The sequence below is a fragment of the Saccopteryx leptura genome, chromosome 3 (genome assembly GCF_036850995.1).
Source record: "Saccopteryx leptura isolate mSacLep1 chromosome 3, mSacLep1_pri_phased_curated, whole genome shotgun sequence".
In the NCBI taxonomy this organism is placed as follows: Eukaryota; Metazoa; Chordata; class Mammalia; order Chiroptera; family Emballonuridae; genus Saccopteryx; species Saccopteryx leptura.
The window spans coordinates 231,964,586-232,036,674 of record NC_089505.1 but is presented as its reverse complement, the minus strand read 5'-3'; the positions used below and the strand labels follow the sequence as shown (position 1 = coordinate 232,036,674).

At 34.7% G+C, this 72,089-nt stretch overlaps 1 non-coding gene and 1 pseudogene across 1 annotated transcript; one reads left to right on the top strand and one right to left on the bottom strand.

Moving 5' to 3' along the window:
- The first annotated feature begins 2,981 nt into the window (after positions 1-2,981).
- On the top strand, positions 2,982-3,064 carry LOC136401819 (small nucleolar RNA U3; annotated as a pseudogene).
- A 31,873-nt stretch (positions 3,065-34,937) lies between these two features.
- Positions 34,938-35,066, bottom strand: LOC136401529 (small nucleolar RNA SNORA69). The gene has a single exon (XR_010750560.1). It is a non-coding gene; the product is annotated as a small nucleolar RNA SNORA69 (small nucleolar RNA).
- Between the last annotated feature and the right edge of the window lie 37,023 nt (positions 35,067-72,089).

The window sequence follows — 72,089 nt, the reverse complement described above, 5'->3', positions numbered from 1 at the left end:
GTGAATGTATCATAAACAGTTTACTTGGAGGAAAAGGGAGGGAACCACATTTCTACAAGTTAGCCTTTAACACCTGATTGAGCCGTGGCACAGTGGATAGAATATTGAACTGTGACACGGAGGACCCAAGTTTAAAATCCCGAGGTAGCCAGCTTGAGCACGGGCTCATCTGGTTTAAGCAAGGCTCACCAGCTTGAGCCCAAGGTTGCTGGCTGGAGCAAGGGCTTACTTGGACTGCTGTAGACCCCCCAACCCCCCCCACCCCACTCCATCCCATCCCATCCTGTCAAGGCACATATGAGAAAGCAACCAGTGAACAACTAAGGTGCTACAATGAAGAGTTGATGCTTCTCATCTCTCTCCCTTCCTATCTGTCTTTCCCTTTCTCTTTCTCTCACTGTCTGTCACACACATACACACAAAAAGAAATGCTTTTAATGAGAATTAATGTTTCTAATTTAGAGAAAAACTTAAGTGCCAAGTGTCTGTATAAAAATAACTTTGTCCTCTGATTCTTCAAACATATAATTCAAGTAAATTAATCAATGTGTCAATAAATACATACATTGTTTGCAATTAAAGTAAGAATTGTATTAAGGATACAAAGATAGAGCCACGATATGGGATGGATAAAGCACCGTCTTGGAATCCTGAAGCCACCAGTTTGAAACCCCGTTTTTGCCATGTCAAGGTATATACAAGAAGCAAATGCTTCCTTTTTCTTCCCCCAGCTTTCCCTTTCTCCTCTCTCTAAAATCAACAAACAAACAAACAAAAAAGAATGCAACATCACTCTGACAATGTAGCTCAGTTTGTTAGAATGTTGTCTTTATATGCCAAGGTTGTGGGTTCAATCTTTGGTCAGAGCACATACAAGTATCAACAAATAAATAATGCATAAGGGGAAAAACAAGTTGATGTTTCTCTTGCTATCTCTCTCTCTTCCTTTCCCCTTCTTTCTCAAATCAATGAAAAAATTTAAAATTTTTTGAAACACTTATTTCTTAGCCAATTTCTAATAAATTATTTTGATAATGTTTTACAAAATTATTTTACTAAAATTACAAAAAATCTTCTGTAATATTTGTCCTTTTTGATTTTCAATCATCTTTTCAAATACAAATGTGTGCAAAAGTAAGTCATGATACAGATAAATAATACAATAATTAGTAAATAGTATTACAAGCATAAACTCTGTGTTTCACGTACTCACAACTGTAACCTACTATTGCCCAGCCCCATATGTATTTCTTACATAATGTAAACAAAATGGGTGGACCTTAAACCTTCATAAGTTATCATATTGCTCTAATCTAAATAGATTCTTTTTAACCCTAGCTATTGAGTCTCGGAATCAGCCCTGTTATACCATATTAATTGAAAGACCCATTAAAATGTTAAGAAAGATCTTCCTAGCAACATTCAAGAGAAACAATATTTTTGTTTGTTTGTTTCAGCTCTCAAGGATTGCAAAAGTTTCTGTCATATAAGTACTTTTGAGTTACAGGAAATTTTATAGAAGTCACAGTCATTAAAAAAATTTACTAAAGATCTGAGGTTAATATAGGGTTATAGATCTTAAATTACTTTTTTTTGCAGAGATCTGAGGGGGCACAATTGGGTATGGTATTCAATATTCTACTAATATTAGAATTACCTTGAATTGATTGCACTTGGCCAGAGGCAGATTCATCATTGTAAGAAGAGTATCCTAGGGAAAATAATCATTGCAGTTTCTGTACAAAAAAATTAAATATACTTGAATTAGTATGGACTCTGTTTTCTTTAATTAAACCATTTGTTATTCTTATTGAAATAATATTAATTTATAATCACGTTATTAGTCTCATGTAGTATTTAGTTTTCAAATAATTATGATGATACATTATTTTATTTCTATTATAATTTTATAATTATAATGTATATAATATATAATGAATATAATATAATAAATATAAAAGCTTTCTCACGATCCTCCATACATTATCCAATAGATATAACTTTCACTCTCACATATAAATCAATTTTTTCCTTAATTAAAGATTTCCCAGAATACATATTATTTGATTATATATATTTTTATTTTTATTAAGTGAGAAGTGGAGTAGGAGAGACAGACTCCTGTATGTGCTCAGACTGGGTCACCCAGCAACCCCCTACAGCAGTAGGTCCCAACCCCCCGGGCTGTGGACCAGTACTGGTCCATGGGCCATTTGGTACTGGTCTGCAGAGAAAGAATAAATAACTTACATATTTTTGTTTTATTTATATTTAAGTCTGAACAATGTTTTATTTTTAAAAAATGACCAGATTCCCTCTGTTACATTCATCTAAGACTCACTCTTGACGCTTGTCTCGGTCAAGTGATACATTTATCCGTCCCACCCTAAAGGCTGGTCCGTGAAAATATTTTCTGACATTAAACCAGTCCGTGGCCCAAAAAAGGTTGGGGACCACTGCCCTACAAGACAATGCTCTGCTCATTTGGGGCTTGCTCTGATCCTTGGCAACTGAGGCATTTCAGTACCTGAGGCAAGGCTATGAAGCCACCCATTTTCAGCACGTGGGGCCAACTTGCTTGACCCATTTGAGTCATGGCTATAGGAGGAAAGAGAGCATGAAAGAGAGAGAAAAGGGAGAGGGGAGTAGCAAATAATTGCTTCTCCTACGTGCCCTGACTGGAAATTGAACCAGGGATTTCCAAATACTAAGCTGCTGACGCTCTAACACTGAGCCAACTGGCCAGAGCTTATTTTATTATATTTATTAATCTTTTCAAAATATAGAACTTTAATGAGAGGGAAAATAATTATAAAACTAAGTTTATTTATAATCTCATAATGCATTTTCTTCCATATATTTCTACATGTGCTGATATTCTATAATTTACTACTACCCATAATAATATACCATTTATGCCTGCAACTTTATTCCTTTGGACATGGCAAAGGGCAGTTATTTCTTTATGTATGTGTGTATTTAAAACTATACTTTCAGGGATCATTTCTATAGTTTGTTTGTATGTGTGTATTTAAGGTGACCAATCATCCTCCTTCAGGGTGGACAGTCCTTCCTTTGTAAGTTCCCTCCTCCCTCGAAAAGTGTCCTCCTACATGTCCTCTGTTTTGATATTGGAAGACTAATCTGTAAATGTCCATATTTGATCGATGCAGAGTCGATTCATGGTGTGTGATGTGATTTATTTGTATTTAACATGACGATGTCAAGGATCAGTACAATGGGGAGAGATGCGTTCTGCAGAGGAGACCTTGAGAGAGCACACAATATACTGAGCAGGCAAATGGCTCACATATGACATTGTAGACTCATGATCATTGCTTTTTCAGTGAATATTCAATCATAGACAGGTAAGTACAATTCATATTTTATTAATTCATTATTTATTTAATAATTTCCAAATACATATAATTTTATTTACAAGTATTTTCTTGAAATTTGAGTTTTAAAGTGGAAATCTAACCTCAAACCATGTTTATTAATAACGCATTTTGATTAAATAGTTGTATAAAACATACTTTTAATTAGAAAATGATAAATATACCCGAATATCACTCCAAATTAGTGGTTTTGTTTGATATTTAGTTTTGTTAATTTAGCTTCCGAAAAATTTGCCTACCATGATATAACATTTTCAGTTCCGCCCTGGCCGGTTGGCTCAGCGGTAGAGCGTCGGCCTAGCGTGCGGAGGACCCGGGTTCGATTCCCGGCCAGGGCACACAGGAGAGGCGCCCATTTGCTTCTCCACCCCTCCGCCGCACTTTCCTCTCTGTCTCTCTCTTCCCCTCCCGCAGCCGAGGCTCCATTGGAGCAAAGATGGCCCGGGCACTGGGGATGGCTCTGTGGCCTCTGCCCCAGGCGCTAGAGTGGCTCTGGTCGCAATATGGCGACGCCCAGGATGGGCAGAGCATCGCCCCCTGGTGGGCAGAGCGTCGCCCCCTGGTGGGCGTGCCGGGTGGATCCCGGTCGGGCGCATGCGGGAGTCTGTCTGACTGTCTCTCCCCGTTTCCAGCTTCAGAAAGATGAAGAAAAAAAAAAAAAAAAAAAAAAAAAAAAAACATTTTCAGTTCCTAGTGTGCTTGCATCATTTGTGTAGCTCTATATTTTATTTTTAATTTAAAATTTTATTTATGGGATGGAAAAATCAAAAAAGAGAAAATGCCATTTCAACAATAAATTGAAAAAGGAATTTCCATTCCTCATATCAAAAAAAGATACCATTGTTTTCTGCAATATTTGCAGTGGAGAATATTGTATTGCAGTTGGGGGCAGAGTAGCAATGGTGAAACGACCACCAACCAACATAAACAATCATTAGATGCATCAGCTTCCAGTTGTAAAGTAACAAGTTTTTTTAAAATTTTAAATTATTCTGAAGATGAAAAACAGTTGGCTGCAATGGAGGGAACATTTGCATTTCACACCTTAATTCACAAAGTTTTTGTAGTATGGTTGTACAATTAATTATTGAAAAAGTTTCACAATGCAAAATTTTCATGTGCCAGAAAAAATGTGAAGCTATTTTGAAATTCCTATTTAAAAATTACTGTGACAGGCCCTGGCCGGTTGGCTCAGTGGTAGAGCGTCGGCCTGGCGTGCAGAAGTCCTGGGTTCGATTCCCGGCCAGGGCACACAGGAGAAGTGCCCATCTGCTTCTCCACCCCTCCCCCTCTCCTTCCTCTCTGTCTCTCTCTTCCCCTCCTGCAGCCAAGGCTCCATTGGAGCAAAGATGGCCCGGGCACTGAGGATGGCTCTGTGGACTCTGCTTCAGGCGCTAGAATGGCTCTGGTTGCAAAAGAGCGATGCCCCAGATGGGCAGAGCATCATCCACTGGTGGCATGCTGGGTGGGTCCCGGTCCGGTGCATGCGGGAATCTGACTGCCTCCCCTTTTTCAACTTCAGAAAAATACAAAAATATATATATTTTAGAGTGAGAATAAGGAGTGAGAGAGAGAGAGTAAAAACATAAATTTGTTTTTCTACTTAATTCATGCGCTCATTAGTTAATTCTTGTATGTACCCAGACTGGGGATCAAACTCATATATATAATTATATATATATATATATAATTTTCTCATTCAACAACCACTTTGTTTATACTTATGCAAAAGGAGAACAGTCTGATGTATAAAATAGTATCTAACCCCTCATCCTATATGTGTCTACCTTTAGTGCTCACACAAAAAATTGCACACTGTATGGTAGAACCCTGACAGTGAACTACCTGGGATTTTCTGTTTTCAGCACTATCTCTATTTTGCTTTCAAGATTTATTTCTTTTAACATATAATTGGTTACAGTTTTTGTATCTTTTTTTTGCCACAAATAACTTTAAGTTGAAAACAAATTACTGAAATGGAATCATGGAATCACAGACTCATTTGCAATCCTAAAGAAACAGACTTGAAAATAAGCAAGAAGTAAGGCTTTTAAGACCAGGACCAATATCCCCATATCAAGCCATAGAAATATGCTATTTGAAAGTTTTTTACAAATACATGTTGTTTTGTATTTTAATGTATTCATACTTTATAGAAATGCTCTGAGCACCTTTTATTTAATACTTCCTACATTTATTTTCACTTTCATAATTAAACATCTACAGTGGAACTCTTAACTATTATTCAACTAATCTACTTACGAGAGTAATGAATTTAAAACTTGCCTGACCAGGTGGTGGCGCAATGGATAGAGTGTCGGACTGGGATGCAGAGGACCCGGGTTTGAGACCCCGAGGTCGCCAGCTTGAGTGCGGGCTCATCTGGTTTGAGGAAAAGCCGACCAGCTTGAACCCAAGGTCGCTGGCTCCAGCAAGGGGTTACTCGGTCTGCTGAAGGCCCGCGGTCAAGGCACATATGAGAAAGCAATCAATGAACAACTAAGGTGTTGCAACGCACAATGAAAAACTAATGATTGATGCTTCTCATCTCTCTCCATTCCTGTCTGTCTGTCCCTGTTTATCCCTCTCTCTGACTCACTCTCTGTCTCTGTAAAAAATAAATAAATAAATAAAAATTAAAAAAAAACAACTATAGTCCAGTGTGCTAGTGAGTCTAGAAGAAAGGTCAATGTGTGGCATCTCTGGACTCATCTACTCTCACTAGTTCTCAAATGCTTACCCTGTATGAGCAAGAGAATTTTGAGCCTTCAAATAGCATATGTTGAAGAGCTAAAACCCAACCTAAATCACAGGTAAAAATAGGGTTTTTAGAAGGTAATAAGTTTAAATGAAATCTTAAGGGTGAATGAAGCCCTTAAAATGGACTTTGTATGAAAAGGAGAAAAAGCGTTTTCTAGAGGCTACTTGAGTACCTAGAGAGGAGGTAGCTGTCTGTAAGTCAAAAGGAGAGTTCTCACCGGCAATTTAATGAGCTAACATTCAACTTGATGTTGGTTGAACACTGTAACTTCTAGAAGTATGAGAAAATAAATTTCTCTCGTTTAAGATACCCAGTCTGTGGTATTTTGTTAGGGCAACCCGAGCTGACTAAAACAGCCACCATATTTATGCGAGGTGTGTGCAGTATGTAATAAGTGTCTAACTCAATGTAATTAGAAATAAAAATTGTATGAGTTAATGTGACTGGAAAATCTTCTGTAAAATTTGCTTCAATAAAGTGATGTCATTTTAGGCAGTAAGGCAAGCAACTGTAAAATTCTAGGGAAAAAAATGACAAAATCTGGCAAGTGTCTCCACTCCTTTTTCTTTACAACTTTCTTAAAATTAATGGTTCCACTTTAAGTGAATTTAACCTAAGACTTTTGAAGTTTGTTTTGCGTAGATCAGTGGTTTTCCACCTTTTCTCACTGGTGGACCAGTGGAAACAGAGAATAAATTCAGGAACCGCTAAGGCAGAAATCACTGTGAGCATAAGCAAATTTGACCAAGATCATTGTGCATAATTTTCATACAACATCAGGGTGGTTATCTCTTTCACAGACCAGCATGAAATTTTTGGAAGACCAGTCTGTGGAACAGTGGTTGTTATATATGAAACTTGATATGAAACTGTAATCATCAGACTGATCTTCTTGTCCTTGTTAAAAAAATTCATAAGTTTAAATAATATCTAAGAATGTGTCCGTGTGATATATAAAATAACATATTTGATTGTGTGTGTGTGTAATGTGTTTTGTATATTACATAATTTTTAAACTAACAGGTAAGGATATCTTTAAGGTATATTATTTTTGGTTAATTTTCCTGTACTAGTTTGGTAGGCTTGCCGTAAACCAATACCAAACACTGACTGATTGGTTTTAAAAAAAAAATTTATTCTCTCACAGAAATCCAAAATCACAGTGTCTGCAAGTTTGATTTCTTCTGAAGCTTCTTTTCTTGGCTTGGTTGTCCCTTGGACTGTGTTGTCTATGTTCTTTGCTCCTTCTCTTATAATTACACCAGTGATATTGTATTAGTGCTAACACAAACGTTATTTTACTTTAATTACCTCTCCAATGCCTTATCTCTTAATAGTCACATTCTCAGTTAGAAGGATTAGGAATTCAGCATATGAATTTTTAAGGACACAAACTTTAATGTTAACATTTGCTCAAATAATTTTGTGATTGTAAACAACATTTTTCTGCCATTACAAAAAAACATTATTTTCTTATGTTCAACTCAGACACACTGTCTTAATTGAATTTTTTAAACTTCTTGCCAGTTGAATACGCCTTAGTATTTTCATTTATCACATTTGTCTGACAATTACTGAGAGTAACCAAAGTTAATGGAGATTTGATTTTCTTCTTTTGTGGACTAACTTCATAAAATATTTGTCTACTTATCCAAATCCTTTGTTGTAATTTGAAAAAAATTCCTTATATTGTGAGAATATTAATCATTTTCTGTTTTATAAGATGCAAATTACTAATTTTCTGTTTGATTGCATTGATATTTTTCTCTTAATAAATAAAAAAATAATTTATTTTTATTAATATTTAATATTCAAACTATGTCTTGACTTGAATATTTTTATATTTGAGTATTTTTATATTTATATTTTAACTTGAATATTTACTGTCTTTGGCTTTACAGTAAGTAATATCTTTTTATTCTGGAGATTTTAACTAGTATAGTACAGCAATAAAAATAAAATCTCTAAATATTTAAATTAAAAAGTAAAAATAAATGTATTTATATTTGTTATCATTAAAAATATCAAAGTATCTACATTTTGAATTAATGAGTTTAAAAGATCACCGGACGGAAAACCAATGTACAAAATTTTTTAAAAGATTTCATTTATCAATTTTAAAAAAGGAGAGAGAGAGAGAGAGAGAAAGAGAGAGAGAGAGAGAGAAGGAGGGAGGAGCAGAAAGCATCAACTCCTGTATGTGCCTTAACTTAGCAAGCCCAGGGTTTTGAACCAGTGTCCTCAGCATTCCAGGTCAACGCTTTATCTACTACACCAGCATAGGTCAGGCAAATGCAGAAAAATTAATTGTAATTTTTACACATACAATAAACAATTAGAAAACAAAGTAAAAAATATTTTTTACAATAACATTAATAAATATAAAATTCTGTGGAAGAAATCTAAAGAAGGATGTAAAAGATTTTACACTTCAAACATGACATATCAGCCTAACCAGGTGGTGATGTAGTGGATAGAGTGTTGACCTAGGACCCTGAGGACCCAGGTTTGAAATCCTGAGGTCACCAGCTTGAGCTAGGGGGTCACTAGCTTGAGTATAGGATCATAGCCAAGACTCCATGATCACTGGCTTGAGCCCAAAGGTTGCATGCTTGAGCCCAAGGTTGCTGGCTTGAGCAAGGAGTTACTCATTCTGCTGTAGCCCCCAGTCAAAGCACATATGAGAAAGCAATCAATGAACAACTAAGGAGCTGCAATGCAGAATTGATGTTTCTCCTCTCTCTCCCTTCCTACCTGTCTGTCCTTGTCTGTCCGTCTCTCTTTCTCGGTCACACACAAGAACAATCATTGACTATCTCAATTTACTTCATCAAAATTTTCTTCTAGTTCTATAAATTAACTCAGTAGGACTAAGAGTCCATTTATTTCCTATTTTCTCATTCTTTGTTATTCATGCTACTATTTCATTGTAAATTAATTACAATTTATGTCCACCTGATATGCTTATTTGGTATCTCAGTACCCAGGTAGTCAAGACACAGGAACAGTTTAGAAAGAGATAAAGAGATGGGCAGTGGAATCTTAGGAAGTTTTGTTTCTTATCACCTGGCATGTAAAGACTTGGACATCGGTCACCTTCTGCTTTGATACCAAGATAAAGTCTCTTTGCTCACACATCACTGCCATTGGAGGAATTATGTTCTTCCAATCACCAAAATTTGGGGTTATTTAATCTATCCATGCACACACATTCCATGTATGATATGTGTAATCTTTCCAAGGGCTACAGGCAGTAAACCAGTAGAGCACATTCCTTTTCTGTGGATCACTTAATTCAACTTTGACTGGAAAAGGGAAAAAAATGATGAAATTTAGTTCAGGCTTTAATGGTTAGCAAAAATTATCTCATGTTTCTCTATTATTTCAGTTTTGATTGAGAATGTTGCACAATGCATCACCAGACTTCCTTTAGCTGAGGATATTGACACAGTAATTCACTACACTTACTAACATCAAGTGAGACCATACTACATTTGTGATTATTTTACTCCAAGCAGAGTTAAAAGGGAAAGATGGGTCAAGAATATCTGTTTTTCCCACTAACTTCACTCTTTTTTTAGTATTTATATATTTTTTGTTTTATAATAAAAATATTAATCTATTCAGAGGTTTGTATACATTTGTATTTAACATTTTTATAAAAGTTGAGTTAGTTTTTCTATTTCCATTTATTAAAAAATTCATGCTTTCTTGTTAAAGGATGTCATAGTTTTAACCAACATTAAATTGTTTTACATGTTATAATTTTTTTTTAAAGAAGGCATAGTTTATTGCAACATGTTATAATTTTTAATATCGTATTTGTTTCTATTTACTTGCCAGTTGTAAAGGCAAGCACAACACAAATATAACAACCTTTGGTTTCTTAGAACATATTTTAAATTTATAACATAGTAAACTAATTTGTCACTTTTTCCTAATATTGTCTTGAATACTTTCCATACAGCAATTTCATTTAAATCATGTTTACAACTGTCTAAACTAGTCAATTGCCACTTGTAGATTATTATTTAGGTTTCTACTTATTGGTTTCTTTATTATACAAATCAAGATAAAGTAGTTAATCAATAATGATTAATACGAAGACTTCTAAATTGTTTTTCAGTAAATGAATCACCCTGTAATAAGCTCAAATGTTTTCTGTAAAACCTGTAGTTTGGAATATTGGAATTGATGTTCTATCTACCATAAGACTAACCCATGTAATAGATAAAGTAATAATGATGATGAAAATAATACCAATAATAGTAAATTTTAGATACTTGTATGGCCAGGGGCCGCCACTGCCATTGCGGCCATACATGTGCAGGTTCCCATTAGATTTGGTCAAATGATAATGAAACAACAGAGCCAGGAACTGGTGGGCCATGTTCCTTTATTCTAGACTCGTAGTGGCCAACAAATAAAAAAAAACACACGGGGCATAAAAACCCAATCAAATGTTATCCTTGTTCTACAACCAGGAGAATCTTTCCAGGTTTTTCTAAAATCAAAGGCCCACTAGTCTCAGACACCTCCTTTCCCCATCTGCACACCTCCAACCTCCTGGTTCCTCTCTCTGCAACCACTGGTCTTCCAAAAGGGCCTCCTAGCTCCTCCTTTTAAAACTTTTTGGTGGGACAACCCCCTCCTCCAGCACATATTAGCATAACCAAGCCCCTTCCCAAACATGAAGGTAATCAGCTGCCCCATGTGAGCAGCACCATTTTTAATAAAAGTAAGCAAAACCAAATAATACAAATGTTACAAACTTATTTGCCCAATAGTCCACCCCTTTTGCTCACTTTCCAACCCACAATCCACACCACAAGCATTCCTGTGCAAGGCAATTAGACACATTACAAAAATTACAACAGCACCATCATACAGTTTCAACAATTATAAAGGTACCCTCCACCATTTCTCTCTCTGAGCACTTGCTCAGAGCACAAAACATCCTGGGAGCTTCTCTCCAACCCAATGAAAAGCTTCCCTGTGCAGGAGGGCCTCCAGCAGAGCTACCCCCAACCCCCAATCAGGGTATTTCACATTGTCCAAAATCCATAAGTCCATCCAACAAAGGAGCCAGTGCCCACTCTGGTGATAAAGGATGTCATACTTTTAACCAACATTAAATTGTTTTACATGTCTTAACTTTTTAATATTGTATTTGTTTCTATTTACTTACCTAGTTATAAAGGCAAGCACAACACAAATATAACAACCTTTTGTTTCTTAGAATATATTTTAAATTTATAATGTAGTAAACTAATTTGTCACTTTTTCCTAATATTGTCTTGAATACTTTCTGTACAAGCAATTTCATTTAAATCGTGTTTACAAATGTCTAAACTAGTCATTTGTCAGGAATCAGTCCACATACGTGGGACCTCAAGGCTGCTCCCTCATCCCTGCTGTCCTGGCAGGTCTTAGTTGTCCCAAGGAGGAACACGTGGAAATGGCAGCCAGTTTCTCCATCTCTGTATCTCATCAAACCTTCTAGGGGCATAGTAAACACTCCCTGCTGTTTCAACGGCCACTCAGTGATGCAAACCCAGCTCCCGGGCTACCCATCTATCCTCCCTCCATGGCTGCCTCCGCTGCCTTTTATCTTATTAAGTCTGTGGACTGCAGTTTCAGTTCGATTCTCCTCATCCTCTGAAGAGGAGCTGGAAACGCCAGCTTTCACCTCCAGGCTTGAGCCCTGGGTCACCGCCACCTGCCACCCATGAACCTTGCAGCCCCGACCCCACCTCAGGCCCGGCCTCCTGCTGCCCCTGGCTCTCAGCAATTTCCAGGGTAATCTGCAACTCACACACCTGTGATTCTTTCTCCAACACTTGCTCCATTTCCAGGCCAATCTCGCGAATCTGGTCAACCTCCTTCTCCGGGGCTTGCTCCAGCTCCAGGATCAGCATCTCTTTTCCCATGGCAACTCTTTCCACTGTTCAGTAAGCAGGTCTCAGGCAACCTCTTCCATAGTGCTCTTGGTTTCTTCACCCACATCTGTAAACACCAGCCAGCCTAGGTCCCCAAAAAGGACAGCCATGGGGAACCATAACAGCAGGCAATCCTCTACCCCACTGCTCAAGGGTGGTGGCGGCTCCCTAACTGTCTGATCCAAAACCTGTCACAGACTATGCCCAGTGTGTGGCCAGGGGCTGCTGCTGCCATCATGGCCATACATGTGCAGGTTCTTGATAGATTCGGTCAGACAGTAATGAAACAGTAGAGCCAAAAACTGTTGGGCCATTTTCCTTTATTCTAGACTCCTAACATCCAAGAAGTAAAAATAAACACATGGGACACAAAAACCTACTCACATGTTCTCTTGTTTCATAACCAGGAGAATCTTTCTGGGTTATTCTAACATCAAAAACCCACTAGTCTCAGCCACCCCCTTTCCCCATCTGCACACCTCTGTTTTTCTGGCTCCTCTCTCTGCAACCATCTGATCTTCTTCCAAAATGGCCTCCTAGCTCCTCCTTTTAAAACTTTTTGGTGGGACAACTCCCTCCTCCAGCACACATTAGCATAACCAAGCCCCCTCCCAAGCATGAAGGTAATCAGCTGCCCCATGTGGGCAGCACCATTTTTAATAAAAGTGAGCAAAACCAAATAACATAAATGTTACAAACTTATTTGCCCAACATTCCTTTTATATATCAAGAGCTTTCATCAATTTGTTCAACCCTTGTAATAAATGTAATAAATGTTATTTTTATTTAGAAATGTGGAAAACAAAGAACAGTGAGTGACATTAAATAACTTGCCCACGTTTCACAGCTAGTACCTAAAATCTGTTTAGACTTTATTCATTGTTACAGTGAATGTATCTGTCTCATTTTCTCTTATTTAAAATTTTTATATGGAAAACATGCCAATTAAAAAAAAATTAAAGGGCTAGAATAAGTTCTTCTAGCTAGTGCTAGTTAACCAACCCTTCATCTATAATTAATCTTAAGTCTTGGCCAGACAGCACGGTTGGTTAGAACAGCATCCTGAAGTGCAGAGGTTGCCGGCTGGATCTCCGGTCAGGACACATATAGGAACAGATAGATGTTCCTGTCTATCTGTCTCTCTGTCTGTCTGTCTCTCTCTCTCTTCCTCTTTCTAAAAATAAGTAAATAAAAAAATGCTCTCTATATACAATGATTAATACTGAAATAGCAAGCATCTATGTGGCTACTTGTGCCACAGTTTATTAATATCAGAGTGATACCCCGAATCAAAACAGGATAGATACATTGTCTCCCCTGAAGGACATGAAAACTGACTTCTTATACTCAACCTTTTATCAATTCTAAGATATATACTTTGAATCCACTAATTAGTTTCAGTAAGTGGTCCTGTTACCATTCCCTAAAAATGTTTAGGTCAATTTATCCTTAAGTCCTAAGAGATCTTGCAAGATTATTTAAGAGTATATGTCTGTGTGTGTGTGTATGGAGGAGTTGTTTAGTCTCTGAATATACTCCATTGTGGAAGTAATTTGAGAACAAATTGTAGTACAGCAGAAAACCCTATTCAATTATTTTAAATATAAAAAATAATAATGCCTTCTCAGCTTATTCAAAAATCTTTATCCTGACCAGGCAGTAGCACAGTGGATGGGGCATCGGACTGGGATGAGGAGGACCCACGTTCGAGACTCCGAGGTTGTAGGCTTGAGTGCGGGCTCATCTGGTTTGAGCAGATGCTCGCCAGCTTGGACCCAGGGTTGCTGCCTTGAGCAAGGGGTTGCTCGGTCTGCTGGGGGCCCACAGTCAGGGCACATATGGGAAGGCAGTCAATGAACAACTAGTGCCGGGGTCTGGAACCTATGGATTGTGAGCCAGATGTGGCTCTTTTGATGGCTGCATCTGGCTCGCAGACAAATTTTTAATAAAAAAAAAATAATAACGTTAAAAATATAAAACATTCTCATGTATTACAATCCATTCATTTCCTACTGCTCATGTTCATGGTTGTGGGTAGCTGGAGCCATTCACAGCTGTCCTCTGGGACAACAACAAATTTTTATTGGATAATGTATAATGTACTTGGATCGTTGTATGGCTCTCATGGAATTACATTTTAAAATATGTGGCATTCATGGCTCTCTCAGCCAAAAAGTTTCCCGACCCCTGAACTAGGGTGTCACAATGAAGGACTGATGGTTGATGCTTCTCATCTCTCTCCATTCCTGTCTGTCCCTCTCTGACTCTCTGTCTCTGTAAAATAAAATAAAAAATTTAACTTATTTTGCAAAATATAAACAACTATTAATAACATATACAACAATTTTACAGAATTTCTAAATAATATAACAATACTCATTTAATTATGTAATAACTAACTCAGTGTAACAAAACTATATAATGTTGGATAGGAATTATATTTCATTACTATATAAACTTACGTTATAAAATAAATGTGAATATAATTGCACACTGAGGATATGCATAAATGGCAAAATGTTATTTGAAATAAAGAAACAGTTAATTCAGAGTGATTTAAATAATAATAAATGTTTATCAAAATTATGTTCTGATCCAAGAACTTTACTAGGTAAATGGAAAACCAGTAATAATATGTTTAAGGTGAGGAAATCAATTTCATCTCTAAATGTCTAGAACATATTAACTGAATGATGGAATAGCTTCTCTTTATTAAGAGAACTAAGAATTAAGAGCTCACCCATTAATGATATACCATGACAAAATATTATTATCATTTACTTTATAACACTGACAAGCTCACATAATAATAATAAATTAAGATGCAATGGTCTGGCTTGGAGGCATTTATTAATTTGAAAAGGCTTATGAAGAGATGTTTAACACTGGTTTAAACAACGTAGGAAACAAATTTGAATCCGAGGACTCATCAACAGTACGGAACTGACTAAATATTGAATGGCTTTACACTAGGAGTAAATGTGAACCAAAAATAAACATTTTCCATATGAACTGTATCCTAGCATCATCTACTCTTCTAAGTGACACATACAAACACACACACATACACATACTCTATTCAATTATTTTAAATATAAAAAATAATAATACCTTCTCAGCTTATTCAAAATTCACACACACACACACACACACACAAATCCTAAATTTATGATTAGAATATATATATATATATATAATATATGGTTTCCCTGGTTGCTTATAGAAAGCAAAATAAAATTCTCTATAAAGACACTTTATTATACTAAATATAAAATAATATCCACAAAGAATACTTTCAGTACAATGATGGAACTCAAAAATATGCAGACACAAGAAAATGTATACACTAAAATATACAGAAAAATTACAAAGGTACAAAATTCAAGTAGAGTACAGATATTTATGTATTATAACATTATAAATTTAAAAATATTTAGGTTTAGATGTTCAAGAACATGAAAGATATATTACATATATCAGCAAAAATCAGTAAATTTATAAAAGCAGATTATTATATATTATATTATCAGGGGTCCCCAAACTACGGCCCACGGGCTGCATACGGCCCCCTGAGGCCATTTATCCGGCCCCCACTGCACTTCTGGAAGGGACACCTCTTTCATTGGTGGTCAGTGAGAGGAGCATAGTTCCCATTGAAATACTGGTCAGTTTGTTGATTTAAATTTACTTGTTCTTTATTTTAAATATTGTATTTGTTCCAGTTTTGTTTTTTTACTTTAAAATAAGATATGTGCAGTGTGCATAGGGATTTGTTCATAGGTTTTTTTATAGTCCGGTCCTCCAATGGTCTGAGGGACAGTGAACTGGCCCCCAGTGTAAAAAGTTTGGGGACCCCTGTATTATGTTATATTACATTATATTATAAGGAATTTTTTAAACATTCCAAGAAACTATTGGTAGAATATTTAAAATATATATTGAACCTAAATATCACAGAGTAAAATATAGTCAAAATTTAAAAAAAAACCTGGAAAATTGTTGAAAAATAAGACAGGAAAAGAGATAAAAATGCACCATAGAAAACAATTTAACTAAAAAAAAGTGTCACTAGATGAAGGGATGAATGTTAAATGTTATGATAGTTTCACAATATGTACATATATTAAATTATCACATTGTATATGTTAAAGCATCATGTTGTGCAATATATACATACACACAATTTTTGTCAATCATACCTCATTAAAGCTAAAATAATTTTAAAATAAAAACAGTATCAACAATGACAACAATTTTATAGAATAACAATGACAAAAATTTTATAGAAATGACATTTAAAAAAACAAATCTATTAATAGAATTAATGAATGATAAAAATATAATATTTTTTAAAGATTTTATTTATTGACTTAGAGAGAAAGAGATAGAGAAGGTAGATAAGCTGTAGTAAAAATCTTTATATTTAAAGACTAAATATTTTATTAGATTATATATATTGTGGTGTTGGCTCTTTTGTATCTGTTATCATTTCCATATGGTGTCTACATATGTATAGCTTTTCTCACTGAAAGCATTTTTAAATTATACACCTATTTTATGTTTTATTGTTTATACTTTATTATTCATGTCCAGTCAAATCAGAAATTATAACTACTATTCTATTATTGTAGGTATATCTATGTGTCCATTGGATCTACTTTACACATCTGTTATATATTTATTTCTTTACTTTTTTAATAATGTGTATTTTTGTTTTACTCTTTTATTTGCTAATTTCTATACACTTTGTATCTTAACTGTTTTTTGCACAGTGTCAATTATTTTTTTCCAATTTTATTTTTAGTTGCATTGTGTTTTCTTGTTTTTTTTAACTTTCTTAATGAATTTTGCTAACATATTTCTTTGTTTTACCATCTAATCCATGTTTTCTTTCCTGACTGATTTGTAGATTTCTAATATGGAAGCAATTGTTTTATAACTATTGATATCAATTAATTGTTAAATAGTTGTTAAAAAGTGTATTAAACCTGCTACATCATTTTTTTCTGATAAATGATTTTTACGTATTGGCATTTGTGCTTTCATTTTTAACAACCCTTTTATAGAGTTTCCTTAGTGATAGCACTATGCCAGTGGATACGGGAAATATTACAACCTGAGTGGATCTAGTTTATTTCCAAAATACATTTCACAAAAGTTTTTTGGTTTGTTGATGGGGAGACAATTGCTTCTTGCAAATATTGTTGTCTAGTGGGATTCTATGAGCATTTCTAATTCTTCTGCTTCTTCAATAGAATCTAAGAGATGTGTTCTTACAGCCTCCTTGCTATGTGAGATATTGATTCTGTTCTTCCATTTAGATAGTGGGATTTGCTGGCATTTAATGGATAATTGCTGCATTTCTCTCATGAATTGCTGCACTTTGGTTTTTTGTTTATTTGTTTTTTAAGTAACCTAGTGTGTCTTTTAGACAATCTTAATCCTTATTTAATTTTTCCATTTTTAGTGAGAATTAAATTTTTTGTTTGTTTAACATGTATCTTTGTTTCTTCTATAGATTTTTAAAAGAAGAAAGATGTTAGCTTCACAAATATTATTATGACTGAAACTTCGAGTCATTTTTTTTAAGATTTTAGATATTGATTTTTTAAAGAGAGGAGAGAGAGAGAGGGAGAGAGAGAGAGAGAGAGAGAGAAAGGGGGAAGGAGCAGGAAGCATCAACTTGTAGTAGTTGCTTCTTCTATGTGACTTGACTGGGTAAGCCCGGAGTTTCGAACCAGCAACCACAGCCTTCCAGGTCGACACTTTATCCACTGTAGCCCAACAGCAGGCAGCTTCAAGTCATTTTAATTTTAACTTCCAGGAAAAAAAAATTTATAAGCTTTCTGTTCTTGGGTAGTTCCCTATATTCAGGCTCTTCTTAGAATGACTGTTCAAAAGTTGAATTTCAGTATTCTGCAAATTACTTTTTAATGCCTATATCAATCCTTATTTAATCTAATTTTCAAATAAAACTTTAAATTTCTTTGTGTGTATGTCTGTGAATGTGAAACACAATAATCTCATTAGGGTTGTAAATTGAATAATGTATTATAGACTAATATTAATTGGAGCTAATATGACATGTAAATAAAACTAAGACTCACAGTTTTATATCCTGTATATCTCTAAGATAGAGACTCATGTTTCTTACACTAGAAAATTTTTAAGTTTTTCATGTAACTCTTGATTTTTCTATTGATCTATATCATGAAATGTTTTATTTTTATTATGTAAATATTTTAATTAGATATTGTAATTGCCACCTTAGACTTTATTTTTGATTTTTAACAATGATATGAGTTTTCAGGTTTACAATGTTTAATATATTTTAAAATATATTACATAAAACAAAGACATAGAAATATATCACTCCATATCATTGTAATCAAATATTTATTATTATTTTAATATAAAGACCATATTACAATTTTTAATTGTCTAATTTTAAAAATTATAAACAAGGCAGCCCTGGCCAGATGGCTCAGCAGAAGAGGGTCAGCCCGACCTGTGGCAGTCCCAGGTTTGATTCCTGGCCAGGGGACACAGGAGAAGCACCCAACTGCTTCTCCACACTTCCCCCTCTCCTTCCTCTCTATCTCTCTCTTCCTCTCCCACAGCCAAAATTCCATTGGAGCAAAGTTAACCCTGGGTGCTGAGGATGGCTCTATGGCCTCTGCCTCAGGCACTAGAATGGCTCTGCTTGCTCCAGATGGGCAGAGCATCGCCCCTTGGTGGGCATGCCAGGTGGATCCCTATTGGGTGCATGAGGGAGTCTGTCTAACTGCCTCCCTGTTTCTAACTTCAGAAAAATACAAAAAAAATTATACACAATGCAGTAAAAAATAATATAATGCATAAAGATGCAATTGATTTCTGGATATTTATTTGTATCTTGCTACTTTACTGAATTTATTTATCAGTTCTGTTTGTTAACTAGTGTCATCTCAATAAATTCAATTGAAAAAAAAGAATAATGTAATACACTTAGTTGTTATGTCTATTTAGTATCCTTTAAAATCGTTTTATTCTTGAATAGTTTCTTTTTTATTTATTTATTTATTTTTTTTACAGAGACAGAGAGAGAGAGAAGCAGAGAGAAGGATAGAAAGGACAGACAGACTGAAACGGAGAGAGATGAGAAGCATCAATTATCAGTTTTTCGTTGCGACACCTAGTTGTTCATTGATTGCTTTCTCATATGTACCTTGACTGTGGGCCTTCGGCAGACTGAGTAACCCTTTGCTCAGGCCAGCAACCTTGGCCCCTTAGTAGGCTTGTCAGGTGGATCCCAGTTGGGACTCATGTGGGAGTCTGTCTCAGCCTCCTTTTTTCTCACAAGAAAGAAAAAAGAAAGAAAGAAAGAAAGAAAGAAAGAAAGAAAGAAAGAAAGAAGGAAGGAAGGAAGGAAGGAAGGAAGGAAGGAAGGAAGGAAGGAAGGAAGGAAGGAAGGAAGGAAGGAAGGAAGGAAGGAAGGAAGGAAGGAAGGAAGGAGAGAGAGATAAAAATAAAGAAGGAAAAAAGAGAGAAGGAAGGAAGGAAGGAAGGAAGGAAGGAAGGAAGGAAGGAAGGAAGGAAGGAAGGAAGGAAGGAAGGAAGGAAGGAAGGAAAGGAGGGAGGGAGGGAGGGAGGAAGGGAGGAAGGAAGAAAGGAAGAAAATTAAATACCTGTTAAAGTGGTTTACATTAAAATGTTGACTTTTGTGACCCCTTTGAAAGAAAAAAATCTTCCTTGTCTCATGGTTGAATTCCCCCATTCTCGGTCATCATGTGAATTATATCTTGGGAAATCTGAAGGTCTAAGTTATCTTAAATATGCCTAAAACTCAATGTAGGAATCACTGAAAAACTTGGGTAAAATAAAATTTTCAGTGTGGTAGAGTTTAAAAGTGCTGCGAGATATAGAGTCCCACATTTAATTTTAAAATGGATAGTACTTTGTTCTGAAATTACATTTAATGGCTAGCCCCTGACTTTTCATCCAGTAATGGCTTCATGAGCCTTCAGAGACCCCAGGATTCCCTAGAGCAGTTTTCAACACTTTTGATAGAGTTTAACTCACTTTCTAATTGAGAAACTGATATAAGCAAGGACAAGTCAACAACTACAAAGTCATTTACTTAATTAGGGACAATACTAGAAATAAAATCTAGTATCTGTTTAGTCTATAGATATAACATCATACAGAAACCAAAAGTCTTAATTTATCTAAGATTTCTTTTCCATATGACAGTCAGACATTTTTTATAATATTATTTATGATAAATATTTGAATAAGGCATAACTAAAAGAGAGGGTAGAAGAAAAGAGATAAATGGATGCTATATTGGCTTAGTGGTAGAGCATTGGCCCCATGTGTGGAAGTTCAGCATTTGATTCCTGGCAAGGGCACAGAGGAGAAGCACCCATCTGCTTCTCCACCCTTCCCCCTCTCCTTTCTTTCTATATCTCTCTTCCCCTCCTGCAGCCAAGGCTCCATTGGTGCAAAGTTGGCCCAGGCACTGAGGATGTCTCCAGTTGCAATGGAGCAATGCCCCAGATGGGCAGAACATCGTCCCCTAGTGGGCTTGCTGGGTGAATCCTGGTTGGGCACACGTGACAGTCTGTCTCTCTGCCTCCCCACTTTTCATTTTAGGAAAAAAAACCCAAAAAACAAAAGAACAATGGATGATATAGGGGGCCAATGTTGCACATTTCAGAATCTTCTCTAAGGTTTGCCCTTATTTCAGTGATGGTGTAAAAACAATTTTTGTCAATTGCTTCTAGGCTTTGCTAGGCAACATTCCTTGCTTGGTTATTCTAGGAAGATGTGATCTGTCCTGTGATGCTGTTCCATATCAATTACTAAGTTATACCAGCACAAAGCATGTGGAAAGCTTCAGAGAGCTGAGAGAGACAGACAAAATAACAGTATCAATTGTGCTCCTTGACTGTGAGGGCATTATCCTTTGGGAGACACCACCCCTATTAAATCTGTCAACTACTTGATGAACATACCCTAGACAATTGGGAAAAGTGTTAGATGAGCACATTTTATCCTTAACATATAATGTCAATACCTTTATTAAAAATAATCTCAAAACAAAATTTCTAGGATCATAAACATTTTTTAGGTCATAGATATATTTTACCTAATGGCATTCATGTCTACAAATAAATGTGGATTTATGCACTGTAGAATGGTGCAGTGTTATTGAATAGAGAATCTAGATTTGAACACATCTTATTTCAATATTTTGGTTCTATTATATGACATGTATCTAACCAAAGTCCTAATTTTAGGGACTGCATGCACAGGCAATAGAATTTCATATAAAACCAATTTTTATTAACTTAACTGAATAAAAGTAAATAACGACTTATATTCAAGTTGCATAGATACCTAAGTTAGTTACTGGATAGTTTGAACTTTTGACTCAAGACAATTAACTTTATAAAATAGTTTCTACTAATTTTTCAACATATTGTATTTAGTATTCATAAGAAATATTAGCGTCGCAGATGACCTAGTGTTAAGATCTAAACCTACATTTTACTTTTTTCTCTTTTATTATGTATATATGTCTGTTAACTTTTAAAAATAAAGATAGGAGCCTAACCAGGCGGTGGTGCAACAGATAGAGCATCAGACTGGGACATGAAGGACCCAGGTTTGAAACCCCAAGGTCGCCAGGTTGAGAGTGAGCTCATCTCGTTTGAGCAAGGCTCACCAGCTTGAGCCCAAGGTCTCTGGCTTGAGAAAGGGGTCACTTGGTCTGCTGTAGCCCCCCAGTTAAGGCACATATAAGATAAGCAGTCAATGAATAACTAATGTGTCAAAACGAAGAATTGATGCTTTTCATCTTTTTTTTTTTTTGTGACAGAGACAGAGAGAGGAACAGATAAGAACAGACAGACAGAAGGGAGAGAGATGAGAAGCATCAATTCTTTGTTGTGGCACCTTAGTTGTTCACTGATTGCTTTCTCATATGTGCCTTGACTGGGCAGCTACAGCAGAGCAAGTGACTCTTTGCTCAAGCCAGTGACCTTGGGTTCAAGCTAGCGACCATGGGGACACATTTATGATCCCACGCTCAAGCCAGTGACCCCACTGTCAAGCCGGCAACTTGGGGTTTTGAACCTGGGTCTTCTGCATCCCAGTCCTACGCTCTATCTACTGTGCCACCACTGGGTCAAGCTAAACCTAAGTTTTTCTTATATTCAAATGTGTTCTTAACCATTCTATGTCTTTACCAAAGCTTTTTTACCTGGGTTAGCATCAGGTAGCCTCCAGACCTGAGAATTGTTCTTGCATGATTAACTTTACTGTGCAATTAAAGATTTTATGGTGAGGAAAAAACATAAAAAAACTTAAAAAATGTTTATAGATATAGAGCCAGTAGTTTATCATATAGAGCAGCTGATTGTAGTAAAAAACATACATCTACTGTAGTAGGAAACAATATTAGATTGAATGTTGATTGGTGCATCCACTGTGGAAAGCAGTATGGAGTTACTGCAAAAAATTAAAAATGGAACTGCCTTATGACCCAGCAATACTATTTCTGGGAAAATATCCAAAGAAGCCCAAAACACTAATTTGAAAGAATATATGCACCCCTATGTTTATTGCAGCATTATTTACAATAGCCAAGGTTTGGAAGCAGCCCAAGTGTCCATCAGTAGAGGAGTGGATAAAATAACTGTGGTACATTTATACAATGGAATAGAATAATACACCACCATAAAAAAGAAAGAAATCTTCCCAATTACAACAACATGGATGGACCTGGCGATTATTATGTTAAGTGAAGTAAGCCAGTCATTAAAAGACAAATACCATATGATTTTATCTATTTGTAAAATCTAATGAACAAAATAGCTAAAAATAAAAACAAAAATAGACTCATAGAGAATAGACTGACAGCTATCAGAAGGGAAGGGGTTGGGAGGCAGGGTGATAAAGGTGAAGAGAAGAAAGAAAAAAAAAGCAACACAACAACAAAACCTCATAGACACAAACAACAGTATGGTGATTACCAGAGAGAAAGAGGATAAAGGGGGGATAAATAGGGGTGGAAGGAGACTTGACTTGGGGTGGTGAATACACAGTACAATATAGAGATAATGTATTATAATATTAGTGAATCATATACCTGGTTGAGTCAGTTCCTTCAGAACAACCTTCCCAATGGTCTTAGACAATCCATCTGTTTATATCTTATTGACCAGAATTTAGTCAAAGGTTTCTAATATTTAGAATCTGAGAAATATAATCTTTTAGCTGGGTGCATCACAATTCTCCACAAAATACCAAGAAAGGATACTGTATGGCAATTAATCCTCTCAGCCACCAGAGAAAGTGAATCAGATAACCAATGACTTTTTATTATATTTTAATCCTAGGTATGCTTTCTCTTAAGAAATAATTAAAGATAAACTATTAGTTTCTAGGATTATCATCACGTAGTAACACAGACTATGTGACTTAACAAAATTTTATTTTTTCACAGTTAAGAAGCCAAGAAGCTCAAGATCAGTGAGTGGGTGTATTTTATTTCCTCTGAGGACTCACTCCTTAGCTGTCTTCTTGTTATGTTCTCACATAGTTTTTTTTGTGTGGGCCTGCACCATGATGTCTGAATATCCAAATTTCCTTTTTTTATAAGGGCGATAGTCAGATTGGGTTAAAGGTCTTATTTCTAAAGAGTGTTGCATTTTGAGGTACTGAAGCTCAGAGCTCTAAATATGAATTTTGAGACACACTTCAGCCGGTCACATTATTTCTCTAGAACTCTATTGGAAATGAAAAGATAAATTTAAACTTCAATTAACTTTATTGTAATTGATAACATTGAATTCAAAGAATGGACTTTTGGCTCTTTTTAATATTTCTATTACATTTATTTCATTACTGCTAGCAATCTTTCTTGTTTCATGTTTCTTTAAGAGTTAAAAATATGTTCAACTTCACTTTTCTCAGTTTAAAAACTAATAATCTCTATGCTGACAATAAATATTACACATTATACACTTCAGTGATTCACAAATGAAGGCTTAAATGTCTTCTAAGAATATTTATATTTTATCTACAAAATTAATTTTACTTCAATCATATGTTAGTTATATTTATATTTTGAATAATACATAAATAACCAAAACAAATCTTTAATGTTTCTCTTTCAACAAATTTTTAACATTAGTTTGCATTCTTCTGTGTTCTTTTTGAAATGAATATAAACACATGTATACATGTTTTATAACACATTTATAAATGTTTTATAAACACATTTATAAAGATGTGATCACATAATATAAATGATTTTGTCATTTATTTCCTTAACAGATAATGCATAATGAACATCATTCCAACCAACATCTACATTTACATTTTATTCTTATAATTAGTGGCATAACATTTCATGTTCATTTAACATTTTTTACACAATATATGCTTTTGGCAATTCATTTGGTTATTTTCAATAGAAACTAACTAATATTTATATTTCAAAGGGAAAATATTTTGACTCCTGCAAAAAAATTTAAGACCAAGGGTATTACCCCTCTCTTGATGGTATTTTGAGATGTATAATAGCTTTGCCCATTTTCCTCCTAAATAATATCAAAATCATTGCTATTAAGAAAAATGCAAGATAAATATGATGTAATGCCCTTAGTAGGAATTAATAATCATGATTATTTTCTGAACTTTTCTCGATAAGAGTCTCTGGGAGATGCAATCTGAATGTGAAAACCAAAGATCTCAGGAACTATGCCTATCATAAGGTGTCTCAATTTTTTTTTAATATACTGCTCACAAAAATTAGGACATATTTCAAAATGAATATGAAGCTATAAAACATCCCCTAATTTTTGTGAGAAGTATATTTTTTCAGTTGGCAATGTGATCACAGACAAATTAATGTTTATGCAGTCTTGACAGTTGCAAAATAATAGTCCGCAAAGCAGATAAGTTGAAAGAACATTTTTGCAACTCTGCAATTACAAGCTTAGTGTCAATTATTATTCACTGTAGAAAAGTAAATGAAAATAGTGATATACTCTGAATTATAACAGTTTCTAAAAATAAAGCTTTAATTTATGTAGTACACTTTAGATTCTGACTTTAAGTTTGCATACTGTTACTGGCTCCCAAATTTGTTACTCTAGTTTTATGAAAGACAAAAATATTTCTCAAAACTAATTAGACTGAACAGTGTCTTGATATTTTATTTCAGTGTTGTTTGAAATTCACACATCCAAATTCATATCAAGACTGCTTTTCTTGTTGCTGGGAAATCAGAAAGGGATTTTGTTGATTTTGTTTGTGTGTTTTCCAATTTTCACATATATAATCAATGATGTATTAAATATTGTAATTTTTATGCAGTTTTGTTTTTTATCTTTTAACTTTTCTTTCATGTTAATTTTACAATAATAACATGCTCTTTTTTTTAGGAACAGTTTTGTCTTATAACATGTAAATAGATTATGCATAGATTATAAGTATTCAACTCAATTAATTTGCACAAATCATATGTTCAATTAAATGAATTTGCAAAGAGGACATGCTCATGTAATCTGCACTCATCAACAAATAGAACCTTGCCAGCACTCCAGAGTCCCCAGCTAGCAGTTACACACTGCAACTTTCCCCTTCACAAGCAACTATGATCTTGTCTTTTCTCAAAATAGAACTTGAACTTTGTAAGAATAGAATAATAAGTAAGTGCTCTAGGCTATCTGAGCTCTTTCGTTCCCAATTTTGTGAGATTTATTTCAGGTTTTACATGTAGCAATAGCTTGCTGATGTATGTTCTTTATAATGTGTATATGATTATTATTTATTCATTTTTGAAGATAAGCATTTGAGTATGATTTCAGTCTACTGAGAATGAATCTCCTGTGAACATTCTTCTTTTTTTTCATGTGTTTGATGAACATTTATACAGTTAATGTTGATTCAAACAACATACTTGTAGCTAGCTAGAAGTAGAATTTCAGGATGACAGGATATATGTGTTTTTCAGCTTTAGTATATATGTCACCAAGGAGTTGTTCCACTTTACATTCTAAAGACGTATGTATGAGAAAGCATACTTATTTTTGATGTGGAAGATATATAGGCATTTAAAAATGAGACACAATTTTAGTTGATTGTAAAAGAGATGATAACTTTAAATGTTATTTATAAATAAGGATTATGACATGCTATGAAAAAGAACTTGAACTGAATGACTATGCACAGATGTTGGCAAAACTATTCTTACAAAATAGTGTATATTTGAAAATTACAGTGTTATATTAGTCACCAGGAAATATTTACTAAAATGTTGAATATCTGTATTATCTTTAGTTGTCAATCTCCCATAAAATTTATCTGATAATTTGTATGCCTAAAATTATAGGCATACAGTACTTTGGCAGAAAAGTTACTTAAGGAGATTAGTACTTTTTTAATCAGAAATATTGATATTCATAAAGTTCCAAGTTCTAACATTCCATAGTAAAGTTAGTATATTTGTTTAAGATTTGAAATGACAAATCTCACATGTTCAAACATTTAATATATTTTATCTGATAGTAAGACAGAAAATATTAATCAATGTATTTTTTATGTTTATTACCTTTAGAAAACACAAGTAAATGTATATATTATATAGTTACAGATTAAAAATGTTACCTATGCCATGAAAACATGAATACAAACTTTTGCAGGCATATCTACAATAGCCTGTAATGAAGGAATGATTTTGTTATTTGTTTTATTATTTATTTATTTATCTATTTATTTATTTATTTAGTGAGAGGTGGAGAGGCAGAAACACAGATTCTTATATGCACCTCAACTGAGATTCACCTGGCAAGCCCCTTACTGGTGATGCTCTGCTCATTTGGGGGCTGTTGTTCTGTTGCTCGGCAACCAAGCTATTTTAGTGCCAGAGGCCAGGCCATGGAGCCATCCTCAGTGTTCTGGGCCAACTTGTTTGAACTAAAGCCATAGCTTCATGGAAGGGGAGAGAAAGAGGGAGAAGAAGGTGGGGGAAGGGTGGAGAAGCAGATGGTCACTTCTTGTGTGTGCTCTGACCAAGAATCAAACCTGGGACATACACAAGCCAGGCAACACTCTACCACTGAGTCAACCGGCAAGGGCCAAAATGAATTCTTTAAAAATATGTTTATTTAGTTTCTAAATTAGTAATAATTTATTCCTTTAACTATATTTAAGCAAATCTACTAAACAATTATTATTTGTTAACATCTAAATTTTCTTGACATGTATTTCTCAGCACCTATCTAGAAACATATTATAATACCAAAATTTTATTTAAGTCATTGACTTTAAACTTATTTAACACTGATATTTTCAAAGCTACCGATAAGTAAACCAGATATCTTCCATAAGAATTAAAGTAGTAAAATAGAACTGTAGATTTTCAAAGAGTTTTTAACATTCTATAGTCTAAGTATGCTTTTATTTTACAACTGTTATGCATGAGTGTCCCATCTGGCTAACTGAGCAGATAATCTAGAAATTTCTTTCCTAACGCTTCTCCTTGTTGATGCTTGAAAGAGATAATCTGTTTTCCAGCCTACTTTGAAGCTAAGAGTGGTTGTGTGACTCAGTTTGGTCAAAAATATATAAGTAGAAGTCTGTTAGTAAAAACTATTTTTATCAATTGATTTTTAGAGAAACAGAGAAAAAGAAAGGGAAAGAGAGAGAGAAAGAGAGATAGAAGCATTAATTTACAGTTTCACTTAGTTGTGCATTCATTGGTCATTTTCTGATCAGGGATTGAACCCGCAACCTTTGTTTTATGGGAGGATGCTCTAACTGGCTAGGGCCTAGAAATTTATTTCTTCTTTTAAAAAGATCAAGAATAAAAAGAAATTACTCACTCTGCCACTGTTTCTTCTTTTTCTGACTTAATTATAGACATGATTTCTAGAGCACTGTCTTTAATCTAATGATCATGATACATTTGGCTTAAAAATGAACATGGATGGTGAAGTGAAGCCTGAGGTCTTGTGAACATAACTGATTTATTATGCAAAACTTGCAATCACCTATAACCTGAATTGTTGTTAAGCAATTTAAAATGTCTTTTATGTGCAATGTTAACCAGACCATTACTTTCTGCTCTATGCAATGCTAACTGGTATATTTTTGTAATTGTAGAATGAGTATATATAGTTTTTTGCTCATCTTTAAGTTAAAAAATATCAGATCACTTTAATTTTTTTAAGTGAAATTATACTGTAAACATCTCTTTCATGTGTGGTGATAAATATTTATCCTTTTTATCCATAGTCCCTCAATGGGGAGCTGTTTCCTACTCAGGGATTTTACATTTGCTCCAGGGAACTGTCACTGACCAGAAAATTGGGATAAAGCTCTCCCTTACACACAAACCTACTTCCTGCCACGATCTATTCAAGAAGTCAAGCTAAGGCCTATGCTCATTTTGAGAGTTTCCACCTTAGTTGGCGAATGTCTTTGTCTTTATTGTCATTCACATAGACACACCTGAGTTGTCTGGCTTCAAGCCAAAATCCTTTATCTGATTTATTCACGTCAAATGTAGGCAATCGCAGAAGTTTTACCTGACAAGCCTCACAGGGAAATTGCCTTGCCAACACCAGACTTGATGCACAACCAGTGCTTTAGACTCTGAAAGGAGTTGAGTTTAAGGACTCAGGGCCCTTTAAACACATTTTAATCCCATGCCCAGTTACTCTGTTTGGAGGCCTCTTTTCAGGGACCAATTGAAGAAGCTTCCTCAGGCAAATCTACATAGATCACCTTATTGGGGATCTTTAAAAACATTTGTTTCCACTCTATTCTTAGTCCTTCCTTTTTGTCTCCTCTCAGCCCCAAGGACAAAATTGATGAGAGCCTTTTGTTCCCGGGCTTCTTCAGCAGTAAAACAAAAATCAACACTGGTACACCTGACCCTTACCTAATGCTATTCCATGGGAGAGAGGGGACCTTCAGGTGAGCTGGCACTTTCTACTGTTTAACCTCTTACTGTACTATCTCAACCAATGGTTAAACACTTGACCATTTATTCATTTGGTTTGTGGCCTTAATCAACTACTTCAACATCTGATAGCACCTCTCTCTTCAATCAGTTCATATCTTGATAAGACCCAGGAGAAGTACACAGCTGAAAATGACAAAGCAGAGCTATGCCATAGGGCCAATCCTTAGGAATATTCCTCAGAAAACTCCACATCATTTGGGGGCATAGATCTGTTTTTCAGTCATGCCTTCTTTTGCCTTTATATATTTTGGAACACATTACTTCTAAAACCTAAATATTAAAAATAAAAGTTGTTTCCACAGTTTTCCCCCAAATCCAGGGAAGTCACAATCCCTAGGGACACAATGTCTATCTGATTTTGAGGAAGAGGATGGCAGATCTTTTTCTTATTTGGAGTTTAGAATACAGTTGCATTAATAAAACAAAAATTATCATCCATTGAACAACTCTGTTAAGTATGTGATTGTAAAACCTACTTTCTGTGTTTTAATTTCTTCCTGGGCTTTTAATTTCTACTGTAGATTACAGCAATTACGTTTCTCTCTTGAGACTTAACCTGATACCTGCCTTTGCTTCCTAAGTGATCAATGTTATGGTAACAGTTTGAGCAGCATTCTCCTGTGACCTTTCCGTTTCCTTCCCTTCCCTTCCTCTTCCCTCCACTCTTCTCCCCTCTCGTCCCTCCCTTCTCCCACCATTCCTTCTCTCTTTCCTACCTTTCCCTTCTATCCCTCCCTTTCCTCTCCCTCCCTTTGTTTTATCCCCTTCATTTTCCTTCTTTTAACATTACCTTTTCAAAAATTTATTTTTATGAAGTTTTTGTTTCTTTGCGGGAAAGTATAGTTTGCCAGCTCATAGCCAGACTGCTCTGTTATTTAATGTAAAATGACAATATGACAGAGAAATGAAGAACACACACACACAATCAGAAAAGTGGATCCTGTGTCACTGTTGCAGTCGTGCCCTGCTCTACTTAAACTACTTTTACACTCCGTGGATTTGGCATGCATCTATTTCTCAAAGATTGAATGGTTAAGAAAAGGAGAGACAGGGAGAAAATGAGATTATCAGTTTAAAAAAATATAAAGAATATAAAAAATATGTGCTTTATTCCCCAGGGAAATAACTGAATTTAAAAGGAATAAAATCAGAATATTGTATGTCCTGAAGAAAACTTGATTGGCAGCTACAGGTTATAAAAATAGAAGATAGAAAAGATAGTACAACAAATATATGGTTATCTCTTTAAAATTCTGATTTATTTAATTTATTTATAATCTTTCTATTATTTATAATCTTTGAATTTTCAATAAAGAATAAAATTAGCCTCATGTTAATTCTCAAATAGTTAATAATATTTAGAAAAAATAAAAGCCTTGCCCAGTTATCTTGGTTTGTTAGAGTGTCATCCCAATACACTGAGGTTGTGGGTTCAACCTCCATTCAAGACACATATAATAAGCAACCAATGAATGCATAAATAAGTGGAGCCTTACTTTGTGAATATGTAAATAATGTAGTGTCAAATACCTCTTTTTAATTATTTTAGGCAGGTCAGAATTTCACTGCCAGTTGCTCAAACTATTGACTTCTTTAGGTTGTGATTTTTTTACTTGTAATGGCTCACAATTTCAGCTGATTTAAAAAAAAAAAAAGCAGGCCTTGGCTGGTTGGTTCAGTAGTAGAGTGTTGGCCTGGTATGTGGATGCTGTGGGTTCAGTTCCTGGTCCAGGCACACAGAAGTGACCATCTGTTTCTCCAGACCTATCCTTCTCTCTTCTCTCTATCTCTCTCTTCTCCTCCTGCAGCCATGGCTCAGTTGGAGCAAGTTGGCCCCAAGCTATAAGGATCGCTCCATGGCCTTGCCTCAGGTGCTAAAATAGCTTGGTTGCTGAGCAACCAAACTAGGACTCCAGATGGGCAGAGCATCATTCCCTGGTAGGCTTGCCTGTTGGATCCCAGTCAGAGCACATGTGGGAGTCTGCCTCTCTGCCTGCCTGCTTCTTACTAAAAAAAATTAAAAAAACAAAAAAGCAGCATCCTTTTAAGAAAAACTGTCGCATCTTTTATTCACTAAAATAACTTTCAACCCAATAAATTAAATTGATTTATTTTTCTTGATAAACGGAAGCCCTCAGAGGGTTTCATGTTTCTTTGGAGACTTACTGGGGTACAATGCTGATGAAAACGGAATGTTTGCTGCTTAGAAGAAATCTATGGGAATCAGATTGTAAGAGAACAACAAAACACATTGTACTGCTGCATTATTTAGTAACTTTTTGGTTAAAAGTGACATTGATTCAAAGTACATTGTCACAAAATAGTACTTATTGGTCCACTTACAGGCATGGCTAAATAGGTCTATTTCAGGTGAGAATGGATCCATGGTTCAAGTATGCCACTAGCATCCTGTGCATTTCTGCATCTCTTGTTTCTGATCTATTTCTTAGGCATCTCTTCATTATTATAAATGAGGCTGATAGAGCTCCAGTTTAAAAAAAGAATTTATCTTACAGGATCTTACATACAGAGAGACCCTCCTTCCCAGGTCCCCTATTAATATCTCTTCTTTTGCCCTGCTAAAAGAATATATCAAATGAAATCAGATCAATCAAGCAGCAAGCAGTCACAGTTCTGACTGGCTCAGCTTGAACCATGAGATAAACCTGAAACATCTGAAACAAATTATAATGTCTAAATGGGGGAAGTATTCTAATTGAAAAGTCCATCTGTGTTTATTGCAGTAACTGTTTCTTAACAAATTACTCCAAAACTTAGTTGTGAAAAATAATCATTCATTTTGCTCATGGATTGTGTAGGTCAATAATTCAGATAGAACATGGTGAGGAAGACTTATCGGCTTCCCTTGGTGTCCGTTAGGTCATCTCAAAAGGAGAAGTATGGGCCCTGGCCGGTTGGCTCAGTGGTAGAGCGTCGGTCTGGCGTGCAGAGGTCCCGGGTTCAATTCCCGGACAGGGCACACAGGAGAGGCGCCCATCTGCTTCTCCACCCCTCCCCCTCTCCTTCCTCTCTGTCTCTCTCTTCCCCTCCCGCAGCCAGGGCTCCATTGGAGCAAAGATGGCCCGGGCGCTGGGGATGGCTCCTTGGCCTCTGCCCCAGGCGCTAGAGTGGCTCTGGTCGCTACAGAGCGACTCCCCGGAGGGGCAGAGCATCGCCCCCTGGTGGGCAGAGCGTCGCCCCCTGGTGGGCGTGCCGGGTGGATCCTGGTGGGGCGCATGCGGGAATCTGTCTGACTGTCTCTCCCCATTTCCAGCTTCGAAAAAATACAAAAAAAAAAAAAAAAAAAAGGAGAAGTATGAAATCATATGAAGTCTTCCTCACTCATGTGCCTGAAGGTTGATGCTAGACGAAGTCAAGCAGTTCAGAAAACAATAGGTATTCATCTCTCAATCTGTGTGGTCTCATCATCTGAACTCTCAGTATGAAAACTTTAGAGTAGCCAGACTTTTGACTGTCAGCTCAGAGCTCCAGAAAGTCAGTTGGAAGTTATATTGTCTTTTCTTAAATTTATAGTCAAAAGTTGTTTAATGTCACTTCTGCCACATTGTATTCATTAAAAGCAAATTAATAAGCCAGTCTATATTCTAAGGACTCACATATTTTGTGAGAGAAGATAAAGAATGCATATAAACATAAAAAAATCTCAATGTGCATAACTTTGAAGGTCAAATGAAACAGATAAAAATATTTACAAAGTAGTAGAAAAATAGGAAAAAAAATGTGTTTGTGATGGTTAACAGCATATACAAAAGAAATATATAAAATACAACCTAATTAATTTTGGGGCCCAATATAATATAGATATTATTTTATTAATATAATTTTGTGATACAGTTTTAATAAAATTAACAATTAGTTATATCACATATAAATTACAAAAAAGCTTGCTATTATGTAATTTTTACCAGCCTTCTCATACATGAATATTAATTTTTCTTTTTCTATCAGTTGGAATTGATTTTTATAAAATATTTTAAGGCAAATTAACTGTTTTATATTTTTCTTGACAGTTATTAATTAAGTCATGTGAGGAACAATTTGATGAGCTTTCTCTTAATTCACAGAATAAAATGAAAATTGACAAATAAAAGATTCAAGGTTGTAAACGTGATTAAAATGCATTTACTGGTGATTTCTGATGGGTCAGAACAAATAGAACAGAAGTGGTAGCCAAAATAATGGAGGGCATATGTTTTCAAAACCAAAAAAAAAAAAAAAAAAAGTCCTCCAAAATACCCACCACACATTGCAGGTATAATGAAAGGGTCTGTGATGGTTGGAGCAACATTATTTTTTTGACACCTACCTATATGTAAACAAAAAGAAGTCATGGAGAAACCTCATCACATATAATGTACAAAAACAAGGTTAAAAAAAAGTTTAATTATACTAACAATGACAAATAGAATATTTTCTATATCTTCTGTTAAAAATCAAAGTGATGGCCCTGGCCGGTTGGCTCAGTGGTAGAGCGTTGGCCTGGCATGCAGGAGTCCCGGGTTTGATTCCCGGCCAGGGCACACAGGAGAAGTGCCCATCTGCTCCTCAACCCCTCCCCCTCTCCTTCCTCTCTGTCTCTCTCTTCCCCTCCTGCAGCCAAGGTTCCATTGGAGCAAAGATGGCCCGGGTGCTGAGGATGGCTCTGTGGTCTCTGCCTCAGGCGCTAGAATGGCTCTGGTTGCAACAGAGCGACACCCCAGATGGGCAGAGCATCGCCCCCTGCTGGGCGTGCCAGGTGGATCCGGTTGGGCACATGTGGGAGTCTGTCTGACTGCTTCCCCATTTCCAACTTCAGAAAAAAAAAAAAATCAAAGTGATGGAAAAAAGTAAAGTTAAAGCATCATCAGTAATTTATTTTAAAAAATAAAACTTGTGACCAAATAATTTTCTGAATAGTCATAGCATTTTTTAAGATAAAAGTTATTCAGTGTAGCCTGACCTATGGTGGTGCAGTTGATAAAGCATCTACCTAGAATGCTGAGGTCACCCATTCGAAACCCTGGACTTGCCCCATCAAGGCACATAGGAAAAGCAACCAATGAACAACTAAAATGAAGCAACTATGAACTGATACTTCTAAATCCACTGCCCCTCTCCTCTCTGTAAAATCAATAAATAAAAGCATAAATGAAGTTACTCAGTATAAATAGAGTCAAGAAAAATATTCTGAACCTCTTATATTTCCAGAGCCATTTCATTAATTTTTATGAAAAAAAAAATCTAAGTGGAATTTCAATAGGAAACCTAATGGATGTAAAAATCCCTCTCAGGACTATTGATATGTTAATCATATTGTCTTCCAATCCATGAATATAAAATACCTTTTCATTTATATATCTTATTTAATTTCTTTCAAAGATGTTTTACAGTTTGTTGCTAAGCTTATTTCTTTTTTATGACAGAGACAGAGGGAGTCAGAGAGAGGGACAGATAAGAACAGACAGGAAAGCAGAGAGATAAGAGCATCAACTCTTTGTTGTAGCACTTTAGTTGTTCATTGATTGCTTTCTCATATGTGCCTTGGCAGGGGGGCTACAGCAGACTGAGTGACCCCTAGCTGGAGCCAGCGATCTTGGGCTCAAGCTGATGAGTCTTGCTCAAACCAGATGAGCCCGTGCTCAAGCTGGTGATCTCGGGTCTCAAACCTGGGTCTTCCGGATCAGAGTTCGATGCTTTAGCCACTGCTCAACTTCCAAGGTCAGACGATAAACTTATTCTTAAATATTTTATTCTTTCATGTGCTCTTCTAAATGAAATTATTTTCTTAAGTTTATTTATTTTTTTATTTTTAACCTAATTGTCCATATTAGTCTGTCATGATTTTACCTGCATTAAGGCAAAATCAAAAACAAACACAGTTTTCTTTCAGCAGGATAAATGGCAGTACTTCCACACAATAAAGCACTGTAATTGCAACCTGCTTTTAAGTTTATTTTTTGACCAATTATTACTACTTATAGAAATAAAATTGATATTTTATATTGATTTTGTATTGTACAGTCTTATTATAGTCATTTATTATTTCTAATATTTGTTGTGTGTACATGTGCTTGTGTGAAGTCATTAAGAATTTCTTGGCCCTGGTCAATTGGCTCCACATATGAATGTCCCAAGTTTGATTCCTGGTCAGGACACAGAGGAGGAGTGACTACCTGCTTCTCTCTACCTCCCTCTCCTCTTCTTTCCAGAGGTTTAAATAGTGGGAGTCAGCCCAGCCTCATGTGCTAAAAAAAGCTTGGTTGCTTCCAGCATTTGTCCCAGATATGGGCTGCCAGATGGATCCTAGTGGGGACACATGAGGAGTCTGGCTCACTGTCTCCCCTTCTCTCACTTAAAAAAAAAAATTCTGTACGCAATAGAATGTCATATCTGTAAATAGTCATAAAAAAATTATATTTGGCACAACATAGTTCTCATTTTTTCCCTTCCTTAGACATGTTTTACATTAGTTCTTAGAAGATATTTATAGCACTCGATATATATTCCTTGTCAAATAATTTAACATCTGTGTTTGTGATAAAACAATTAATTACATGTGTGTAGTAATTAATTTCTACATGTGTGTAGTATAGTATTTTTGTGATTCTTTGCATGTTCATAATTATTGTTCAAAACTGGATACTTAAAAAAAATAATGTGGTGGACCTGGCTAGTTGGCTCAGTGGTAGAGCTGTGGCCTGGTGTGCGGAAGTCTGGGGTTTGATTTCCGGTCAGGGCACACAGGAGAAGTACCCATCTGCTTCTCCCCCCTCCCCCCTCTCCTTCCTCTCTATCACTCACTTCCCCTCCCACAGCTAAGGCTCCATTGGAGCAAAGTTGGCCAGGGCGCTGAGGATGGCTCCATGGCCTCTGCCTCAGGCTCTAGAATGGCTCTGATTGCAGTGGAGCAATGCCTGAGGGGCTGAGCATCGCCCCCTGGTGGGCATGCCGGGTGGATCCAGGTCGGACACATGCGGGAGTCTGTCTGACTGCCTCCCCACTTCTAACTTCAGAAAAATACAAAAAAAATTATATATATATAATTTTATATATGATGTAATGTGGCAACTCTGGAACTAAGATTTTCCCTTTTCACTTTTGCTGCTATTTTTTGTTCTTGTTCTTGTTGCCATATGTGTGTATGTGTGTGAATTTCCAGAATTAATATATAATGTCTGTATTCTGTATCATGTGTTGTCATTGAAATATCTTTTTAGTTATCTTAGTGGTCACCTAATATGTGGATAACCTTTTTCTTAAATGCCTTAATCTAATAAGCCTCCCAGACTTGCCAGGGGGTTTGTGTGCATGTTGAGCACACCTTTAATGCCTTTTTGATTTACAACTAGACCTTGTTCTTTATTTTGAAGTTTTCAGATCAGCCCTCCGTGAGTAATAAGACATTCTCAGGTCTCGAGCATTTGAAAAATCTCACACACGGTCTCCAGCTTCCCAGGAAAGTGTTGGAGCTTTTCAAAGACTCTTTTTTTTAATTTTTTTTAAAAGGTTTTTTTTTTTAATTTTTATTTATTCAATTTTTTTTTTTTTTTTTTTTTTTTTTTTTAGAGAGGAGAAGGAGACAGAGAGAGAGGAGAGAAGGAGAGGAGAGACAGAGAGAAGGGGGAGGAGCTGGAAGCATCAACTCCCATATGTGCCTTGACCAGGCAAGCCCAGGGTTTCAAACCGACGACCTCAGCATTTCCAGGTCGACGCTTTATCCACTGGGCCACCACAGGCAAGACTCTTGTGTACATACCATTTCCCACCTTCTTTTCTTTTACATGTTTTGGTCATCTGCTGATCTGCCTACCTAATATCATTGGCTCAAACAGTTATGGTATTAAACATTTTGACTGATGGTTTTCAACAAGTGCCCTGGGATGAAGACTTTTTGTTCTTAGTGAGTTCAGGTTCAGATCAGATAAAGACATGTTGTTCAATCTGAGTTAACAGGGGGCTGCTAGGTTCAGTCACTATAAATATGTAAGAATGGGAAACTGTAATGGCGACCCCATTCTGCCCCACCAGGGCACTCATTTTTGGAAGTGCTAAACCTTCATTTATTTTTGATTAGATGTATAAAACTATTTAAAAAATGTTATCCTACTTATGCGATAAACAAAAAGCATTTCTCTTAGAATTGTCAATACTATGAAACTTTCTGTAAATGCCATATTTACTAGAAACTCTTTAGATGCATTTTTCTTAAGATTGAATATAGGACCAGGTCACCCACTCTTATTACTCAAAATAACATAAATTTGGTGCAGTTTAAATTATAGCTTCTGATAAATTATTTTTTAGTAAGTACTGTATTCAATGAACACATTCTAAAATTTATATACAAGAGCATAAATCCAATAATAGTTCCATCATATTAAAAAATATAATTTGGAAGTCTCTTCCTACCTGAGATGGTGGCACATTTTAAAGAAGAAATATTAATTAAATAAAGTGGTATAAACATGTTAAAACAAATCAGCTTGTTCAAAAGATAGAATTTGTAATAATTGAAATAAATCACATATAGATTAATATATTTTATGATAAAACTATTACAAAAGTTGGGGAAAGTAATAAATTGTTTAGGAGATGATGCTAGAAAAATTGGCTCAGGGAGGAGTAAAACTTTATATCTCTACTTATCACTGTGTGCAAAGATCTATGTGGGAACAATTAAACTGTAAATTTAATAAAATAAAATCAAGGTGAACATATTTTTAATCCCTGGGTTGAGTAATGGATTTTAATAAAACATCTAAAAGTACATTTCAAATATAAAATTTCTGGCTCAGTATATCAAAGTTAGTCTTGTTTAATCAAAGGAAATTAAAAATAATACTAGAATAATAAAAAATAGATTATTATTGTACTGTTATTGTTCAATACCATTTATGTATCAATACAAAACAAATATACAAAAATACTATATATTTAAAGTGACATATATAATTTATTTTTGATTATTCATGCCTAATATATTACAGTGGAGTTTTGTAGGGGAAATGAAAGTATTGAAAGCATACAGAGTAGAATGGGTAAATATATGCTTAAATCTTTGCACAACAGATCCAAATAGTGAGATTAAAAGTATTTCAAAAATGAATATAAGTCATAAAATATCTCTTATTTTTGTGAGCAGTATAATTTATAAATCTTATAATTTAGTGTGAATATATATTTACATATATATATATTTAAATTAAAAGTCATTGATTGCCTCATATATCTGAAAACCTAGAAGGAGCATATGATTCAGTCAAATATTAATTTCATCACTCACATACCCTCATAACTTGGATTCTATTTCTGTTTTCTGTGATGTTTTCAGCAACTTTCACCTGAGTCACTTTCACCATTATGACAGTTCTTCTGATGAGTAAAAGTGTGTAGCAGTTCCTGAAATCCCATCAACAAATCATATGAACCAGGCCCTGGCCGGTTGGCTCAGTGGTAGAGCGTCGGCCTGGCATGCAGGAGTCCCGGGTTTGATTCCCGGCCAGGGCACACAGGAAAGGCACCCATCTGCTTCTCCACTCCTACCCCTCTCCTTCCTCTCTGTCTCTCTCTTCCCCTCCTGCAGCCGAGGCTCCATTGGAGCAAAGATGGCCCGGTCACTGAGGATGGCTCTGTGGCCTCTGCTTCATATGCTAGGATGGCTCTCGATGCAGCAGAGCGACGCCCCGGATGGGCAGAGCATCGCCCCCTGGTAGGCATGCCGGGTGGATCCCAGTCGGGCGCATGCGGGAGTCTGTCTGACTGCCTCCCCGTTTCCAGCTTCAGAAAAATGCAAAAAAAAAAAAAAAATTATATGAACCATTCCAATATTTCCTTAATTCTTAAGGAGCTAGACAAAGCTTCTTCCTTTAGTGCTCAAGTAAAATATTCCAAATGTCACGTGGCCTAAATTAGGTCTCGTGATAATCTCAGAGGTAAACTCTATGGCTAGGAGAATGCTAATCCTTCATGGAATTTATAGTCAATCCCATAGAAACCTTAAAGTAGGGAGCGAGGTAGAGATGCTATTTTACATAAGAAAAGCTGGGTGCTTTAGTAAGAATTCCAGGGAGGGAGTCTTGTGTAAGAAAACATCAAATATCAACTTTGAAACTAGTACCAGGAACTAATACCCTTATAAGTGCTATCTATTCTCTCTAGGTTCTCCCCCCCCCCCCCCCGCTTTTTTTAATGCCTACTCAGCATGTGTGGATCCTATCACTTCTGTTTTCTCATGTGTTTAAAGATATTGCTAACCCCTCAATGTTGGCTTTGCCTATGTCAAGATTCAGATTCCAACAAACCCATAAATTTCATATATTAATATTGTTCATAGGGTATTGAGATACTGTGTTCTAACAGATGGGCAAAAATGAAAAAGGGCACATATAATTTTTACCTGAAAACAGTCTGTCCTACAATGACATTCAATGTTGTATTTATATGTTATTCTCTTGTTATCAACAAACAAAAATAAAGTACATATAGTTTAATGAAATTTGTTACATTGTGAAATTGATGAGTTAATCTAAAGAATATAGATTGGTTGCATCATTTAGTTGCATATTCAATTTTCCCTACAATGCAAGATTTGGTGATGCTTACACTATCTGGAGAATCAAACATGGCACTGGAAATGTCCCTGATTAGGAAATCAGTTCAATTTTAAAGTCCTAGTATTTGCTATCCCTTCTCTAGAGACATGGAACAAATTGGAGAATGAGTTCAGAAAATGTATCCAAAACAGAAAACAAGTATACAACTTTAAACTTTTTACTTTTTCAACTATGGGTTCCAGATTGCAAATTGCAAAAAGGCCCAGGATGATGAACCAGTAATGGGGAATTGAAAGGTTTTTAGAGAAAAGATGCATGGACACAAGAATAACTATAATAAATCTATGGCTGGTTTCTGAATGGCAAGAATTAGAATTTTATCTGGGAAAGTGAAGAATTTTTTTAATGATTAGTCTAAATGAAAAGTGTTTTAAAATTTGATATTCTAATGTCTGATGTAAAAAGCATTAATACAACTTGTTTTGCTTCTGTCATAAAGTAGATATTTAGTAAATACCCAAGTAAAGAGGGCACAAAATTTTTTAAAAAAAATTAGTCTTAGTACTGCAAATTTTGCTCTTTGGAGTAATAATTAAAACATCTTTCAGGTGCAAATTTTAAGCCTTAGATCAAAGTTTATAAAATTCAACTGTTAACATAAATTTTTTATATTCTAAATAATATTATCAATATCATTAGAAATCTTTCTAGAGAAGTAAGCATTCAATATTCAAATGTTCTGAGTTGAAATAACAGAAAAGGTCAACAGAACCTGCATTAAACTTATGTATAATAATAATCAAGAATTAGACATTTAAAAACAGGACATCACAAACTTTAGAAACTTTGTTTGTTGACATCCAATAATGTCAACAAAAACCTAATTCTTCTTCTCTTTCTTTTCTGCCACCCTGAATGTATTTGATTTGTCTTGTCCTCAGATGAGGTTAATGGCAGATGGATAGCAAGGAAATGTTACATACTGGTTTAGCCATGGCAGGTAAATTCACTCTGCATTAATAGTTTTTTATTTTCTCAAATGACAAAGCTGTTGAAATTAGCTAGAGAAAAACCGGAGCAGGTGAGTTTCTCAGCACAGTTGCTCACATAGCAAAAACCCATAAAAATACTCCCATTGTACCCTGTGCAGTCACATAAACAAATATTAAGGATAGACTACAATTCAATGAGATTCATGTTCTGAATGCAGTATTTCTACATGTACCAGGCAGGGATTTCTACATGACTGAGATTTTTGTCTAATGAATCTAAATAATTAGCCCTTTCATCTAGTGTGATACTGGAGGCCAAAGATATAGTCATTCTATAGCTTATGTACTCAATTTCACTTTACAATTTTGGTTGGTTGATTATTCAAGTTTTTTTTTCTGTTTTATATATGTGAGAGATTTTTCAACTGGTAAATTTTTGGGTGATATTTAGTCTATTTTGCTGATAGAAGCCTTTACTTATATTTCTTGATGTTTTCATTAGAAATTTAAAAGACTAAATATGAAGACACAAAGAGCAAAAAGTGCAGTAGCTGTAGACAGGTAGCTTACCATGGATTACAAACAAAAGGTGATGCCCACCCAAGAAGATCAAGAACCAACACAACTGGTAGGTGACAGACAGCACCAATCCTAGACTCAGCTACGTACACACCCCAAAGTACAGTCTAGCAGGCACCAGACATTGTGGAGAATAAATATGCCCCCCAGGACAAACATTGCACATGTGTAATACACATGTTTAAGGTAGACCCTTAGAGCCAGCCAGCCTGAAGAGATAACTGTACCCAGGAAAGCAACAACTGTATTTAATACTCACAAGAAGAGGAAAAATAGTGCCATCAAGAAGCATTCCTAGAACAAGGAAAACAGGTGGCCTGGAGGTCAGTACCACTGAGCTCAACTTCTTCAAAAAGACAGCACAAAAATTTCAAAGTCAGAAAGTGCTACTTAATACATAGACAAAATAGGCAGACCCAAATGAATCAACAAAAGAAATCCCCAGAAAAAGAACTAAATAAGATGAAAGTAACCAAACTACCAGATGTTGAAAATGTTTTTTAGGATGCTTAAGGATCTTAGAGCACAATAGATGGACTTAACAAACACCTAAATAAAGAGATAGCAAGAATAAAAAAAAAAATTGAAATCATAAAAAATAACTAGTCAGAAATGTCAAATGCAGTATTAGAAATAAAGATTACACTAAAAGGAATCAATAGCAAGCTGGATGAAGCAGAGGATCAAATCAGCAGTTTAATGGTCAAGATAAATGAAAGCATGGAAGCAGACAAGTAAAAAAGAAAAGAGGCTCAAAAAGATTGGATAACTCTAAGTGAGCTCTGTGGCAACATGAAGAGAACAACAATCTCATCATAGGGGTTTCTGAAGGAGAAGAGAATGAACAAGGGATAGAAAACCTGTTTGAAGAAATTATAGCTGAAAACACCCCTAACTGATGAAGAAAAAAGTCACACAAGATCAAGAAGCACAGAGAGTCTCATTAAAGAGGAATCAAGGAGACTTACACTAAGACACATTATAATTAAAATGCCAAAGTTAAGAGACGAAGAAAGAATACTAAAAGCTGCAAGAGAAAAGCAGTTAATTATCTACAGAGGAGCCCCCATAAAGATGATGTCCGACTTCTCAACAGAAACACTTGAGACTAGAAAAAAGGATTGGCAAGAAATATTCAAAGTGATACAAAACAAGAACCTACAACCAAGACTACTTTATCCAATTATCCAACCAGGCTCATTTAAAACTGAAGGAGAAATCAAAAGCTTCCCAGATTAAAAAAAACAAAAAAAAACAAACAAACAAACAAAAAACCTCAAGGAATTTATTACAACCAAATCAGCACTGCAAGAAAATGTTAAGGAGCCTACTGTAAAAAGGGAAAAGGGAAAAAAATGAAAGAGGATTGTAGATTTAAAAAATAAAATGGCATCAATAAATACATATCAATAATAACCTTAAATGTAAATGAATTAAATATTCCAATCAAAAGACATAGAGAAGCTGCATGAATAAGAAACCAGGACCTGTAAATATGTTGTCTACATGAGACCTACCTCAGAACAAAAGATACACATACACTGAAAGTAAAGGGATAGAAAAAAATATTTCATGCATATGGAAATAAAAAAAAGCTGGGATAGCAATACTTATATCTAACAAAATAGACTTTAAAACAAAGGTTATGATAAGGGATAAAGAAAGTCACCACATTATGATTAAGGGAGTAATCTAACAGGAGAATATAACCATTGTAAATATTTATGTGCCTAATATAGGAGCACCTAAATATATAAAGAATATATTGAAGAACATAAAGGGTGAGATCAACAGCAATACTATAATAGTAAAGGGTTTTAATACTCCACTAACATCAATAGATAGAACTTCAAGAGAAGATTAACAAAGAAACAGCAGCCTTAAATGACACACTAGGTCAACTGGATTTAATTGATATCTCAGAACCTTTCATCCTAAAGCAGCAGAATGTATATTCTTTTCAAGTTCTCATAGCACATTCCCTAGGATGGACCACATTTATGACACAAAATGAGTCTCAATAAATTTAAGAAGACTGAAATCATATCAAGCATCTTCTCTGATTACAAAATCATGAAACTAGAAATCAACTACAATAGAAAAACTAGAAATCAACTACAATAGAAAAACTAAACAGTTAGAGACTAAATAGCATGTTATTAAATAATAAAGGGATTAACAATGAGATCAAGGAAGAAATAAAAAATTTCCTTGAAACAAATGAAAATGAACATACAACAACTCAAAATTTATGGGACACAGCAAAAGCAGTCTTGAGAGGAAAGTTCATATCATTAAAGGCATAGTTTAATAAGCAAGAAGCAGCTAAAATAAACAAGTTAATACTGCATCTAAAAGAAATAAAAAAAGAATAACAAATCAAGCTCAGAAAAATAGAAGAAAGAAAATAATAAATATCAGAATGGAAATTAATGACACAGAGGTTAAAAAATGCAAAAGATCCAAAACCAGAAGCTGGTTCTTTAATAAACTAAACAATTGAAGAACCTTTAACCAGACTCATCAAGAAAAAAAAGAGAGATAGCTCAAATAAATAAAATTAGAAATGAAAGTGGAAAAATTGCAACTGACACAGCAGAAATACAAAGTATTGTAAGAAAATACTATGAAGATCAATAGGACAACCTAGGTAGAATAGACAAATTCCTAGAAACACAATCTTCCAGACTCAATCTGGAAGAAGCAGAATACCTAAGCAGACCAATTAAAACAAATGAAATTGAAAAAGTCATCAAAGAAATCCCAACAAAGAAAAGTCCTATACTAGATGGCTTCATGGGCGAATTTTACCAAATACTCAAAAAATAAGTAAAATATATCCTTCTCAAAGTATTTTAAAAATTTTGAGAAGAGGGAAGACTTCCAGATTCCTTTTATGAGGCAAGCATTATCCTCACTCCAAAACCAGGTAAAGACACTACAAAGAAAGAAATCTACAGATGAATATCCCTGATGAACATAGATGCTAAAATTTTCACCAAATATTAGCAAACTAGATCTAGTAATACATTAAAAAATTCATACATTATTATCAAGTGGGATTTATTCTGGGAAGGCAAGGCTGGTACAATATTTGCAAATCAATCAATGTGATTCATCACATAAATAAAAGGAAGGATAAAAACCACATGATTACTTCAATAGATGCAGAAAAAGCATTTGATAAAACCTAGTACCCATTTATTATCAAAACACTCAGCAAAGTGGGCATACAGGGAAAATACCTCAACAGGATAAAGGCCATCTATGACAATCTGACAGCCAACTCAATGGACAAAAATTAAAAGCAATCCTCTTGAGATCAGGAACAAAGCAGGGGTGTCTCCTTCCACTGCTCTTATTCAACATAGTTCTGGAAGTCCTAGCAACAGCAGTCAGACAAGAAAAAGAAATAAAAGACATTCAAATTGGAAAAAAAGAAGTAAAACTAATATTATTAGCTGATGACATGATACAGTACATAGAAAACACTAAAGTCTCAGTCAAAAAACTACTAGACCTGATAAATGAATTTGGCAAGGTGGCAAAATAAAAAATTAATATTCAGAAATCAGTGGCATTTTTTGTACACAAACAATAAACTGTCTGAAAGAGAAATTGAGGAAACAATCCCCTTCACTACTGCAACAACAATAAAAATAAAGTACCTAGGAGTAAATTTAAGTACCAAGGAGGTAAAAGACTTGTACTCGGGAAATTATAAGACATTGAAAAAAAAAATCAAGGTACATACAAGTGGAAGTATATACTGTGTTCATGGATAGAAAAAAAATCTAAAAAATGTCTATATTACCCAAAGCAATCTATAGATTTAATGCAATTCTAATTCAAATACCAATGGCATACTTCAAAGATATAAAACAAATATTTCAGAAATTTATATGGAATCAAAAAAGAACATGAGTAGCCTCAGCAATCTTGAAAAAGAAGAATGAAGTGGGTTATATCACACTTCCTGATATCAAGTTATACTTCAAGGCCATTGTACTCAAAACAGCTTGGTACTGGCATAAGAACAGGCACATAGATAAATGGAACAGAACTGAGAACCCAGAAATAAACCTACACCTTATGTTCAATTGACATTTGACAAAAGAGATAAGAATATACTGTGGAGTAAAGGCAGTTTCTTTAATAAATGATGTTGGGAAAATTGGACAGGTACATGCATAAAAATGAAACTAGACCACCAACTTAAACCATTTATGAAAATAAACTCAAAATAGATAAAAGACTTAAGTGTAAATTGCGAAACCATAAATATCTTGGATGAAAACATAGGCAGTAAACTCTCCAATATCTCTCAAAGCAATATTTTTGCCGATTTATCTCCACGAGCAAGTGATATAAATGACAAAATAAACAAATGAGACTATATCAAACTAAAAAGCTTTTGCATGGCAAAAGATACAATGAAGAAAATAAAAAGACAACCAACACAATGGGAGAACATATTCACCAATACATCTGATAAGGGGTTGATAACAAAAATTTATAAAGAACTTCTAATACTCAACACCGGGAAGGTAAACAATTCAATTAAAAAATGGACAAAAGAAATGAATAGACACTTCTCCAGAGAGGTCATACAGATGGCCAATAGGCATATGAAAAAATGTTCAACATCACTAATCATCAGAGAAATACAACTTAAAATCACAATGAGGTACCACCTCACACCTGTAAGACTGTCGCTCATCAACAAATCAAAACACAATAAGTTCTGGCGAGGGTGTGGAGAAAAGGGAACCCTCCTGCGCTGCTGGTGGGAATGCAGGCTTATGCAGCCATTGTAGAAAACAGTATGGAGTTTCCTCAAAAAACTTTAAAATGGAACTGCCTTTTGACCCAGCCACTTTTAGAAATATATTCTAAGAATACCAAATCACTGATTCAAAAGAAGATATGCACTTCCATGTTTATGGCAGCATTGTTTATTTACAATAGCCAAGATCTGGAAACAGCCCGAGTGTCCGTCAGTGGACGAGTGAATTAAAAAGCAGTGGTACATATACACAATGGAATACTACACAGCTGTAAAAAAAAAAAAAAAAAAAAGGTAGATTTTACCTTTTGCAATGGCATGGACTGACCTGGAGATTATTATGCTAAATGAAATAAGGCAAGCAGAGAAAGACAAGTATCATATAATCTCACTTATATGTGAAATCTAATGAATAACGAGAACTGAGAAATGAAATAGAGGCAGAGGTGGGGTCACAGGGACCAGAGGGACAGCTGTCAGAGGGAAGGAGGATGAGGGATGGGATCAGAGAAGGTAAAGGGATTAGTGAAATTATATATACATAACACAGAGATACAAATTTCAAAACAGAGAGTACCAAAGGGAAAGGGGGAGGGAGCTAGCGGCAGGGGGCAAAGGCAGACAATGGGGGACAAAAGGGAGGATGAAGGAGTTATACTGAGTGGGACACTTGAATCCATGTTAACAAAATAAATTAAAATTAATAAAAATTAAAAAAAAGAAATTTAAAAGACTAAGACAGTGGTTGAAAAAAACATTATATTCTAACATTTTTACTCTTTTACATGATACCAGGTAAGCCTTTATATTTTTATGCACATGGACATTAATAAACTAAAAATATATTTTGTGTCAACATGAACATTTTGTTCTACTGATGTCTCTTAAATTATATAAAAAGTTAACTGTCATTGATCATAGCTCTGTAGGAGATATAATTATTGTTTTAAATACAATTCATTAAGAGGAAAAAATGACAAATTACTTTTAATGAGTTTTTCAGACATAAATTTGTCTCAATCTACACACTCATTTATAATTTTGTAGTGTTTTCAAATTAAATTAGCATTCTCTGATAGTCTCAGACAAGCTTGTTCTTTATAAGATAATAAACACAACACATAGATCAACACAATTTCTTTAAAGTCACGTCTTATTGCACTTACAGGAAATTTTTAACACTTCCAACAAACTTTGTACTTTTACAAATTATCATTTATTTCTGTTCAAGGGGGTAAACTCAGCCATCTCCATATGGTGGTGTGGAGGATTATGAAAACACACTTGTCTATAGAATTAATGTTACATAGAATATATTTCATAATTATTTTTTTAATATTACATTTATAACTGCATTAATAGTGATATAATGTTTTAAAATGTAAACTCTAGAGTCAGACTGCTTGAATTAGAATACTGCCTGAGGCACTTTCTATATATTAACAAGTAAACTTAAAACCTTGTGTCTCAGTTTTCTTAAGTGTAAAAATGGAAATAATAATAGTACCTTCCAAATGAGTGATTATGAGAATTGAAAAATATTGCTAAGATACTCATGAAAGTCATATTATTTAAATTTTTAAATAAAGATATTTATTTATCTTGAAAAAATATAAATATATTTTGTCCCTACCCCCAATTCCTGACACAGAACTTCTTAAAATCATTTTAATTTCCTGAGCAATAGAGGTTCTAGCATCTTTTATTCTAATACGTGCTCATTAACTCCAATTCCTGATGCAGAGTTCCTAAATCCCTTGGTATTTCCTAATGATAGATTGTCTTTTATTTTAATGAGGCAATTCTTGGTGGAACTCTGAATAGAGGCTGGTCATCAGAAAGACCAAGCCATGATTACAAGCTTGGAAATGTCATCCTTACCCACCACCCTCCAAGGATGGGAGAGTGAGCAGAAATTGAGTTAAAATCTATTATGTCTATGTGATGAAGCCTCTATAAAATTCCCTGAACTGGTGCTTGAGAACTCCTGGGTTGGTGCACCTAGAAGGATGTTTCACCCCAATTCACCAGGGACACTTACAGACCTCACCCTATGGATCTCTTCGTTTGACCCTTTGTATCCATTATTATGCTTTTTATAATAAACTGGCAATCATAAGCAAATGTTTCCCTGAGTTCAATGAGTTGTTACAGCAAATATTGTACCTGACAAGAAGAATGTAAGTATTTCCAATGTATACTTGGTTGGGCAGAAGTACAGGTGACAACCTGGGATTTGTGATTGGTGTTTAAAGTTAGGGCAATCTTGCAAGATTAAGCTCTTAACCTGTGGAATCTGAGCTAATTCCAGGGAGTCAGCATCATGATTAGATTATAGGACATTGAGTTTGTATCTGGAGAGTTGCAGAATCGGTTGATGTAGGGGGAAAAAAACCCCAAAAAACCCTCATTTGATTTCAAAAGTATTCTGTGTAGGGAAAATAAGTCTTTCTTTTAACATTTACATGCAAAGCATGTCCTTCTACAAGGGGATAGTTATTACCATATTTTGCTGGTTATTTTTATTAGTAGATTTTATGTTTTCTCTTTAAAATTAATTTGCATTTCTGTACTTTCTCATGCCTCTTTTTTATTTTTATGTACATCTACTCTTTCTGTAAGCTCTTTCTCAACCACTTTTGTCTTGCCACTATGCAATTAATTAAGGTTCAATATAGTTTTCTTAATACACAAACTGAAAAAGACATATGTTCTGAAAAGGAAAATAAGTGAGGTAGAATAACAAATGCAAAGCGTGTATACAATTTATAATGGTTGTAAATATAAAGAAATAATTCTGTATGAGGAATGAACATATTTTACTAATCAAGCCACTATTTTGAAATGTTGAGAACTGAGAAATCTAGTCAGATGGTTCTATGATTAAGAATAAATAGTATGTAATTTTAATAACATATCCAATCAGAGATTAAGATGTTGTACATAATTACCATTAGACATTTTGTTTCAAGATGTGTGACATCCCTGCTAATTTTATGTTTGTTTCCTCAGCCATTTTTTTTTTTACTTTAGCTTGAAAAGAGTAACAGAACTTTAATCTTTTCTAATTATCATCTGTTTTTCCATAATTACTTAGTGTCAAGAACTTTGTGAAGAATCTGACATTTTACCTTATGGACAAACTAATAATTTAGGTTGTCACATTTTCATAGATGATAGCCGAAGACATGAGTCTTTCAGGTCAAAGACAAAATGCACAGACAAAATACAAAGACAAAATGCCCCTAACTTAACTCATGACACAGAACACAGCATGAGAGTTAGATTACTAGGGTAACATGGAAGAGCCCATATTGGATGCTGCACACTCAGTAGCTTCCATCACAGCTGAAGAACTTTAAGCTTTTAAAAAGGATGGTAGCTAATATGTCTACCCTTTTCACCATGAAAGAAAGACAATAAATTAATAATATAGACAGCAACAACAAAACTCTCCTCTTCCTCAGATGGACACAGTATTTCTATTTTTTTTTTTTTTTTTTTTTTTTTGGTATTTTCCTGAAGCCAGAAACGGGGAGGCAGTCAGACTTCTGCATGCGCCTAACCGGGATCCATCGGCACGCCCACCAGGGGGCGATGCTCTGCCCATCCAGGGCGTCGCTCTGTTGTGACCAGAGCCACTCTAGTGCCTGAGGCAGAGGCCACAGAGCCATCCTCAGCGCCTGGGCCAACTTTGCTCCAATGGAGCCTTGGCTGCGGGAGGGGAAGAGAGAGACAGAGAGGAAGGAGAGGGAGAGGGGTGGAGAAGCAGATGGGTGCTTCTCCTGTGTGCCCTGGCAGGGAATCGAACCTGGGACTCCTGCTTGCCAGGCTGACGCTCTACCACTGAGCCAACCGGCCAAGGCCAGTATTTCTATTTTTAAGGCTACTGACTATTAAAACATCTAGGAAAGATAATCAGGAAAAGGCTATTAGTACATTTGCTCAGAAATATAGAAATATGAAGAAAAGCAAACAGAATTATGTCCTAATTCTTAAACCTGTTATTATATCAAGAAGTATTATATGTAATAATTTATAAATCTCTAATAAAATAAAAAAGCCAATAGAAATTTACATAATTCTTGAACTGATATTTTATAGAAAAGAAAACCCAAATGGCTAATTAATATGTCTAAAATTGCTTAAATTCAATAGTAATCAGAAAGGAAACACTAAAACAATTTTGCAACACTATTTTTTATATTTGTTGTATCATAGAAAAGTATTGCTTTCAAAGATATGTTGTCACACATACTTAACTGGCAGGGGAGAAGACCATGACCAGAAGATATGTAGTCACAATTCATGTATACATGCTTGTGATATAGGTTTTTTTTTTTAACCAGACTTAAAAACAATTCATATCACACAAATAAAATTTACATATAAAACAGTAAATTGATACATAAAACAATACACAAATATCACTTCTAATTACATAGTCTAGTTATTCAAAAGGAATGATTCTCAGGACAGAATTTACAAAATAACAAAACCAGTGTCTAACACAAATATTTGTTACCAAGAGAATGAACAAGCAAAGTTCAATAATTTTAAACAGGCCATTGTAAAAAAAATCTATTGTAGTAAAGAAGAATGAACCATTGCTCCATTCAACATAATATTAAGCAAACCCATAATTTTAGAGTACATTCTGTGTGTTTTCTCTATAAAAGTTCAAATCTTATGCAGGTAAAGAGTATATTGTTCTGACATATTTCTGTAGTATAATGATTAAAAATCAAACAAAATTATAATAAAAAATACAATATGATTGTAGAAACAGCACATATAAAAGTAATAACTCAATTTATAAGATAGGCTAACAATGAAAACCTAGGTGAAACTGATATATTACTAAGCATGCACATACATTTCTAAATTTAGTGTAAGAAGAAATAAAAATTTTTAGTAGTAAACAATTGGAAATAATGGGCAGCCCTTAATGGCCACTCAAATAAATACTGAAATATTCTCTTTGAAATAAATTCAAATTGAGGTAATTAATTATATTTTAAATATCAAATGTACCATTATAAAAAAGGACACTTATTATATTCACAAGTGCCAGAAAACATGTTCATTTAAATGCTGCCTTTTGTATCAAGAAATAAATAACAAATTAAATATCAATTTATAAAGGGATTATACTACGAAACTAGTATTTTTAATAATGATGCATTAAGCAATTGTTAGGGATATAAATTAAACCTTGAAGAAATTAGAACTTGAAGAAATATCTGAAATATATTGTTTTAATGAGAATCATATGTTCTACTATACATAATTTACTACTAATCTTTAGTACTTTCTGAATATATAAGTATATATTCATATACACATATGGATGTTCATATATTTATTCACATTCATAAACATGTTTACGTATTTGTGTACACATTCATAATACCTAAAACAGTTTATAACATAACAGAAGCAATTATTGGATTTCTGTAATAAAAACTGAAAACTTCTCAATTCTTTTGGTAATGGTTTTATGGCAAAAAAAGATTCCACTCCACCAATAAAAGTGTCCATGCATATAAAAAATATGAATAGCATATGGTTTAACTTGAACTAATGTAGAATAATTAAGGTACAAATGCTTCTTTTTATAACTCCAAAATTAATCAAATATTCAATTAACAAACAATGCAGAAGGTGAAGTCCTCAAATATTGTTATAAATGTGGATAAATACATGTAGATAGAATCAAAGCTAACAACAATGGGTAAATTGGGAAGGACAGTTGGGAAAAGGGGGATTGACAGTGTTAGTCAAAGTACACTTCAACTTTATTTGCATGTTTGTGTTATTATAAAAAATTACTTTCATCTGTTTTTATGTAATTAAAATTTATTTTGAAAAAAGAGTAAGCACAAATGATGCATAAATGCACAAAAATATGTAACTTTTTTTTAGTTCCAAACCAATCTTACTAAAGTTATAAAAAATCAAATCATACTTAGAGTAGTTATTTATCTAGAAAAATTGTTATCTACTAAAAATAATTAGTTAAAATTAGAATTATATCTTACTGTGTAACTAAAATTTTGCATTTTATCTTCTCCTTTATAAACTTTTCTTGGAAAGATATACATGTCAGCCAAGTCTCTCTTTTATTGTTTTACATTGAAATGATATTTTCCACATAGTGTGAATAAATTCTATTATCAACTCAAAAAATATGATGGATGAAGATTTTTTTGTACTTAAATTTTATATACACATTACCAAATGTTTTTATAATACTGACATATATATAATCAATTATATAATTTCTTTTCCATGTTCTCATAATCTCTGCTTTCATTGTTTCTCTGAGACCTACTCTATATCCTCACCAGGCAGAAACTCCCGTGTCCTAGAAATATAAACTATTACTAAATAAATAAATCCATTATGATATTATGGAAACTTATCTGTGGTGTCATGATATTTATGGAAACTGGTATGAAAAGGGATAATTGCCAGACTTAATATTGTGTACAAATTTGCTTAGATTATATTATAAGATAACCTCTTGGGCCTCAGGTTTCTCAACTAAGTTATTCTAAATAGCACTAAATTAAGCACAATTTTTAAAATATAGCCTTTTTGAAATAGAATTAAAAATTGAGTAATTTTATATAGACATTGTGGAATTTGGCTTTATTGGAGAGAATTAACTTATAGAGCTCACTTCTACTTTATTAAATAAATGAGTACCTGAAATGCAGTGGAGCATCTCTAATTACATAGTACAATAGAATATACTTTTCTTTTTTCCTTTTCATTTAAAATCATTGTTTTTAGTGTACAAGCTTGGCAAACAGAGGAAATTATCAAGAGTCAAAAAGGATACCTGGAGATTTCCTTGATCATTCATTTCTTAGAATGCTTTTGCTTTGTTTCTGAATTTGAAGCAAGCTCTGGTTTAAATGAAAAGCACGACTTTTTGAGATTTTACTCAGTAATAAATATAACATGCCTATCTTGAATAAGGAGCCTTACATTTCATTAGTGACATTGGAACCAGAAAATTGTATACTAGGCTCTTCTTTTGAGACTCATGGAATTCCCACAAATCATGAATACAATTATGTGGTCATGGGACATTTCAAGTACTATATCCAAGGGACAACAAAATAGATATTGAGAATAATTCCTCTGCTTATAAACAAGCCCCTCGGACATATTCACAAAATGGATATATGAAGATAAAATTATAAATTTCAAGATAAAGCCCTGGGTCTCTGTATAGCTTGAATGCCATTGAAGCCAGCCCTATCCTCTATAGCTACTAGCTCTACCTTCTGAGGTATTCTTCTTTGTTCACTATTCTTCATGACCTCATATGAAGTGAACATTGAGAATTTTTTTTATAGCTGTGCTGTTAATTCAATTTATCTCTTGCTAGGGGAATTTAGATGGCTTAAATGTTCTTTGGTACTTAAATATTTGATGTATTTTCAGATCAGATTAATGTCAGATTAATGTTTATTTATCAGTATATTCCATCAAAAATTATTTGAAACAGATTTTCCATGACTGGTTTTGACGCAGTGGATAGAGCTTTGACCGAGAACACTGAGGTCCCAAGTTGGAAATCCTGAGATTGCCAGTTTAAGCATGGGCTCATTGGGCTGCAGTGTAGGCTTGCCACTTTGAGCCAGGGTCACTGGCTGAGTGTGAGATCATCAACTTAATCACAAGGGTTACTCCTTGGTTGAGCTCCTTACACACTCCACCCCACCCCTGCCTCATCAAGGCACATATGAGAAGCAATCAATGAACAACTAAAGTGATGCAACTACAAATTGATGCTTCTTACCTCTCTGCCTTCCTGTCTGCCTTTGTCTCTGTCTCTCTTACTGAAAGAAAGAAGAAAGAAAGAAAGAAAGAAAGAAAGAAAGAAAGAAAGAAAGAGAGAGAGAGAGAGAGAGAAAGAGAGAGAGAGAGAGAGAAAGAAGAAAGAAAGAAAGAAAGAAAGAAAGAAAGAAAGAAAGAAAGAAAGAAAGAAAGAAAGAAAGAAAGGAGGGAGGGAGGGAGGGAGGGAGGGAGGGAGGGAGGGAGGAAGGAAGGAAGGAAGGAAGGAAGGAAGGAAGGAAGGAAGGAAGGAAGGAAGGAAGGAAGGAAGGAAGGAAGGAAGGAAGAAAGGAAGGAAGGAGAGAGAGAGAGAGAGAGAAAAAAGAATAGATTTCTGAACTGTTTGCTTACAAAGAGTTCCATGAGCCAGTAACTCTGGATAAATCTTTTTCTTAGCTATGGTATTTAAGTCAGACATTTCTTTACTTTCTTGTTCATAATCCTGAATTTAGTGATGACTAGTTCAAGCAATTGCTTGAATGAGAAGACAAACCCTTAATCTGATTATTACTAAGGGGCTAAATTTCTGTCATGAGTTGAGAAGTACTAAAGAGACTTTGCCACTTAAGTTATTTTTAATTTTATTTTTCAATGACAATTTTCATTCAACATTATGTTGTATCATCAAATTCTTGCTATTTGGGGCCGAGAAGCACTCAGCTTTTCCATCCTTTAAGCACACATTTCTATAGTTTATATTTTATCCTTTGTGTTTGAAACTAGCAAATTCTGGTCTGAACTAATATTTTATGTAGTAATTTGAGAAATGCAGCTAATAATTACTGAAAACTGACATAATGGCCACTTCCAATCTCTTCCTCTGGTTTACTTTGCAAGACATCTCAGACTGAAAGCTGCACAATAATGAATGTTAAACATTGAATTCTGCAGCTTTCTATGCCTATGTATATTTTGGTATTACAAAATTATGGTTGGAGTTATAAATCTATGTTTAGATTTTTTTTTCTTCAAGCAATATTCAAGAATGTTAAAGAGAAAGACTCTTGAATTGGTCTCTCATTTGTCTACTTTGTTTTATTGTTTGTTTATTCTAAGGTTCTTATAATCTTTTATATATTTGATTATTTTTAGCATTTCATTTCAATTTCCTTAATGAATATTTGTATTATATATCATTAAGTATTTTTAGTGGTTTTAGGGAATTAAATATACATATATAATATTTTAAAATCTACATAATCTTAGAATCCTATTACTTCATATAACATTTAGAATCATTAGTCACATACAGATCTATAGTTATTATACTTTTTATATCCATATACACTAAAAATTTCTTTAAAATATTGTTATGTTTTGTTTTCAATAGTCTTATATGAAGTAAAGAGAAGAGAAATTATTCTATTTTCTCTAAGTTTACCATTTCTGTTGATGTTCATTTATTCCTGAAGTTTCAACTTTCATTCTGGATCATTTCTTTTAATCTGTAAAACTCTTTCCATCATGTCTTTTAGAGCAGTGTTCCCCGAACCCCGGGCCGCGGACCGATACTGGTCCGTGGGCCATTTGGTACTGGTCCACAGAGAAAAGATAAATAACATACATTATTTTCATTTTATTTATATTTAAGTCTGAATGATGTTTTATTTTTAAAAAATGACCGGATTCCCTCTGTTACATCCATCTAAGACTCACTCTTGACGCTTGTCTCGGTCACGTAATACATTTATCCATTCCATCCTAAAGGCCGGTCCGTTTTTTTTTTTAGTTTTAGTTTTTTTTTTAGTTTTAGTTTTTTTTTTTTTTTGTTTTAGTTTTTTTTTTTTTTTTTTTTTTACTACAAGAATGTCTTAATGTTGTTGTCATATTTTTACTAAATATATAATTTTTATTATATATTTAGTTGATACTTCATCACTATGAAAGATGTTCCTGCACTGTCCTTTGACATCCATGATTTTTGATAAAAATATTACTGTTATTTAAGTTGTTCTCATATATAACCTGTCAGTTTTTTTCTTGCTATGTGTAAGAACTTTTTCCTTTTTCTTAGTTTATAGAATTTTTACTTTTATTTGTTTCTGTGTGGTTTTCTTTAAGTATAATATTTTTGGAGTTCGCTTGGTTTTTTAATTCTATAAATGCATGCCTTCATCATATTTGAGAAGTTTCTAGCCATTATATCTGCTTATATTTTCTAATGAACTTTTTCTTATTATCTTCTGAGACTTCAGTGACAGAAATACTAGATATTGTCCCATAAGGTCATAGCTGTTAATTTCTTGTCAATCTTTTGCTCTCTTAAGATTGAATGATTACTATTTACCTATCCTCAAGTTCACTAATTAACTCTTTCTTATCTTCATTCTGTTATCAAGCTCATTCACTGAATATTTTACTATAGTATTTATTTTTCATTTCTAAAATATCAATTTCATCATTTTTATAGTTTATATTTCTCTTCAAATAGTTTCTAGTCTTTTTATTAATTTCAAGAGTATTTATTTTTATTTTGTGGTACATGATTATAATAGCTGATTTAAAGTCTTTGTCTGATAAATCCAACCTCTGAGTCACCTCATGTTTGACACTTGTTGAACTTCTTTCCCTTTGTAAATAAATCATATTTTACTTTATTTTATTTTTTTAAGTGAGAAGAAGAGAGGTAGTGAGACAGACTTCTACATGTGCTCCAACCAGTATCCACATCGAAACCCCCACTGGAATCGATGCTCAAGTCAACCAACCTATTTTTAGTGCTTGAGGCTGAAAATCTGACCAACCTAGCTATCATCAGTGTCCAGGGATGACACTTGAACCAATCGAGCCACTAGCTACAAGAGAGGAAGAGAGAGAGAAGAGTGAGAGGGCGGGGAAAAGAAGTAGATGGTTGCTTCTCTTGTGTGCCCTGAGTGAGAATAAAACCTGGGATATCAATACTAAGCCATCCTGCCAGGTCAAGATCATATTTTCATGGTTTGCTTTGTTTTTACTCTTTGTACCTTTTTTATATCAAGTATATTTTAATTGTCATGAGAATCTGGTTTCTGTGAGAATCCTTTGGAGAATGTCCTTTATTTTCCATAAGGGTTAGAAAAAAATTCGTCTTGCTTTTGTGTCCAGTGTTTCTAGTATAGTTTTTTCAAAGCCTTTCCTATACATTTTAAGTTGCCATACACTTGTACAACTCAGTGGTGGGAACTTAGCAGTCTATACGGTAGTTTAGTTCTTGACATCTTTACTAAGCATCTCTGTGCTTGCTTGCAAATACACAGAATGTATATCCATCAGGATTTACCAGTTTACTCATACAATTAGTGGTCCCTTACTCCGTCTTCTCCTGGAGGTATTTCCCTTGCATACTCTGACTTCCATGAGGCTCGTTTCCTCCTTTTTCTTAGAAGAATGATTTGTTTTGTCAGTTTTAGTCACCTGTGTGTTTTTGTAAGGCTCAGTATAATTTGGGTCTCTAGACAGAGAGAACGGAGAGAAGAGAAAGAAAAAATTAACATGGGCTTTTGTCACATTCTTAGAACTATCCCAGTCCATTTTCTGGTTCCTCAGACCAGTGGGATAGAATTTCCTGGGGGTTTTCTTGTATGTGCTGCTCTGTGGCTAACAGCACAGCTTCCCAGCTGGGGCTTGTTTGCACCAGGGCCAGAAAAAAAAGAACATTAAAGGAAAAAAAATGAACTCCTCCTCACTTTCCACCTCCCAGAAGCTCTGTTTCTTAGTGCTTTGACTGAAAAAAAGGTGATAACTTATGGGTTTTACTGTCCTTGCCTGCCATGCTGTTTTTCAATTTGGGTGCCTTTAGGTGAAAGTATGGCCATAAAGGAGCCAAACACTGAATAAATGGGGAACTTGCTGCTGTACTGGTAGTTCCTCAAGATTCGATTTCTCTGCAAGAATCTGTCTGCTATTGTTTATTTTCCAGAGTCCTCAGGTAGTTGCTTTTTATATTTTCTACAGAAATTTTAGTCACACTCTGTGAGAATGATTGTCTTTAGTGATCCTACTCTATCTTGGATGGCACAGGAAAATAAATGGTGCATTTTTGAAAAATAGAAAAAAAAATTCCTTACTGCAGACAATATTCTTTCTATAAGACAGAGTTGCAGTAAATATTTGTTCAAATATGTGATGAGTGTGGATATAAAAGACAGTCATGTCAGTGTGCATAAGCCCATAAGAAAATGCTCCTTGTTTTCTAAGGTTGGTTCTTCTATTTCTATTCTCACCCCTATCCTTTTATATTTTTTTATCCTACTGTTCCTCCTACCTACTTTTCCCCCAAAGTCAGACTTTTATTTGTTTATTTGGAAGTAAGTATAAACTGTGAATAGAAACTCAGTAGGAACACAATGTAGGCTGAAGCCCAGCATTAAGTGAAATCATTGCTTTTGTGGAATCAATATTCCAGCCTTCTCTGAGTTTCAATTAAGCATACAGTACATCCTCACTCAATAGCATCTATATATGCTCTTTTCTTTTTGGTTTTCTACTTAGCAAATTTAATTTAACAGGTTGACATTTATTAATAAATGCACATGTACAATTACATAGATTTCAGGCAAACATTCTATAACATTTAAATGGTTGATTGTGTAGTATAGCAATCACCCAAAGTATAATCATTTTCTACCTATTTTTATAATTTTCTTTTGTCTAGCTTGATCTTTTATATCACTAGGTTATTCTTTATCTTTCCTGCTATTTGTTATTTTTATTGGGTTTTTTATTTTATTTATAATACTTATTCTTTACTCTCTGTATGGTTATTTTTATTACTTTTTATTAGTTTCATAAATATTATTTATGTCATACATTTTTGAAGAATTTATTATAATTATTTTAATTTCTGAATTTTTCTATTTCAACAATTTTTGTTCATGTTGTACATGTAATGTGTTTAGTGTCTTTCTTTTGTAGTAGTTGATTGACATTAAGTGGCCTGTAGCTATTTGGCAAACAAGCTGTATTGCTGACAGTATCAGCTTTCATGTCTAGTAATGTGTAAAGAAAAAGCTAAAAGTCATATGAAGTTTTGGACCCTTACATTGGTCTTAGGAATAAGGCATCTAAAACTGCTAAGGATCATGGCTAGTTTTTACTACTTCACCAGGGAACAATTCTTCTAACAAGTGCAGCTTTAAACACTTACAGAGAAACAAGAGTTGAAAAATAGCTGTCAAATCTCCATAATTTGCTGTACTTTGCAGGGGAGTCAAAGCAAGAACAGAAGGAACTGTCAATGTGTGACATGAGCTGGTCAGTCGTGCCTCTTTACAGCCTATCATCCCGACAAGGTTTTATGCCAACCCAGCATTATCTCGTTCTCACTGAGCCACCAGGTCTGATGCTGATCATTTCCGCTATGATAGGTCAGTCAAATGGTTTCTCATATAATTTAAAGGTGTGACAACAGTAGAATTTATATCACCCCCCTTTAATATATTCTCTTTCCAAAGCAACAACACCTTTTCTTCCATGTGTACATAACATTCTTTATTTTTGCTAGGTGTTTTCATAAATTTTATGCCATTTCTCACATCCAATTATCCTTGTAATTTCTTTAATTTTTTCACAGCTAATTGTGGACAATATAGGCAGCAGCCTATTCTATTTGCCACTTTGTCTGGAATCTTTAATCTCTTTACAGTTTTACCTACTTTAGTAAGCCCCCCTGAATGTGATTTCTCCAACTGATTGTTTAAGAATTCTGCCTCTCAATCTGCATATCACTAAGAACTTATTTTAGAAGTTTTCCTTGGATTTAAAATTATTAGCATTATTTCCATGTACTGCAACATTATTCTAAATTGCTTTTGTATTTTCTGGTTTTCAGATACTTTGCAGATTGTTTTCATTAGTAAATATTTTGAAGTCATTCAATCCTGATTATTTAAAAAGTAAAATAATTTGCTTTGGCCAGATAGCTCAGCATTGTCCCAGACTCCAAGGCTGTAGGTTTCACTCTTGGTCAGACACATGCAAGAAAAATCAACCAATGGCCTGACCAGGTGGTGGCACAGTGGACAGAATGTTGCCCTGTGATGTTGAGGACCTAGATTTGAAACTCTGAGATTATTGGCTTGAGCTTAGGGTCGCTGGCTTGAGCTTGAGATCATAGACATGACCCTATGATCGCTGGCTTGAGCCCAGAAATCACTGGTTTGAAGCCCAAGTTTGCTGGCTTGAACCTAAGGTTGCTGACTTGAGCATGGGGTTACCTACTCAGCTGTAGCATCCTGGTCAAGGCACATATGAGAAAGAAATCAATAAATAAGGTGTCGCCTGACCTGTGGTGGTGCAGTGGATAAAGCGTCGACCTGGAAATGCTGAGGTTGCCGGTCCGAAACCCTGGGTTTGCCTGGTCAAGGCACATATGGGAGTTGATGCTTCCAGCTCCTCCCCACCTTCTCTCTCTGTCTCTCCTCTCTTTCTCCCTCTCTGTCTCTCTCTCCTCTCTAAAATTAAAAAAAAAAAAGTTAATAAATAAATAAATAAAGTGTCGCAACTATGAGTTGATGTATATCATCTCTCTCCCTTCCTGTATGTCTGTCTTTGTCCCTCTCTCTTTCTTGCTTAAAAAAAAGTCAACCAATGAATGCATAAACATGTGGAACAACAAATCAATGTTTCTCTCTCTTTTCTCCTTTTCTCTCTCTTTAAAATTAATTAAAAAATTTAAAACAATAAAATAATCTATTAATTTATTTCTAAAGGGATTAAATTTTTTTTTTTTTCATTTTTCTGAAGCTGGAAACAGGGAGGCAGTCAGACAGAATCCCGCATGCGCCCAACTGGGATCCACCCAGCATGTCCACCAGGGGGCAATGCTCTGCCCCTCTGGGGCGTCGCTCTGTTGCATCCAGAGCCATTCTAGCACCTGAGTCAGAGGCCACAGAGCCATCCTCAGCAGCTGGGCAAACTTTCCTCCAATGGAGCTTTGGCTGCAGGAGGGGAAGAGAGAGACAGAGAGGAAGGAGAGAAGAAGGGATGGAGAGGCAGATGGGCGCTTCTCCTGTGTGCCCTGGCCGTGAATCGAACCCAGGACTCCTTCATGCCAGGCCGACACTCTACCTCTGAGCCAACTGGCCAGGGCCAAAAGGGATTAAATTTTATTGAGAGCCTGACCTGTGGTGGCACAGTGGATAAAGCGTCGACCTGGAAATGCTGAGGTCGCCGGTTCGAAACCCTGGGCTAGCCTGGTCAAGGCACATATGGGAGTTGATGATTCTAGCTCCTCCCCCTTCTCTCTCTCTGTCTCTCCTCTCTCTCTCTCTCCTCTCTAAAAAATGAATAAAAAAAAACATTAAAAAAAATTTTATTGAGAAAGATTCAAATACATAAATATTTTCTATCCTTCACCATCAGCTATACATATTTATGGAGGAAGCTTGAGATAGAAAGCTGTAGAAAAAGAAAGTAAATATGAAAAAGTGACCTAATGTATATTCCAGAGTATGTATTCTCTTTATTATGCAAATAATATACTCAATGAATGAAATGTTCAGAGTACTACATAGTGTAAAATAATAGTTATGCTAACTAGCTATAATCTTTTATTAAACAATGCTTAATTAAAGGTAACATATTCACAACACATGCTACATTTCAACATATTCAAATAATGTTTTATTATTATAATGTTATAAATGACAATATACTTTCAACAAGGGTAGAAATTATAATCAACTCAAGTATAAGATAGTATTACAAATAAATGTTCAACCTAGTTGGTAAATTCAGTTTGCTGATTAATTATACATTGTAGTTTAACAATGAATAACTATTCATTTTACACCTACTCTGTATGTGTGCAGAATACATGATAAAAATACCAGACACAGTACTTACTAAATACTTAAATGCTTAAAATGCATTTGAGGTCCTGACAGTTTGGATCAGTAGACAGAGCATCAACCCAGTGTGCAGACATCCCAAGCTTGATCCTGCTCAGGGCATTCAGGAGAGGCAGCCATCTGCTTCTCTTCTTCTCCCTCTCCTCCTTCTGTCTCTCTTCTACTTTCTCAGCCAGTGGCTAGATTGGTTCAAGCTTCAGCCCTGGGTGCTGAAGATAGCTTGGTTGATTCGATCATTGGACCCTGACAGGGTTGCTGGGTGGATCCTGTTTAGGGCACATGCAGGAGTCTGTCTCTCTATCTCTACTCCTTTCACTTAAAAAAATGCATTTGAGTGGAAAATACATTCTTTTTAAAAACAATAATAGAATATACGTGTGCTATAAGTTGGAGAATAAACAATAAGTATAAAAAGTGTTATAGTTTAGATATTATAAGCCATATGAAAAGTTTTGAATACAAACAAAATATAAATGTTAACAGAAAACTTCAATCTTGTCTTTCAGTCATTACAATATAGATAATTCTAATCGGAAAACTTATCAGTTTCCAACATTTATGTTTACTAGCTGATAAATTTATTGTAGTGAGAATATAGTTCATCTATTTTTATTAAGTGTAATATGGTTGCAAACACTCGTTACTAATCTCTTATACACATACAAACATACATGCACACATATTTTTATTTCTACATATATATTACAAATACCAATATATTGATTAATATTATTTGTAAATGAGTTGGATGAAAATATTCATAGAAAAGGAGAAATTCATATAAGTACACAAAAAAATGCTCATGGACAAAAAAGAGTATACATAACAAAATGTATACTCTTCAAATGACCAAGTTGCGTAAGATAATTGTTTGGTCTTGTAGGTAGGTGCAAGATCAGGAAAGTTACAACTTAAAATTGGATGGAATTTGCATCAAATGCAATGAAAAAACAGTCCTTAAGTATAAAAAATGATAAGTATAAGAAAAAATGTATCTTTTGCTATACAGGGAGATAAAACTTTGAAATTTAGTGACACAAAGAATAAATACTAACATAAATTTGATGAACATCTATTAGTAGTAAGAATTCAAAAAGAAAAAGGAGCATTTTATCCCTAACATTTTTTCCACTCTGAAATAGGATGTAAATATTCATACTGTTAGTGATATTTTATATTGTTTCTGACTTTTACTATAATATGTAATGGGGAAATGAACATCTCCACTTCTAAGTCTGTTCACTTACATTGGTTTATTACTTTAGAATACTTCCCAGAAATTGTATCACTTTTTCAAATAACATGAACAGTTTCATGTTGTTTTATGTTTATAGCTTCAGATACTTATTGGTGCATGGTTTTAATAAGATGGTAAGTATAAATTTACAGTTCTTCTAAAATGTAAGAATTGAGCCAATTTTATTACACATGCACCATAATTAGTAATATTAAACATAAAGAAAATTCATAGAAGAATGAAATATTGCACCATGAAAAAATTTTGAAAAATTATAATATGGATGATTTCAACAAAATATACCATAACAATATTATCTCAAGAGCAAGAAAAATGTGACCACATTAATAAATTAAGAAGATACTGAATTTTTGATCAATATTATAAAAAGACACTAAGCCCAGAATATTGTATGGAGAATCCTTTCAAATAACTGTAAACAGAAAATTATTGTTACATAATCTGATGCTTAAAATTAAAAAAAAATTGATGGCACTAAAATTACAACTTTTGCTACTAGAAATAATTAGAATGTATTTACATCTAATATCAATAACCACAAAATTTGAGTAAAATATTGTTCTCAATAATATCATGGATTATACCATTATTATGACATTTATTTTTATATAAAGTACTAGTTTGAATTTATGGTAGAAGAGTAGACAATTCATTTAGAATAGCCTATTTAGGGAGAACAAAGAAAAATAACTTTTTTCACAGTGATGGGTACTCAACATAAGACTATGCAAATTAAGTAAGAAAACACTACACAGAAGATCTATGTGTGTTAACTGTCATTTTGGCTATTAAACGTTACAAAACTTTAAAAAATTTGATTGGAACATAAATTGAAAGATCAGTATAAATAATAAAGAAAATTTTGAAACATTAATTAATATAAGAGAATGTACAATCTCAATTATGTGTTGAAATATGTAAGTTTTTTTAAGATTAAAAAAGTATTTATTGATCTCAGTGATAGAGGAAGAGAGAGAGAGAGAGAGAGAGAGAGAGCAACACTGAGTCATTTCTATATGTGTCCTGATTGGGGATCGAACCGGCAACCTCTGCACTTTGGAACAATGCTCTAAGCAAACAAGCTGTCCAGCCAGGGCTTAAATATGTAAGTTTTTCTTTTTTTTTTTTTTTTTTTTTTTTTTTTTTTTCTGAAGCCGGAAACGGGGAGAGACAGTCAGACAGACTCCCACATGCGCCCGACCGGGATCCACCCGGCACGCCCACCAGGGGCGACGCTCTGCCCACCAGGGGGCGATGCTCTGCCCCTCCGGGGCGTCGCTCTATCGTAACCAGAGCCACTCTAGCGCCTGGGGCAGAGGCCAAGGAGCCATCCCCAGCGCCCGGGCCATCTTTGCTCCAATGGAGCCTTGGCTGCGGGAGGGGAAGAGAGAGACAGAGAGGAAGGAGGGAGTGGGGGGTGGAGAAGCAAATGGGCGCTTCTCCTATGTGCCCTGGCCGGGAATCGAACCCGGGTCCCCCGCACGCCAGGCCGACGCTCTACCGCTGAGCCAACCGGCCAGGGCTAAATATGTAAGTTTTAATAAAAAAGATTGGAATAATTTTGTAGTCATCTGGAAAACCTTATATGTGGAACCTTACAGTATATACTAATATAAGCTCCAAATGGATCAAATATTTATATGTGTAAAAACATTTTAAAAAACACATAAAATTTTTAAAATATTTTCATAATACTTTTATATGAAATATGATTTATACTAAAGAAATAACTTAAGAAAATAATTTTTAAAAATTTAAGCTGTAAAACAGGTTGTCAGGCTTATTAAATGCAAGCGCATACAATGGTGAATTTGAATCATTCCTGTTTTTTTGGAGAATGTTATGCATGCCATATTTACTGTTGCTGAACTGAAGCTAAGTCATCTACAGACAAAAGGGAGTTGTAAAAAAATTAAGCAAAAAATATTTTAGATTGATGTCTCAGTAGAACCCAAGCTCTAGGCTGATCAGGCGTCCCAGGTTCAACTTCCCTACACAGTGGGACACTCCTGCTTATCAGCAGGGCTGGCACCCTTTTCAAGTCTACTCTTGAGGCAGCTATGAGGATTTTACTTATCGATACCGACACGAGCTGCCACCAGAAGAAAGACATGACCAACACACAAGTTAGTTGCAAGAATCACACAGGCAGCTTATTACTCACAAATCCTTTTGGGATGCCTGGGTACAGCTTAAGGGAGCCCCATCTGCATACTCCTCTCAACCATCTTTGGTCAGAGCAGCACGGAGACAGTCCATGTTCATGTTGGGGTCTGAGTGATTACCGCAGCCGGGGGAACCCCTTAGCTTTAGTGCCTTTTCTGGCCAACGCCTTCTAACAGGTGTCAATCTACAGGATTGTCATCTCAAACCATCATCTAACAGGTGTCACTTTTCAGGATTATCACTTCAAACCAACTTTTTGGGATTTCCAGGCAGGGAGTCCTTTTTATATTAATCTACTGAAATGTTACATCAAGCCACTTTTAAGGTATTCCTAGGGAAGCTTCTTGTTTATGTTAATTTACAGAGTTATGACATCAAGCCACTTCTTATCTATGTATAACTTCACACACACACTACCTGGGCCCTGCTCGAAAGTCAGAGTCTGTTTATCACATCTGCACACACTACACTAATTCCTATCCAGACGGCATAACTTTAATTTCCTTAATTGATTTTAATATTATATCTTAATCTTCCATATTTTTCTAATTTCTACATATTTAATTACTATAACCTTATATTACTGCAACAATTGACATCTATGATGTTGTCTTTAACTGCACAGTTCTCCAATAATGAGACCAAACACATAAGCTCAATTATGTGTTCTAATTCAGACTTTGGTGACTTTAGCAAGACTCTTAACACTATAAGTATTTATTAATTGTATATTATTTTTATTTGGAAGCTCTTTATCTCTTTTCCCCTTAGTTTCTCTCTCTCCATAAGTGCATATGTGCATTTTATATTGTATGAATATATATCAATCACTTATACATTTCGAACTAGCAAGCAGAAATCATAATTAATAAATATTAAATAAAATATAAATTTTCAGATTAAAACTAATATCTATTTCTTCTCCGTGTTTTATTTTGTATCACACAGAAGTGATTCATGACTCATTTCCTTCACTCCACAGTTGTACTGTTATAAGGAGTTTTCATAATGATGTTTCTCGCTTGTGTTGCAGATAAAACATTCTATTGAATGAGCATATTAAGAGAAACAAAGAGCAATTGCTTGGTTTAAAAAAAAGTAAGATATATCTATCACTGGCATAAACAATACTACTCAAACAGAATACTCTTTCCTGTTAAAATAACAGTTTGAGATTAGTCTTAAAAATTAGTTTAGTTAATTATGTCTTTAAAACTTTATTAAAAATTTTTTTGAATTAAATTATAAAATTCCAGTAATTTCCCTTTGGTACAAAGTATAATAAAATGATTCCATATTTAATGAGACATAGGTGACTATAATTTATTTTTAATTTTTCTTTTTGCACCAAGCTTAGACCTAAGCCACCAAATTTATATTGATTATGAGAGGTTATAATAGTCTTATTCATCATCTGATTCCTCATGCCCCTGAGGTATCAATAAATAAAATGTTACAATAAGAACATTTCTTTGAATGCTTCATCTGTAATCATGGGCAGAGTGAAAATAGAAATGTGCAATTAATTTTTTCCAAAAAAGGAGTTAACTTTCAAAATCTAAAAGGAACTTACACCACTCAACACCAGGTAGATAAGCAATCATATTAAAAAATGGTCCAAGGGGCCCTGGCTGGTTGGCTCAGTGGTAGAGTGTCGGCCTGGCGTGCAGGAGTCCCAGGTTCAATTCCCAGCCAGGACACACAGGAGAAGCGCCCATCTGCTTCTCCACCCTTCCCTCTCTCCTTCCTCTCTGTCTCTCTCTCTTCCCCTCCCGCAGCCAAGGCTCCACTAGAGCAAAGTTTGCCCAGGGTGCTGAGGATGGCTCTGTGGCCTCTGCCTCAGGCGCTAGAATGGCTCTGATTGCGGCAGGGCAGAGCGACGCCCCAAGATGGGCAAAGCGTCGCCCCCTGGTGGGCATGCCGGGTGGATCCCGGTCGGGCGCATGCGGGAGTCTGTCTGACTGCCTCCCATTTCCAACTTCAGAAAAATACAAAAAAAAAAAAAAAAAAAAAAAAAAAAAAGGTCCAAGGATCTGAATAGACAGTTCTCCAAAGAGGACATACAGTGGACAATAGACACAAAAATGTGTTCAAGGTCACTAATCATCAGAGAGATGCAAATTTAAACTACAATGAGATTATCACCTCGCACCTGCCAGAGAGGCTTTCACTAATAAATTAACAAACAAGTGCTGGGAAGGGTGGAGAAAAGGGAGCCCTCAAGCACTGTGGTGGGAATGCAGATTGATTCAGCCATAATGAAAAACTGTATGGAGTTACCTCAACAAATTAAAAATGAAAATGCCTTTTGACCCAATGATCTCCCATCTAGAATATATCCTAAGAATCAAAAACATTAATTTGAAAGAATGTATCAACCCCGTGTTCATTGCAACATTGTTTACAATAGCCAAGTTCTAAAAACCCATTCTCTAAACTTTTCAAGGATGTGATCATGAACAAAAATCTGGTGCCTGTAGTGACCTTTAACCCTAGTCTAGCAATGCAGATTTCTGTCATCATTATTATTCACGGGATTAGGTCAGTGATCCCTCTCCTGTATGTTGGACAGTGTGGATCCAAAACAATACGAGTCTTTATCCTCACCTTGAATACATGATTGTTGAGATTAGGGAATGTTCAAAACAGTGCGGCTGACTACAACTATTAATCTCCTTCAATAGAACAAAGATGATAACTCTCATCTTTAACATTTTATCATAATTTAGGCTATGTCATTTGTGCCATTAAGCTTTATATTCATGGATAGTTGGTGAATTATGTACAACATAACTAAAATTTCACACTTAATTTTTCTTTCTCTAGCAGTTCAGAGTTAATTATTAAGTACAGAATGGTTTAACAAAATATTTACAAAATTCTAAAAATATGTTTTTAATCATTGCAAACTACAATCTAAAGATAAAATAAATAAAGAATTAATAAACTTAAATGTGCACATAGCTGAGCAATTAAAGTCATCTGGGAGACAACAACTAGTTTTTATTGCAAAATGCAAAATATGTCTTCTAATACCTTAGGAACAAAATCCAGTTATATTCAATAATTAGGTATCTGATTTGACATTTTTGTAATTATTTATTTTGAATTATTTGAAAATCACTTATTTATCAAGAGTGAGATAAAGCATTCTGTACTATTTAAAAAAAAAGAAGGACAATATCTCTTGTGTAATGTTAGGGTTTTTCAGGCAATTTTCAACATTTTAAGCAACAACAACAAAAAAAGTCACTAAAACAAATGGCTTTAGAGAAGTGATATGAGTGAGGGAGGAAGGAATAATTCCTGAATCAGACCAAGATTGTATTGAGCTCAAAGAATTATTTGGGAAAATGTATTCAGACTGATATTGTTCCATGAAAGCTCCAGCAGAAGGCTTGCATCTGTTTCTATTTACTCTTGATGATCTTAAGAAGGATTCAGCATCCAAATTTGAGACTCTCGAGTGAAGTGCCTGACCTATCAATCGTGAGTATTGATGCTTCTGGACAAGTGTCATATGTTGGAACCTGAGATGCTGCTGAGTTTAGGTAATAGCATTATCTTGAATATTATATTGATTCTAAATTCAAAAAGCAATTGAAAAGTATACTTATACATAAAACACATTTCTAGTTTATGAATAATTTAGAAAATCCATTTAATTATAAAAGGGATACCAATATCTAGTGTTAATATCTTTTTCAGATATTAAAAATATAAAAAAATGAGTGCTATTAAGAAACATAATTAAACTTCCTCAGTAAAAAAGATTTATATTTTTGTCATAATTTTAAGTGGGAGCAATAATATCTTCAACCAAAAGTAACTTTTTAAAGAAAAGAGACATTGTAACTTTTAACTATAATGGTATTTGATTTTAAAAGTGTATACTTACATATTTGTTAACTTATTTGAGAAAGCTAAAGTCAGATTTATGATTTTATATATTCTGATTTTATTAGTTCACAGTAAAAAAATTATTGGCATGTTAAAATTATAGGTGATATTAAATTTTATTGCATTTCAATATACATCAATTATGAATATTAAAAATAAGAATTGTTCAGTGTTGAATGTAAACAACATTAAGTTTAAAACCTTATTTGAGCCCTGGCCGGTTTGCTCAGTGGTAGAGCGTTGGCCTGGCGTGCAGGAATCCCGGGTTCGATTCCCGGCCAGGGCACACAGGAGAGGCACCCATCTGCTTCTCCATCCTTCCCCCTCTCCTTCCTCTCTGTCTCTCTCTTCCCCTCCCGCAACCGAGGCTCTATTGGAGCAAAGATGGCTCAGATGCTGAGGATGGCTCTGTGGCCTCTGCCTCAGGTGCTAGAATGGCTCTGGATGCAACAGAGCGACACCCCAGAGGGGCAGAGCATCGCCCCCTGGTGGGCATGCCGGGTGGATCCCAGTAGGGCGCATGCGGGAGTCTGACTACCTCCCTGTTTCCAGCTTCGGAAAAATGCAAAAAACAAACAAACAAACAAAAAAACCTTATTTGAACTTGAAATGTATTCATCCAAAACGAATTTAGTAAGAAGTATAAATGGAACATTTGTTTCCTTTTAATAGTCTGAATTTGGCTTAGTATAGGGCAGTGGTCCCCAATGTTTTTGGGCCACAGACCGGTTTAATGTCAGAAAATATTTTCACGGACCGGCCTTTAGGGTGGGTCAGATAAATGCACAAAATAAAATTATGCGACCGGTGTAAAAACTGAGGTAGTTTTAAATATAGTTGTCGAACTTACAAGATAAGCATCAAGAGTGAGTCTTAGATGGATGTAACAGAGGGAACTAAAACATTGTTCAGACTTAAATATAAATAAAATGGAAATAATGTAAGTTATTTATTCTTTCTCTGTGGACCGGTACCTAATGGCCCATGGACCAGTACCGGTCCACGGCCTGGGGGTCCCCAACCGTGGTATAGGGAAAGCAGGAAGGTCGTTAGACTTTACTGACAGTTTTAAATATAAATCAAATAATAATTTTACAGGTATTCCCATAGATTTCCATTGTCTCTAAGTTGTCCACCAATTTATTATTTGAACATTTGCTTTCCCACAATGTTTAAATTTTTGTTGCAGAATGAGAAATATGTATCAATCATACATGTGTCTTTAAAAGAAATGGAGGCTTAAAACCAATTTGAATTCCTTTGGTTCATTTTTCAGTTGCAAGTTGTCAAGGAGCATCCCCTCCTCTATAAGCTTGTATGATGAGCAATTGTAAATGGCTATTTCAACAGGAAATTTTCCCAGGCTACAAAACTTTCTAGTTTTAAAATGAAAAACTTTTTTACATAACTGATCTTTCAATTGTCTAAACCCCAAACACATAAACAATTTCCCTTCTATTTCTCAAAAATGTTCTTACTGTGTCATTTATTTTTTTCCTCTCTAAACATGCATTTTCCAAGAATACAGCAAAGATAAATGGAGGACTTAATGAAAAGAGTAAGTTACATGGGTGAATTCATGATTCGTAAAAATATATATTTCAAAATGATTATATTTTTCCTGGCTTAGTGAGTAAAGAATATTATCCCAATTTCCATAGTGCTATCTTTTTTTTTTCTCTCACTCCCTATATATCTCTTAACTATACAAATATGTAGATTTGCTAAATGCTGATACAATAATTTATAGTGTTAGTAAAAGGCAAATATAATACAGAACTACAATTTTAAACTAACTTTTTAGGCATTCTCAATCCAAGAATCATCCTTCTACTGAGGTCTTTCAAGTTTCACACTACTACCATCTTTGCAGATCTAGAAAAAAATACTTTTAGAAAAAAACCAAAATCACAAAAACACATTTTTTCTTCATAGAATTAAAAGATAGCTTTTGGGAAAAAGTTTTCATTAGTTGAATAGTTTCTTTAATATTGATTTTAATGAACAAGACAGTTAAAAAGAAGGGTGTGTTTTGGCAGATGTTAATAAAGGATTGCATTCATAAACAGAACAGTCATATTAAAGTATATATATTCTTATTTATATTAATGTTGACCCCTATCAGGTCTTGGCCTTCATTCATTCAGTTCTTCAAGGGAGACTACTTTGCTATTTTTTCCAAGGACATGGGCATCATCCATGGCATTGCCATTCCTGGTTTCAGGATGCTTAGGTATTCCAAAATTTTCTTAACATCAAAATTTTGTTACAATAAGAAAAAGAACAAAGATAACTCCAATTATTCTTTCTTAAAAACCTGTTTAGAATAAATAATTTCTACCCTGACCAGGTGGTAGCACAGTGTATAGAGTGGTGGACTGGGACACAGAAGACCCAGGTTCAAAACCCCTAGGTCACAGCTTGGGCGCGGGCTCATCTAGTTTGAACAAGGCTGACCAACTTGAGCCCAAGGTCACTGGCTTGAGCAAGGGGTCACTCGCTCTGCTGTAGTCCCCCTCATCTCCCCATTCAAGGCACATATGAGAAAGCAATGGATGAGCAACTAAGGTGCCACAATGAAGAATGGGTGCTTCTCCTCTCTCTTCTGGTCTGTCCTTATCAGTCCCTCTCTCTGTCTCTGTCACATACACATACACACAAAAGAATAAATAATTTCTAGGTATCTATAAGAAGTAATTACCTATGTAAAAAAAAGAAGGTGTCTCAAGACCATGTTCGTGGTCAAATATTAATATTGCACAGTTATTACTTTTTTTTTATAAACTCAGGTGTACATAGGGAACTATATGTCTTTTGCGTTTGTAAGAAATTATGCATTTTTCAAAATGAAATACAAAATACAGGGACTCCTTAGGTTATGACAGTCTTGACAGAAGAAATTTTGAATTTACGATACTCATTTCCATAAAAATAAAAAAATTGCAATGTGAGTGCTTCGGCTTATGCCATTAGCATCATAGACGCTTTAAGTGTGCAAGCCAACCACAGGAATAGTGGTAAGGTACTTTATTTACACTCAGTTTTGTCATTTTT